The 72,089-nt window shown below is 41.6% G+C and overlaps 4 protein-coding genes across 7 annotated transcripts in view; 1 reads left to right on the top strand and 3 right to left on the bottom strand.

The window, feature by feature from the left end:
• nebl (nebulette) overlaps positions 1-1,040 on the top strand; it is an 11,326-nt gene extending 10,286 nt beyond the window's left edge. The window contains exon 7 of the mRNA XM_035800658.2: positions 1-1,040. This exon is cut by the window's left edge and continues 557 nt beyond it. The gene's annotated coding sequence lies outside the window, so the exon portion shown is untranslated.
• An 8,777-nt stretch (positions 1,041-9,817) lies between these two features.
• LOC118402447 (chromodomain Y-like protein) lies at positions 9,818-41,791 on the bottom strand. 3 transcript variants are annotated; one of them, XM_035800656.2, is made up of 7 exons: positions 41,533-41,791; positions 31,305-32,097; positions 20,994-21,259; positions 20,494-20,666; positions 18,271-18,481; positions 17,841-17,984; positions 9,818-13,164 (listed from the first exon to the last, which is right to left on the bottom strand). In XM_035800656.2, exons 1-7 carry the CDS (start codon positions 41,554-41,556, stop codon positions 13,150-13,152), a joined length of 1,626 nt encoding a protein of 541 aa, XP_035656549.1. In that variant the 5' UTR covers positions 41,557-41,791; the 3' UTR covers positions 9,818-13,149. The 3 variants fall into 3 exon arrangements, with proteins under 3 accessions (XP_035656549.1, XP_035656548.1, XP_052333263.1); XM_035800655.2 differs by having other exon boundaries at positions 9,818-15,091; positions 41,533-41,790; XM_052477303.1 differs by lacking the exon at positions 31,305-32,097 and having other exon boundaries at positions 9,818-15,091; positions 41,533-41,789.
• Positions 41,792-52,510: 10,719 nt separating this feature from the next.
• LOC118401736 (uncharacterized) lies at positions 52,511-53,755 on the bottom strand. Its single transcript, XM_035799314.2, has 3 exons — positions 53,622-53,755; positions 53,191-53,284; positions 52,511-53,010 (listed from the first exon to the last, which is right to left on the bottom strand). Exons 2-3 carry the CDS (start codon positions 53,278-53,280, stop codon positions 52,744-52,746), a joined length of 357 nt encoding a protein of 118 aa, XP_035655207.1. The 5' UTR covers positions 53,281-53,284; positions 53,622-53,755; the 3' UTR covers positions 52,511-52,743.
• Positions 53,756-71,337: 17,582 nt separating this feature from the next.
• The window catches only part of ttc19 (tetratricopeptide repeat domain 19), a 17,666-nt gene continuing 16,914 nt past the window's right edge, over positions 71,338-72,089 (bottom strand). For both annotated transcript variants that reach the window (XM_035800652.2, XM_035800651.2), the window contains one exon: positions 71,338-72,089. This exon is cut by the window's right edge and continues 25 nt beyond it. In XM_035800652.2, coding sequence (XP_035656545.1) covers positions 71,948-72,089 — 142 coding nt within the window. In that variant the 3' untranslated portion in view covers positions 71,338-71,947.

Here is a 72,089-nt window from a genome sequence, read left to right on the forward strand (position 1 = left end):
GTTTCATTGCATCAAATGTCAGTGTCCAGCGCCTCACGACCGGCGCAGGGGTCTAAGGCACTGCATCACAGTGCTAGCTGTCCCACTAGAGATTCTGGGTTCGATTCATGGAGACCCATGGGGCGGTGCACAATTGGCCCAGCGTCGTCCGGATTAGGGGAGGGTTTAGCCACTAGCGACTCCTGTGGTTGGCTGGGCACGCTGACACGGTCGCCAGGTGTACGGTGTTTCCTCTGACACGTTGGTGCGGCTGGCTTCCGGGTTAAGTGGGCATTGTGTCAAGAAGCAGTGCGGCTTGGTTGGGTTGTGTTTCGCAGGACACATGGCTCTCGACCTTCGCCTCTCCCTCATCCGTACGGGAGTTGCAGCGATGAGACAAGACTAACTACCAATTGGATACCATGAAATTGGGGAGAAAACATGTCAGCGTCCGCGATAAGGTAACACAAGGAGCCGCTTGTGGGTTTGACAGCTCCAACGCCACACCACCACCAAAATGACCGCTATGCGGATGTTGGTTTCGCTAATGATAGAATCTAGCCCAACAGTAGTTGTACAACCTGAGTGTATACTGGGTCTGACTGAGAGCATTATGTAGATAAGATGCACCATCGAAGCCTCTGTATGGTGAGGATTTCCATCAGAATATACAAGTGGTAATAGCAATTGAAATAATGTTTTTGGAAATGTATGAACAAGTACAGAATTTGAATCTTTACATGTTTAAAAATTAATGTAACTGTCATTTGTGTGCTTATAGTATATAACATGTTCTATTCACGGCAGTGTGTGCACTACAAAGTATGTTAACAATTTGAGTGTTCCATCTTCAAATCTAAAGTTGTAAACATGACAATTCCAGTACGTAATGTCAAGCTACTTACTGTATGCAACCTGTCACTTGCACGTCCGTCTTCAATTCAAAAGGTTTGCAGATAAATGTTAAAAAAAAAAAAAGTTAAATAAATGTATTAACATGAAGTATTTTCTTGTTTAATAGTTTCCATACCTTAAAATAAATGAAAGATGACTGGCTGCAATGCACAATTTCCATGTGGTTATTTTGGTGTACATACGGCTCATTTTAGCACAGGACATGAGGAGCACCTGCCAGAAAGCTGTTGCAGTAACTGTACATAGAAGAGTCCTTAACCTCTTTACACTCGTGGGAATGGGCCTATATGGATTGGGCTACATGAAAATGCATAATAACCATGGTAGCAATTGAAAGGGAACAGTTTTGAGATTTATGGGGGAAATTATTGGACCAAAAATGCGGACAACAGTTCACATGACACATTTGTTGATAACGAAATCAGAAAACTCTAGATACTGTAATGACCTGACTAGATCATAAATGAACAATTGTCCAGACAGAGGCTTGAGTTTGCGAATTGACGGTTTATTAAACCAACTTTACACAGGCTACTGTTTGGGCCGTAGCACACGCCGAATAGATGACAGATAACCCACAAGCCAATCGTGACCTTCTCTTGTGAAACCCAGACGTAAGAGAGAGAGAACAAAGGCTGAACCTGGTCTTAACTTCCAATGCTCCGCCACTCCGCCAACCACCAGGATGCCCGGCATCAGAACATTCCAGGCATTCCCGTGATTGGCAGATAGCAGGTTGATTGACATGTCGAACACCGGGTACTGGTCAGTACAACACAACCACCTCCTTGCCTAACACATAACACACAGCTGTCTGTGCGGGTCGCTACAATACATTCAGTAACAAGAATATTCCTGTAGAATGTAGGGTAGGTGAAACATAAGAATATTCCTGTAGAATGTAGGGTAGGTGAAACATAAGAATATTCCTGTAGAATGTAGGGTAGGTGAAACATAAGAATATTCCTGTAGAATGTAGGGTAGGTGAAACATAAGAATATTCCTGTAGAATGTAGGGTAGGTGAAACATAAGAATATTCCTGTAGAATGTAGGGTAGAAACATAAGAATATTCCTGTAGAATGTAGGGTAGGTGAAACATAAGAATATTCCTGTAGAATGTAGGGTAGGTGAAACATAAGAATATTCCTGTAGAATGTAGGGTAGGTGAAACATAAGAATATTCCTGGTGTAGGGTAGGTGAAACATAAGAATATTCCTGTAGAATGTAGGGTAGGTGAAACATAAGAATATTCCTGTAGAATGTAGGGTAGGTGAAACATAAGAATATTCCTGTAGAATGTAGGGTAGGTGAAACATAAGAATATTCCTGTAGAATGTAGGGTAGGTGAAACATAAGAATATTCCGGTAGAATGTAGGGTAGGTGAAACATAAGAATATTCCTGTAGAATGTAGGGTAGGTGAAACATAAGAATATTCCGGTAGAATGTAGGGTAGGTGAAACATAAGAAAACAGTAAGGGTTTGAGTGAGAGTACTAACTGGTGTCTCCAAGTGGCCACACACCTCAAGTGTGCACAATTCCTAAGTAATTTCAATCCACTTTTATGACTTGAGTCTTCAACTATTGTGCTTTTTTTGAACTCTCCTAGCTGTGACGTTGAAATAGAGCAAGCACACATGCAATTGTTTTGTTTGGGCAACAACCTTGCATCCCCGTCATCACACAATTACTGTTATTTCCGCAATCGAAAAACGGTGCATTATAAATCCAGTCTGGGGCAGGTGGGCATCATGAAAGCTTGTTCTATTGCCAACATTACCAACAAATGTATAAAATACAATATTACAGTGTTACATGCCGACTAGACTGGACACGTTGCGCGCGCGAGTGTCGGAAAATACATTTAGGAATCCATGTTAGTTAATTTTTGCGCCAACAAGCATCTGCGATGCCAAGGGCTAAAATAGAAGTCATTCCTATTTGACGCAGATCGCGCTGCAAGTCCTGCCTCTCCCATCTCCTCATTGGTTTATAGAAGCGGGTACCCACGTGCCATCTCATTGGTTATACCCACGTGGGGTGATTGAAAGACTAAATGTTTTGCCGGTTGTCATGGTTATACTATGAAAGTGTAGATGCCAATCACCATAGGTTCAAATATGAAAAAGCCTGGGAGGAGAGATGACTTGAAACGATTCGGATGACTGTTTTATGTGTAGATCAATTGTCGGAGTAGCGGACCTTGTACATTTCAGTTAAAATAACAACTCAATGTTTATATCCCAGGACAAATTAGCTAGCAACAGCAAGCTAGCTAAATAGGACAAATTAGCCGGCAAGTGCAAGTTAACTAGCTAAATTGCCATACATGTTAGATGCTTTTCGACCTGTCCCCAAATTAATGTCATTGGTTCAGAGTTTGTTTCGATATTTTAACCTGCGTGTCGTGATCATGTTTGGTGTGGGGGGACAAAATAAATGTATGCACAGGAATTATGAGTGCGCGTGCAGTGTTCAGAACAACCCAGGGCATAGGACCATGTCCATCAGTTCAGAGTTACTGGGTTAAAGTTCATGTTTAGGGATAGTATCCCTGATTTCTGGATCCACTCATTTGCCTTTCACCTTTGAAACCCTCTCCTTTCGCTTCTTCACGTGTTTTGGTACTTTTTTTCTCCCCTCTTTTGCCATTTTCTTATTTTCCTAAAATGCCTAAACAAGTTTGGATATAGCTAGAATATTAGATTAAAGATGGGTTACCTTAAATCACACACAAGTTCAGCCTGGAAAAAATCCAAATATTTTTGGACATTTGCATGATAAATGCTGAACATTTTTCAAATGAGTTTAATTTCGTATAGACCATGTTATAACCTAAGAAAGTAGAGGCCAGTCCTATTAAAATGTATTCAGATTACAGTCACAATATCCACTGGAGGTCAATTTTGTATTTTCATTTCATCCAAAGTGATACTCATCCCTCCAATGCAATAACATAAAAAGGTCTGTTAAATGGCAGTTAAATATTGCAAGATCAATTGACAAACGCATTCTTGTCGTTAACAGTCACAACCCTAATGGAAACGTACCTTCTTGGCGATCTGCTCGTTCCTTGCATCAGATTGGCTCTGGACTTGAGGGCAGCATGCAGCCTGGGAGATGGGGTTGCCTGACAGGCGTTGTTCATGGCTTAAATGTCCCGCGAGCACTGCAGGCCAGGTACTTCTGTGCATGCTCAGGCGCACAAGCTCCCTCAACATTAACTTCTTATGGCTGCAGGGGCAGTTGAGGAGCTTGGATGAATAAGGTGCCAAGAGTAAACGGCCTGCTCCTCAGTCCCAGTTGCTAATATATGCATATTATTAGTACATCTGGATAGAAAACACTCTGAAGTTTCTAAAACTGTTTGAATGATCTCAGTGAGTATAACATAACTCATATGGCAGGCAAAAACCAAACAGGAAGTGGGAAATCTGAGGTTTGTAGTTTTTGAACTCAGCCCTATCGAATACACAGTGGGATATTGGTTGTTGCACTTCCTAGGGCTTCCACTAGATGTCAACCGTCTTTTAGAAAATTGAATGAGGCTTCTAGTGTGATGTGGGGCTGGATGAGAGCTCTTTGAGTCAGTGGTCTGGCAGAGAGCCAGGTCCTGGTCACGCGCATTTCACATGAGACCAACCTGCGTTCCATGGCTTTTCTACAGACAATGGAATTCTCCTGTTGGAACGTTATTGAAGATTAATGATAAAAACATCCTAAAGATTGATTCTATACTTAGTTTGAAATGTTTCTACGACCTGTAATATAACTTTTTGAACTTTGTCCGACTGGACCTGCACAAGCCTTTGGATTTGTGTACTAAACGCTCTAACAAAAGTAGCTACTTGGACATAAATAATGGACATTATCGAACAAATCAAACATTTGTGGAATTAGGATTCCTGGGAGTGCATTCTGATGAAGATCAAAGGTAAGGGAATATTTATAATGTTCTGATTTATGTTGAATCCAACATGGCGGATAATTATTTTTCTTTTCTTAGGGCCATTCTCAGATTGCATGGTTTGCTTTTTCCGAAATCTGACACAGCGGTTGCATTGAGAGGTATATCTATAATTCCATGTGTAACACTTGTATTTATCAATATTTTAGTATTTCTGTAAATTTGATGTGGCTATTCAAAATCACTGGATGTTTTTGGAAGTAGTGAACGTAACACGCCAATGTAAACTCAAGATTTTGTTTTACATAAATATGAACTTTATCAAACAAAACATACATCTATTGGATAACATGAAGTCCTATGAGTGTCATCTGATGAAGATCATCAAAAGGTTAGTGATTAATTTCTCTATGTGCTTTTTGTGAAAATAATTGTGGAAAAATGTGTTTTTCTGTGGCTTGGTGGTGACCTAACATAATCGTTTGTGGTGCTTTCGCTGTAAAGCCTATTTGAAATCGGACACTGGTGGGATTAACAACAATATTACCTTTAAAACGGTATAAGATACATGTATGTTTGAGGAATTTTAATTATGAGATTTCTGTTTTAAATTTGGCAACCTGCACTTTCACTGGCTGTTGTCATATCGATCCTGTTAACGAGATTGCAGCCCCAAGTTTTAACAAGACCGAGAAACCAGACATGCTCGAAGGTTTCCGTTTTGGAGGTCTCTCGGTTGGCCGGGCACGGTGGCGTGTGCCCTGTAATCCAAGTCACTGGCAGGCTGAGGTTGGTTTTAGTCTATTCAGATGTGGGTCGAAGTTCCAGAGTTTAGAATGTTGAGATGTGGGTAGAGGTTATGTTAGAATTTAGACGAGTATCGTATCAAATAATGTAATGCAGATCGGCTGTGAATGGCCTCACACACCAGTACGATAGGTGGTGGTGTATGCACCTAAAAATTGGATGCGCTCAGACAACCAAATCCCAAAGAAGAAGACACTCACTCATTGCTCACATGGAGCACTCCAAACATAAGACTATGAAAAAAAAAATCATAACTCATAAATGGTTATGAAATAAACCAAAACTTGTTTTTCAAGTTGTGAATTCTGCAAAAACATTTTTTTTAATTTTTTTTTAAATTGTTTGAACTTTTTGCCACAAGCTCCTGATATCAGAGCATAAAGACTACAGTTTTGTCGTGAATTAGTCCAGGGTGCATGTGCGCCCAGCTATATCCTGTCGCTGGCTAAAGGGCAAGCTCATTGCCAAACTATTTAAATACTGCACCCTCAACTTCAAAACTCCTTTGCTCGTTATACAATCATGTAACTAAGAAATTCGCTGTAAAGAAACTTGAAAATGAGTTGTTTAGTTGAAGTCATGACTAGTTCGAGCAATATGTGGTGGCATAAAACAACGGTGACGAAGGATATCGTTGCTACTTAACGCGGATCCATGTTCAGTTGAGAGATCCACTACTGGCGTAGGGTTAGCTGGACGTTTCTAACTGGTTTTGGAACAGTGAAAACGGGCCGACTCTCCCCGCTTGGCTGGATGGGATATGTAGTGATTTTGCCAACACAGCCAGAAGCAGTAACTTCTCCCTTGTTTAATGTTTCTCTCATGCAGAAAGCTGGTGATGTTTGTTGTTGGTTAGTCAAGCAGCCAGCTTCCTTTCGACATGTCTATCCAGAGCCCCCAAACATCAGTGAGCCAAGCCCTGCTGCTGCCCAAAGACATCTACTCACTGCTGAAGGAACTGAGGTAAGTTCACGTTCTGCAACATATCTGAATGTAAAGGCAGTATTTGTAATTCAATTTTGGTGAGACAAAAAAGTTGTCCGAAAAGGGAGAACAGTACCGATAGTACAATGAGTGCAAATTTATACAGTTGACCCCTAAAACACCATCTTAATTATCTGATTTAGTTAAGACATTTAGCAAAGTCAGGAAAGCTAAGGCCAGCTTCTTCAGGCAGAAGTTTGCATCCTGTAGCTCCAACTCCAAAAAGTTCTGGGACACTGAAGTCCATGGAGAACAAGAACACCTCCTCCCAGCTGCCCACTGCACTGAGGCTAGGAAACACGGTCTCCACCGATAAATCCATGATTATCGAAAACTTCAATAAGCACTTCTCAACGGCTGGCCATGCCTTCCGCCTGGCTACTCCAACCTCGGCCAACAGCTCCGCCCCCCCCGTAGTTCCTCACCCAAGCCTCTCTAGGTTCTCCTTTACCCAAATCCAGATAGCAGATGTTCTGAAAGAGCTGCAAAACCTGGACCCGTACAAATCAGCTGGGCTTGACAATCTGGACCCGCTATTTCTGAAACTATCTGCCGCCATTGTCGCAACCCCTATTACCAGCCTGTTCAACCTCTCTTTCATATCGTCTGAGATCCCCAAGGATTGGAAAGCTGCCGCAGTCATCCCCCTCTTCAAAGGGGGAGACACCCTGGACCCAAACTGCTATAGACCTATATCCATCCTGCCCTGCCTATCTAAGGTCTTCGAAAGCCAAGTCAACAAACAGGTCACTGACCATCTCGAATCCCACCGTACCTTCTCCGCTGTGCAATCTGGTTTCCGAGCCGGTCACGGGTGCACCTCAGCCACACTCAAGGTACTAAATGATATCATAACCGCCATCGATAAAAGACAGTACTGTGCAGCCGTCTTCATCGACCTCGCCAAGGCTTTCGACTCTGTCAATCACCAAATTCTTATCGGCAGACTCAACAGCCTCGGTTTTTCGGATGACTACCTCGCCTGGTTCACCAATTACTTTGCAGACAGAGTTCAGTGTGTCAAATCAGAGGGCATGCTGTCCGGTCCTCTGGCAGTCTCTATGGGGTGCCACAGGGTTCAATTATATATTATTCAATTCTCGGGCCGACTCTTTTCTCTGTATATATCAATGATGTTGCTCTTGCTGCGGGCGATTCCCTGATCCACCTCTACGCAGACGACACCATTCTATATACTTTCGGCCCGTCATTGGACACTGTGCTATCAAACCTCCAAACGAGCTTCAATGCCATACAGCACTCCTTCCGTGGCCTCCAACTGCTCTTAAACGCGAGTAAAACCAAATGCATGCTTTTCAACCGATCGCTGCCTGCACCCGCATGCCCGACTAGCATCACCACCCTGGATGGTTCCAACCTTGAATATGTGGACATCTATAAGTACCTAGGTGTCTGGCTAGACTGCAAACTCTCCTTCCAGACTCACATCAAACATCTCCAATCAAAAATCAAATCCAGAGTCGGCTTTCTATTCCGCAACAAAGCCTCCTTCACTCACGCTGCCAAGCTTACCCTAGTAAAACTGACTATCCTACCGATCCTCGACTTCGGCGACGTCATCTACAAAATGGCTTCCAACACTCTACTCAGCAAACTGGATGCAGTCTATCACAGTGCCATCCGTTTTGTCACTAAAGCACCTTATACCACCCACCACTGCGACTTGTATGCTCTAGTCGGCTGGCCCTCACTACATATTCGTCGCCAGACCGACTGGCTCCAGGTCATCTACAAGTCCATGCTAGGTAAAGCTCCGCCTTATCTCAGTTCACTGGTCACGATGGCAACACCCATCCGTAGCACGCGCTCCAGCAGGTGTCTCACTGATCATCCCTAAAGCCAACACCTCATTTGGCCGCCTTTCGTTCCAGTACTCTGCTGCCTGTGACTGGAACGAATTGCAAAAATCGCTGAAGTTGGAGACTTTTATCTCCCTCACCAACTTCAAACATCAGCTATCCGAGCAGCTAACCGATCGCTGCAGCTGTACATAGTCTATAGGTAAATAGCTCACCCTTTTTCACCTACCTCATTCCCATACTGTTTTTATTTATTTACTTTTCTGCTCTTTTGCACACCAATATCTCTACCTGTACATGCCCATCTGATCATTTATCACTCCAGTGTTAATCTGCAAAACTGTATTATTCGCCTACCTCCTCATGCCTTTTGCACACATTGTATATAGACTGCCCATTTTTTTCTACTGTGTTATTGACTTGCTAATTGTTTACTCCATGTGTAACTCTGTGTTGTCTGTTCACACTGCTATGCTTTATCTTGACCAGGTCGCAGTTGCAAATGAGAACTTGTTCTCAACTAGCCTACCTGGTTAAATAAAGGTGAAATAAAAAAATATATAAAAAGTCCCAGGTCATCATTGACAGCGTCCTACAGAGTTCGAAACCTGCAAAGCCGCACAGTCTAGGGACAGCAGTCTACGACTTGATAACATTTGTGGTCTCTGAATAAAGCTTGTCAACTGTATTAAGCTTGTCTCTGTATTAAGCTTGTCAACTGTATTAAGCTTGTCAACTGTATTAAGCTTGTCAACTGTATTAAGCTTGTCAACTGTATTAAGCTTGTCAACTGTATTGCACCAAAAATGGCTCTCCTTTGGTTTTGTTCAGTGTTTGGAAATTCACTTATATGAAATATATTTTTCAAAAACCAAGTCTTAAATATATACTCATTTACTCTGGTCTTCTTAGGCGGTACTTTGACGAGCCCAAATTCACATGCTGGCTGTCTCGTTTCCTGGAGACATAGAACACAGGTTCCACAAGGGAGGCAAGAACTTTTATAATCTCATCCTCTTCAAACACCTGCTGCACAGGGGAACAGGCTCCCACGATGACTTGTTTTCAGATTTGTTTTATACGTTTGGAGAAGGTATTGTACAAAACAGTTCACAAAATGGAGTTCTCCATTTTTTTTTTTTTTTTAAATGTAAAAAGACATTTACCTAATCTTTTTCCTCTCATCTTGAATAAAACAATTGAGTCCCACTGAAGTACTCCTAGTATAATATACATTTTAGGAAACAAGACCACTGCAGACACCAACACTAGAGTAAATTAAATTAAGGGATTAAAATGAATTTCAATTAAGGAGTAGAGAAATTGCTTGGTATGTTTATGGTAGATATGTCCTGAAAAGACTGACCCCAACTCAGACTAGCACACAATAAAAAGGGATTAACAAGTTCTAAACAGTTTATTTTCATAGCGAGTATAGATTTCAGCATCTATATAAAAACAACTTTACAGATAGTAAATATTATACTTACTGTACAACATAATAGGTCCCTTGTACTGTATGCAAAAATACTGTACCAGGATTTCAGTCTAAAGGCAGTTCACACAGTACATACTGTAGTTCTTCAGCCTGAAACATTGGAAGGGTGAGGGTTATACAATTCAGACTTAGTAAAATATTTTGCTGCTGTACCAAAATAGGGTCAATTTCAACAGAGTGAATTCTGTGTGACTAGACAAGCCTCTTGGCATCATGCTGTGTTAACATAAGACACATCGTTTAAATAATCTCTTGCACTTTTTGTCAACAAGAAAAATGCTTAAAACATTGGGTTGAGGAGGTGCAGTATGGGTGATCTTATGTATACATTAACTACGCTACTCTGGTCCAAGTGTTAAATGCCTGCTAATATTTCTAAATCAGCCTTCAGTGATACAAATGTTGAATAAAACAAGGAGATATGACATGCTTATCAGGCACAATATTTGGGGGCAGATTGCATCTTTCCTGGAGAGAGGGTATAGGTCAAAGACGACAACAAAAAAACAAGTCTCTTTAAATGTTATCCAGCCCTTAATCTGTAATGTGAATGAAATGTGCAGTGGTAACAATCGGATACCTCTACAGTGCATTCGGAAAGTATTCAGACCCCTGGACTTTTTCCACATTTTGTTACTTTACAGCCTTATTCTCAAATTGATGAAATACATTGAGGAAAAACAATCTACACACAATACCCCATAATGAGACAAAGCAAAAACTGGTTTTTAGAAATGTTTGCAAATGTAGTAAAAGGAGTAAAGGACAAATATTCAGACCCTTTGCTACGAGACTCGAAATTGAGCACAGGTGCATCCTGTTTCCATTAATAATCCTTGATGTTTCTACAACTTGATTGGTGTCCACCTGTAGTAAATGCAATTGATTCGACATGATTTGGAAAGGCACACACCTCTCTATATAAGGTCCCACAGTTGACAGTGCATGTCAGCGCAAAAACCAAGGCATGAGGTCGAAGGAATTGTCCGTAGAGGCCAGAGACAGGAAGGATTGTGTCAAGTCACAGATCTGTGGAAGGGTACCAAAAATGTCTGCAGCATTGAATGTCCACAAGAACACAGTGGCCTCAATCATTCTTAAATGAAGTTTGGAACCACAAAGACTAAAGCTGAAAAACATCCCCACAGCATGATGCTGCCACCACTATGCTTCACCGTAGGGATGGTGCATTCAGGCCAAAGTATTCATTCATTCTTGGTTTCATCAGACCACAGGATCTGATATTTATCACGATCAGAGTCCTTTAAGTGCCTTTTGGCAAACTCCAAGTGGGCTGTTGTGCCTTTTACTGAGTGGTTCTGTCGGGCCACTCTACCATAAAGGCCTGATTGGTGGAGTGCTGCAGAGATGGTTGTCGTTCTGGAAGATCTTCCCATCTCCACAGAGGAACTCTGGAGCTCTGTCAGTGACCAGCAGGTTCACCTTCTAACAGGACAAACACCTTAAGCACCCAGCGAAGACAACGCAGGAGTGGCTTCATGACAAGTCTCAATGTCCTTGAGTGGCCCGGACTTGAACATCTCTAGAGAGACCTGAAAATGGTTGTGCATCAGCACTCCCCATCGAGCTTGAGAGGATCTGCAGAGAAGAATGGGAGAAACTCCCCAAATACAGGTGTGCCAAGCTAGTAGCGTCAGAACCAAGAAGACTCAAGGTTGTAAACGCTGCCAAAGGTGCTTCAACACTGAATACTTATGTAAATGTGAATAGTTTATTTGTAATAAATTAAGAAATTCTAAACCTGTTTTTGCTTTTTCATTATGAGGTGTGTAGATTGGGGGGGACTATTAAATACATTTTAGAGCAAGGCTGTAATGTAACACATGTGGAGAAAGTCCAGGTCTGATTACTTTCAGAGTGCACAGTATGTATGAATGCCAAAACTGAATTCTGATGTGGATAGTGAGACTGACCCAAGAAGATATATTTTTTTAAAATGTGAAGTAACAGCAATTACAAACCATGAGCAATGACTCAAAAACAAACTACTTTGTCCAAACCAGCTGCACTTTAAATATTTAAATACTTCATATACTTTAAGACAATATAAATAATTACACATTTTCCACCATTTTAAAATCAGTACCATGAATATTAACTATCCAAAAGGCTCACATGCCAAGACATGTTTAACAAATACATCAGGGTAATAAGCATGTGCCTGATGTATTTATGGTACTATATTCATGGTACTGAGAAATGACATGTTTTCCCTGATGTATTTATTAAACATGTGCCTTTTTTTTGTTGTATAGTTTTCATAAACTAATCACATCACACTGCATTGGCCCGATTTCACTGCAATAACATTACAGGCTATTCTCACTGATAATCGCGTCAGATCAGAACCCACAATTTGTGAAGCCATGGCAAAAATAAGTAAAGGACAAGGCACTGCTTTGGAACTTAGCTAGAGCCTTAATGTGTACCCCAGCCTCATCACAACTGCATACAAATATTGCATTAGAATCTTGTAATTGTCTCTCCCTTGCGGGCATGTTTCATGGAAGGAATCATTCAGAAGCTGCAGAATATTTAATTATAATATTCTAATAAGTCTTAACTTAAAAACAAAATAATTTACCATAGAAACTGTTTGGTAGCACATACCGTCCCCAAAGCCAAATAAGATAAATAAAAAGACTACCTGGGTGAAATATCTAGAGACTATATAGACAAACCTAAATACAGTCGAGAGCTTTAAAAGTTCGTCTGAGACAGACTTTGGACCGGATTCAATTAAAAGGCGCGTTGTTAAGGCACTACACTTGACAAACTTCCCTGACGTTCGAAGGTCAGGCGTAAATGACCTTCAAAAGTGAAGTGCTCTATGCTTATCAACAACGTGCCTTTGATTGAATCCTAGGCGCTATTCAACTTAATAAGTCGTGTTTTGTATGGAAAGTCTTACAGGAGTCTAAAGAAAAAGTTAATGTAGAGAATCCAATAAGCCACTGGGCTACACTGTTTTCCCAAGAGTTAGTTCCAACACAGCTTAATTGAGTTCAGAGCATCACATCTTAGTGCAAAGCTCCACAATGGAAGTCGCTTGGGTTTTTGTTGAATGTTTACATTTGCTCTTTCGTTACGTCATGAATAAATGCTGATCATGTTGATACAACATCCAACCCAAATCAATCCCGAGCTGAGTAGGACAGATACCCTGCTATGTAAGACACATTGTGTATTCAATGTCTTCTCCTCCTCCAATCCCTTCAATTTAGTTGAACCTGTAATGCAGCATGGGAAATTGTATTTCGTAAGTCAGGGTTATTGGGTAAAGGGGCAACACAAGGTTATCAGGATGCTAGGAAGGCGGGATTTAAAGGTCTAGCAGGAACGTCTACAAATGTTATTTTTAGCTGGTCCCCTTCAATGTGTGCACATACATACAGTTCCTTCTGAAAATATTCAGTCCCCTTGACTTTCCACATTTTGTTACAGCCTTCTTCTAAAAATGGATTTAATAAAATGTTTCTCAGCAATCGACAATACCCCATAATGACGAAGCAAAAACAGGTTTAGAAATGTTGAAATTTATTCAAAATAAAAATCTGATTATTTACATAAGTATTCAGACCCTTTGCTATTAGACTCAATGGAGCTCAGGTGCATCCTGTTTCCATTGAAACATCCTGTTTCCATTGATAATCCTTGAGATGTTTCTACAACTTGGAGTCCACCGGTTGTAAGTTCACTCGATTGGACATGATTTGGAAAGGCACACCCGTCTATCTAAAAGGTCCTACTACAGTTGACAGTGCATGTCAGCGCAAAAGCCAAGCCATGAGGTCCAAGGAATTGTCTGTTGAGCTCAGACAGGATTGTGTCTAGGCACAGATCTGGGGAAGGGTACCAAAACATTTCTGCAGCATTTTTTTTCTTTTTAACTAGGCAAGTCAGTTAAGAATACATTCTTATTTACAATGTCTGCCTACCCCGGCCAAACCTGGACCAATTGTGCGCTGCCCTATGCGACTCCCAATCACAGCCGGTTGTGATATAGCCTGGAATCAAACCAGGGTCTGTAGTGACGCCTCTAGCTCGGAGAAGCAGAGAACCCATTGAAGGTCCAAGAACACAGTGGCCGCCATCATTCTTAAAATGGAAGAAGTTTAGAACCACCAAGACTCTTCCTAAAGCTGGCCGCCCGGCCAACCTGAGCAATCGGGAGAGAAGGGCCTTGGTCAGGGAGGTGACCAAGAACACAATGTTCACTGACAGAGCTCCACAGTTCCTCTGTGAAGCTGGGAGAACCTTTCAGAAGGACAGCCATCACTGCACTACTCCACCAATCAGACCTTTATGGTAGAGTGGCCAGACAGAAGCCACTCCTCAGTGAAAGGCACACGACAGCCTGCTATGGAGTTTGCTAAAAGGCACCTAGACTCTCAGACCACGAAAAACAATATTCTCTGGTCTGATGAAACCAAGGTTGAACTCTTTGGCCTGAATTCCAAGCATCACATCTGGAAGAAACCTGGCACCATCCCTATGGTGAAGCATGGTGTGTGGGGATGTTTTTCCGCGGCAGGAACTGGGAGATCAGTCAGGATCGAGGGAAATATTGACAGAGCAAAGTACAGAGATCCTCAATGAAAACTTGCTCCAGAGAAGACTCAAGGCTGTAATCGCTGCCAAACGTGCTTCAACAAAGTAGAGTAAAGGGTCTGAATACTTACGTAAATGGGATATTTCAGTAGTTTATTTGTAATAAATGTGCAAAAATTTCTAAACGAGTTTTTGCTTTGTCATTATGGGGTATTGTTTGTAGATTGAGGATTCATTTTTTTTTAATCGATGTATTTTAGAATAAGGTTGTAACGTAACAAAACGTGTAAAAGGTCAAGGGGTCTGAATACTTTCCGAATGCACTGTACTCTCATACATGCAAGAGGGATGGTGGGATATTGAGAGGCTACAGATTGAACGCCATGCACTGCTAGTGTCACATGTTTTTCTGGTTATTTGGGAAACGTAGGGGAATACATGCTTTCCTTAAAACTCATCAATCTTCTTCTGCAGGTATTTGAGGATGGAGTCCACCCCTTGCGAAGAGCCCCACACTCTCTTCAGCGCCTCGCACTCACGTTCATTGGCCTGCTCCAGGGCGGCCCGGTTTGTGTTTCGCACCAGTGCTTTGGACTCCCGCAGGACCTACAGTGCAACAAACAGAGCCCCCCCCCCACCCGGCAAAAAAGCGAAAGGAATATGACTTATGGATATGGATATTGGCATAGATTTGTTTAACATTTAACTCTGGGACATGACACAAGATCCCCTTTTGTCAACAATGAAAAGATTCAGGAGAAATTCCATAACATCCAGATATTGGTGACATGATCTCAATTTAATGTATTGCTAAAAGCATTATATTAATTTAAAAACACACTCTTGGTTAGGGCCAGGATGATACCAGTATCGCAATACTCATTTGTATCATGGCAAGGAAACAAAACAAAGCATATTTAACTTCTTTAGGGAAACAAATCCTTGTTGTCATCCAGTCACATTTATTTATTTTCCAAGTTTGACACACAATATTTTACATACGGAAGGTTTTTAAAAAAGGACCAAAGAGTTTGGACTGTGTTTTGTTGAATTTTTTTGCCATGGACAAAAACAATTGTGATACTGGTATCCCGGGAGACTAAAATATAACAATTCAAGCGAACACTACGGCTAGGAGAGTGTGTGTGTAGTGCATTTGGAAACTATTCAGACCCCTTGTTACGTTAGCCTTATTCTAAAAATCGATTAAATAATAAAAATCCTCAATCTACACACAAAATACCCCATAATGACAAAAGCAAAAATAAATGTATACAGAAATAACTTAATTACATAAGTATTCAGACCCTTTGCTATTAGAATCCAAATTGAGCTCAGGTGCATCCAACGTCCTTTGATCGTCCCGACAACTTGGAGTCCACCTGTGGCCAATTCATTTGATTGGACATGATTTAGAAAGACACCTGTCTATATAAGGTCCCACAGTTGACAGTGCATGTCAGAGCAAAAACCGAGTCATGAGGTCGAAGGACTTGTCCTTCGAGACAGGATTGTTGTCGAGGCACAGATCTGGGGAAGGACACCAAAAAATGTCTGCAGCATTGAAGGTCCCCAAGAACACATTCTTAAATGGAAGTTTGGAACCTAAAGGCTCGTTCTAGAGCTGGCCGTACACGGCCAAACTGAGCAATTGGGGGAGAAGGGCCTTAGTCAGGGAGGTGACCAAGAACCTGATGGTCACCGACAGAGCTCCAGAGTTTCCTCTTGAGATGGGAGAACCTTCCAGAAGGACAACCATCTCTTCAGCACTCCACCAATCAGGCCTTTATGGTAGTGGCCAGATAGAAGCCAATTCTCAGTAAAAGGCACGACAGACCGCTTGGAGCTTACCAAAAGGCACCTAAAAGACTCAAGACCATGAGAAACAAGATTCTCTGGTCTGATGAAACCAAGATTGAATGCCAAGCGTCTGGAGGAAACCTGGCGGTGGCAGCATCATGCTGCGGGGATGTTCTTCAGCGGCAGGGACTGGGAGGCGAGTCAGGATCAAGGGAAAGATGAATGGAGCAAAGTACAAAAATCCTTGATGAAAACCTGCTCAGGTCCTCAGACTGGGGCAAAGATTCGCCTTACAACAGGACAAACACCCTAAGCACACAGTCAAGACAACGCAGGAGTGGCTTCGGGACAAACCTCTGAGCCCGAGCCCGGACTTGAACCCGATCTAACATATTTTGAGAGACCTAAAAATAGCTGTGCGGCGACGATCCCCATCGAGCTTGAGAGAATCATGGGAGAAACTCCCCCAATACAGTTGGTTCTTCTGTAGCTCAGTTGGTAGAGCATGGCGCTTGTAACGCCAGGGTAGTGGGTTCGATTCCCGGGACCACCCATACGTAGAATGTATGCACACATGACTGTAAGTCGCTTTGGATAAAAGCGTCTGCCAAATGGCATATGTATATATGTATATATGTATATATATGTATATACATACATACATACATACATACATACATACATACATACATACATACATACATACATACATACATACATACATACATACATACATACATACATACATACATACATACATACATACATACATACATACATACATACATACATACATACATACATACATACATACATATACATACATACATACATACATACATACATACATACATACATACATACATACATACATACATACATACATACATACATACATACATACATACATACATACATACATACATACATACATACATACATACATACATACATACATACATACATACATACATACATACATACATACATACATACATACATACATACATACATACATACATACATACATACATACATACATACATACATACATACATACATACATACATACATACATACATACATACATACATACATACATACATATATATACATATACATACACACAGTTGGCCAAGCTTATAGCGTCATACCCAAGAAGGCTTGAGGCTGTAATCGCTGACAAAGGTGCTTCAACAAAGTACTGAGTAAAGACTCTGAATACTTATGTAAATGTGATCATTTAAAAACAAAAACAAAACTTTATTTTGCAAAAAGAACTGCTTTTCATTATGGGGTATTGTTTGTAGGTTGCAGGGAATTTTAAAAAAAATATTGATTTTAGAATAAAACTAACGTAACAATGTGTGGTCTGAATTCTTTCCGAAGGCACTGTAAATGAGTGTCGGTGGGAAAATGTTTTTTTGATGAGACAAAAAAAAAGCAAGAGAACAAAAGACCAAAGTGAGGGAGAGGGGCAGGGTCGTACTGCGTGGAAAAGAGACGCCACAAAATATAAAAACAAGTCAAAATAAAATGAAAAAGGATGACTTACAACTGAATTACAAGTGACTAGCTCCCTAATGCGAACCATCACCTCCTGAGTGAAAGTCCCGGGCCACAGCACCTGGGACACAAGGCCTTTAGCACAGGCCTCCTGGGCCGTCAGCTTCCGCCCACTCAGCAACATCTCATTGGCCTGGGAGAAGAGGGGGAGGGAGAGAGAAGACAAGAGTAGGGGAGAGGACAGGGTGAGGTCAACCAGGAAAAGGTACTGGTATGGTAATAGTATTAATAGTTGTCTTTTTTTAAATAATAAAAACATTTAAAAAGGAGTGGAGCTGTCCCACTCCATTCTTATTTTTTGTATTGGACAGGATATTCCCCATTGCAGGAAAACCAGCCCAGTGAGTGCTACACTTAAATAGTTCCCTGGACTACTCCCCCTCGGAGGAGGATTTTCAGACAATGCCGTATGAACTCACCGAGGCCACGCCCATGATGCGAGGGAAGGTGAGGGAGGCGCAAGCGTCGGGTGTCTGTCCGTAGGTGGTGTAGGGCGTCTGAAACCAGGATTTCTCGTTGGCCCAGACAACGTCACACAGCGGGAGGATAGAGGCTCCGAGGCCCACCGCCGGTCCATTCACGGCTACGATGATGGGCTTCTTGAATTGGATGAATGTGTTCACGAATGTCCTGAGGATGGAGATGACAGACTGTCTGCATAACCGTCTTCTGTGGCATCATTACAAAGACTAAACTCAATCAAAACAAAGTGGCACACACTCATATACAGTGTAGAAGTTTACACACACCTTAACCAAACACATTCAAACTCAAGTTTCACAATTCCTGACATTTAATCCTAGTAAAAATTCCCTGTTTTAGGTCAGTTAGGCTCACCACTTTATTTTAAGAAGGTTAAATGTCAGAATAATAGGAGATGGTTTATTTCAGCTTTTATTTCTTTCATTCACATTCTGGGTCAGAAGATTACATACACTCAATTAGTATTTGGTAGCATTGCCATTCAATTGTTTAACTTGGGTCAAACGTTTCTGGTAGCCTTCCACAAGCTTCCCACAATAAATTGGGTGATTTTTGGCCCATTCCTCCTCACAGAACTGGTGTAAGTAACTGAGTCAGGTTTGTAGGCCTCCTTGCTTACACACACCTTTTCAGTTCTGCACACAAATTTTCTATAGGATTGAGGTCAGGGTTTTGTGATGGCCACTCAAATACCTTGACTTTGTTATCCTTAAGCCATTTTGCCACAACTTTGGAAGTATGATTGGGGTCATTGTCCATATGGAAACACATTTGCTACCAAGCTTTTAATTCTTGACTGAGGTCTTGAGATGTTGCTTCAATATATCCACATCATTTAATCTATTTTGTAAGTGCACCAGTCCCTCCTGCAGCAAAGCACCCCCATAACATGATGCCCCCCCGTGCTTATGGTGTTCTTAGGCATCCCCCCTTTACCTCCATACATGACGATGGTCATTATGGCCAAACAGTTTTGTTTCATCAGACCAGAGGACATTTCTCCAAAAAGTACGATCATTGTCCCCATGTGCAGTTGCAAACCGTAGTCTGGCTTTTTTATGGAGGTTTTGGACCCGTGGCTTCTTCCTTGCTGATAGATGTCGATATAGGACTCGTTTTACTGTGGATATAGATACTTTGGTACCCGTTTCCTCAATCTTCACAAGGTCCTTTGCGGTTCTTCTTTTCGTACTAAAGTAGTTCATCTCTAGGAGACAGAAGAACGCGTGTCCTTCCTGAGCGGTACGACGGCTGTGTGGTCCTATGGTGTTTATGCGTGCGTACTATTGTTTGTACAGATGAACGTGGTACCTTCAGGCATTTGGAAATTGCTCCCAAGGGTGAACCAGACTTGCGGAGGTCTACAATTGTTTTTTCTGAGGTCTTGGATATCTTTTGATTTCCCCATGATGTCAAGCAAAGAGGCACTGAGCTTGAAGGTAGGCCTTGAAATACATCCACAGACACACCTCCAATTGACTCAAATGATGTCAATTAGCCTATCAGAAGCTTCTAAAGCCATGACATAATTTTCTGGAATTCTCCAAGCTGTTGAAAGGCACAGTCAACTTCTGACCCACTAATTGTGATACATTGAATTAGAAGTGAAATAATCTGTCTGTAAACAATTGTTGGAAAAATAACTTGTGTCATGCACGAAGTAGATGTCCTAACCGGCTTGCCAAAACTATAGTTTTGTTTTCAAGACATTTGTGGAGTGGTTGAAAAACAAGTTTTAATGATTCCAACCTAAGTGTATGTAAACTCCCAACTTCAACTGTATAAACTCCCAGTAATTCCATTCGGCATCACAATGCCTTGTGTTTTTCATTACAAAGACTGCCCCTACAACACACAGCTACCGTTCTACTCATCCTTTGTTCCACCTGTTCAAAATAACCGATGAGTCGAGACAATTGTCTACAAATCTGAAAGAACTGAAATCAACCATTCCACCATTTTGTTTTCTCCAAATCAGTGCAGATGATGTAAGAGGGACAAGGACAGGACACATTTTTGGACAATCGAGAAAGGGCCAAGGTGACCCTTCAAACGTCAAGAATGGACAGAAAGTTTTTTTGCTTTCATTTCTTTTTTTTTCTTCTGAAAACAATCCACATACAAAATAGAAAACAAAAGTACACCCCCTTCTGACCTACCTAATGGTCTCAGCCATCTTGATGCTCTCCTTCTTGCGGTCGTCGGTGAGCAGTCTAATGAAGTAGATGAAGTCCAGGCCGAAGCAGAAGATGCTACCCACGGCGCTCAGCAGGACCAGCTTGCTGTCGTCTGCCGCCGCCGTGGCCATGGCACTCTGCATCTCCTTCATCACCTGAGGCAGCCACGAGGGAGACAATTATTATAGGCCAATTACCTAGACACAGATGAAGCCTAGTCTGAGATTAAGAAGCACTTTAGATGGAGTTAATATTGGAAATGCGTTTTAGTACAGTAATAGGCTTAATCCATGACACCAACACAATATTTTTTTATAGGACCAGTATTTGACTTTCATTTCAGATATTTTGCCTACATTTATATGACTACCAATTGTTTGGAAAAGTTGGCATAACTAAACGATGAAGTACTACTATTTTTGGCCTGTCATGCAGTGTAAAAATGGTTTTGTTAGGGCAAAGACAAGACAGGCATGACTCACGTCAGGATTAAGTGAGTTGTTCTCCGAGGACTTGGTGGAGAGCAGGATGTGGGTGAAGCCATCCTGCTTCTTGACGACAAGGTCCCTGTAGCGGTAGGCACTCTCAGTCTGCCGGACGCTGAACCGAAGGCGCTTGTCGAAGACTGAGCGCTGCTCCTCGAAGCGCCGTTTCCCTGCCACCCCGGAGACTGCAGTGACTCCTGCCACTGCACTCTGCAGGCTAGCTGTTTCATTGGCCGCCAGAGCCTCCATGAGTGTTGATGTACCTGGTGGACAAAATATAAATGGTGACACAGCCTTTAACATTGTCTGTTTAAATAACCAGGTAAATTAAATTTTTGGTACAGCCTGAATGGTTTACTTTAGCAGCAGATGAACAGTCCACCAACTGACTTAACTGTGGACTCATTCGTTTGTGGAGAAGGGGGAGAAACAACATTGTGAAGAACTCTTGTTTGCATGGCAATGTCCACAATCACTCACCTCTGCAATTGTCGTCTACTTAGACCAGAGCGAGAAGTTGTAGGCTACATATTTTTTTTAAATCCTCAAAACTACTTCTAACATCTTAATTCACCGAGACATAGGTTCAGTATACATCACAACAACAGTTATTGAAGTCTATTGAAAAAGCCCAGAGGACGATTACATGCCAGCGGGAGCAGAAAATATTTTTGGCATCACAGATTGTTCTGGCAATTCTCAGAAACTTCATTGGGAGGAAGGATGTTACACCTGCTTTTTACATTCGTATCAAACCATTTTTTCTATGAAACCACGATGAAAGTGGCCATTTTAGGCCCTTTCCAGACCTTCAGTGTCTTCAGAAAACTATTCACACCCCCGGGACTTCTTCCACATTTTCTTGCGTTAGAGCTGGAATTTTAAATGGAATCAATTGACATGTTTTCACTGGCCTACACACAATACTCCATAATATCAAAGTGGAATTGTTTAATTAATTTGTCAAATTTCCTAAAAAAGGAAATGCTTAAATGTCTTAAAGTCAGTAAGTATTCAAACACTTTAATGGCAACAATACCCCATTGTTGCCATGACTTGCAAATGTATATAAATAAAATGGATTACAATGTCCCCCCCCCCCCAATCTACAAACAATACCCCATAATGAAAAAGCAATGTTTTTTTAAATTAAAAATCTTGCTATTTTGTTTTAGAAGTATCACATTTACATAGGTATTCAGACCCTTTACTCAGTACTTTTGAAGCACTGTTGTCAGTGATTAGTTTATTAATTCAACCATAAAATAAATATATATATATATATATCAAATTTCAATTATGATCTTGTCTCATCGCTGCAACTCTCCAATGGGCTCGGGAGAGCTGAAGGTCGAGTCATGACCCACCAAACCGCAGTCCTTAACACCACCTGCTTTACCCGGAAGCCAGCCTGCAGGCGCCCGGCCCGCCACAAGCAGTTGCTAGAGCGCAATGAGCCAAATAAAGCCCCCCCAAAGTCTATTTTCAGGTCTCTCCAAAGATGTTCGACGGGGTTCTAGTTCGGCCTCTGGCTGGACCACTCAAGGACATTACGATACTTGTTCCAAAGCCACTTCTTTGTCTTGGCTGTGTACTTAGGGTTGTTGTCCTGTTGGAAAGTGAACCTTCGCCCCGGTCTGAGGCCCTGAGCGCTCTGGGGCAGGTTTTCATCAAGGATCTCCCTGTGCTTTGCTCCGTTCATCTTTCTCTCGATCCTGACTAGTCTCCCAGTCCCTGCCATTGAAAAACATCCCCCACAGCATGATGCTGCCACCACCATGCTTCATTATAGGGAGGGTATTGGCCTGGTTTCCTCCAGACGTGACACTCGGCATTCAGGCCAAAGAGTTCAATTTTGGTTTCATCAGACCAGAGAATGTTTCTCATGGCCTGAGAGTCCTTTAGGTGCCATTTGGCAACTCCAAGCAGGCTGTGCCTTTTACTGAGGAGCAGCTTCCATCTGGCCACTCTACCATAAAGGCCTGATTGGTGGAGTGCTGCAGAGCTCCGTAGTTCCCTAACTTTTTATAGTTTATAAACATAGCCTCATCGTGTGAGTGTAACGGTCCTTGTTAGCTCCAGGGTCAGAGCTCTCAAATATTGTTTGTTTGCCATCATTCAGGAAACAAAAACATACATTAATTAAAACATAAGTTTGTCACTTCCCACGAGCCGGACTAAGAGCTCTTATTGGACCAGGGCACAAATAATGTTTTGCCCTTATTTGCTAATCTTACATGAGAAAATAAGGTTTATCAAAAGTCCATTTGATGAGAAGAGCTGTCCATTACTTTAAAAACATACCTCTGCAATGTTGTCCTGGTTTCCAGTATTTGCAGGAGTCTTCTGTAAATAATTTTCCACATATACAGTCTGTGCCTGTTGACTCATTTAACAGACATTTTCATGAACTAGTCAGTGCCTGTTGAATCCACTATCATATAGGTACATGGCTGTGCAAAGGACCGCATCAGTGTTTTAACAGCTGTAGATTTGACATAACCAGGAACTGTCAGGCCTGTTGAGCTCATAGCTGGCAGTAAATATATAGAACTTTCCAGAACCGCCATGTCTGTTGATGAGTCTCAGCTTGTTCAGATATATTAAGTGGACTGGAGGCCGCCATGGGCATGAAAGGGATTATGAATCCAGTTGTTTGTGTCATCCGTTATGGGAAAGTACCAGGAATGTGCCACCCAACTCACTCAGGTGCATCAGCTATATATCACATTTAACATGTCCGTAGGCTTGAGTTCATTTGACTCATCCAAACAAAGACATCATACAGGATGATAGAAAGACCTGTTGACTGTCCAGCTGTTAATGCAGACATAAGAGCTGTGCCAACTGTTGAACAATCATTCAGGAAAGAAAAACATCACCCAGATAGGACAGTTGTGTTGAAACTCATCATGCAAGCTGTAACAGACAAGTAAAAATTATGGTCAGTAAAATGAGCTTGTCTCTCAATAAAAATAAAAAACTGTGCCCCTTGATAACTCAGCGCACTTCTGTATGTTGTAAGAGCGTTACATGTCTGTTGACTGCCCAGCTGTAACAGACATATACCAGGAACATCCTGACCACCAAAGTCCATTTGATGTCATCCAGCTGTAACATTACTTTAAAAACTATCCAGGTGTTGTCCTGGTTCCAGTGGTTTGCAGAAGAGGAACTGTCCAGGCCTGTTGACCCCCAGAACGTCACAGACATATACCAGGAACTGTGCCAGGCCTGTTGACTCATCCAGCTGTAACAGACATATACCAGGAACTGTGCCAGGACCGCCATGTCTGTTGACTCATCCAGCTGTAACGGACATATACCAGGAACTGTCCCAGGCCCGCCATGTCTATTGACTCATCCAGCTGTAACAGACATATACCAGGAACTGTGCCAGGCCTGTTGACTCATCCAGCTGTAACAGACATATACCAGGAACTGTGCCAGGACCGCCATGTCTATTGACTCATCCAGCTGTAACAGACATATACCAGGAACTGTGCCAGGACCGCCATGTCTATTGACTCATCCAGCTGTAACAGACATATACCAGGAACTGTGCCAGGACCGCCATGTCTGTTGACTCATCCAGCTGTAACAGACATATACCAGGAACTGTGCCAGGACCGCCATGTCTATTGACTCATCCAGCTGTAACAGACATATACCAGGAACTGTGCCAGGACCGCCATGTCTGTTGACTCATCCAGCTGTAACGGACATATACCAGGAACTGTGCCAGGCCTGTTGACTCATCCAGCTGTAACAGACATATACCAGGAACTGTGCCAGGACCGCCATGTCTGTTGACTCATCCAGCTGTAACGGACATATACCAGGAACTGTCCCAGGCCCGCCATGTCTATTGACTCATCCAGCTGTAACAGACATATACCAGGAACTGTGCCAGGCCTGTTGACTCATCCAGCTGTAACAGACATATACCAGGAACTGTGCCAGGACCGCCATGTCTGTTGACTCATCCAGCTGTAACAGACATATACCAGGAACTGTGCCAGGACCGCCATGTCTGTTGACTCATCCAGCTGTAACAGACATATACCAGGAGCTGTGCCAGGACCGCCATGTCTGTTGACTCATCCAGCTGTAACAGACATATACCAGGAACTGTGCCAGGCCTGTTGACTCATCCAGCTGTAACAGACATATACCAGGAACTGTGCCAGGACCGCCATGTCTGTTGACTCATCCAGCTGTAACGGACATATACCAGGAACTGTGCCAGGACCGCCATGTCTGTTGACTCATCCAGCTGTAACAGACATATACCAGGAACTGTGCCATGTCTGTTGACTCATCCAGCTGTAACAGACATATACAAGGAGCTGTGCCAGGCCTGTTGACTCATCCAGCTGTAACAGACATATACCAGGAACTGTGCCAGGACCGCCATGTCTATTGACTCATCCAGCTGTAACAGACATATACCAGGAACTGTGCCAGGACCGCCATGTCTGTTGACTCATCCAGCTGTAACAGACATATACCAGGAGCTGTGCCAGGCCTGTTGACTCATCCAGCTGTAACAGACATATACCAGGAGCTGTCCCAGGCCCGCCACGTCTGTTGACTCATCCAGCTGTAACAGACATATACCAGGAGCTGTGCCAGGACCGCCATGTCTGTTGACTCATCCAGCTGTAACAGACATATACCAGGAGCTGTGCCAGGACCGCCATGTCTGTTGACTCATCCAGCTGTAACAGACATATACCAGGAACTGTGCCAGGACCGCCATGTCTGTTGACTCATCCAGCTGTAACAGACATATACCAGGAACTGTGCCAGGACCGCCACGTCTGTTGACTCATCCAGCTGTAACAGACATATAATTCACTGGCCTGTTGACTCATCCAGCTGTAACAGACATATACAAAACATCTCCTGGCCATGTCACTCATCCAGCTGTAACAGAAACAGTGTTTGATGGAAGTCATTGTCTGTATGGTTTTTCCAGCTTTTCCCAGACATATACCAGGAACTGTGCATCAGGAAGAATTAAGTCCTGGGGCTTGACTCATCCACTGTAACAGACAATATAAGGAACTGTAGCCCCTTCTGTTAAGAGTATCTCCAGTGGCAGTTATGTTTCTAAATGCTTGTGCAAGGAGTGAAGGTTTCATCCAGCTGTAAGATAGTACCAGGTTATATGTGCCAAAAGCCTGTTGACTGAGGAAAGACACTACTCCCAATATAAGTGACCAACCCCAAATCGATGAGTTCCAGCTGTAACAGACATATACCATGGTCAAACATCCCTGTCTGTTCTGTTTTCCCGGGTAGGGGGCAGTAGGCTCTTCGGCTGCATCCATTTCAAAACTGTCAGTGTCCATGATAGCTGGGCTAACAACAAATGTTTGAGAGTTACTGATGCTAGGGTTGGGTTCGATTCTCGTGGAAGCAGAACAACGTAGAAGGTGCAGTGACTGTGGTCGCTTTGGATACTACCAGTACAGCTGGTATGGCATTTTATGGACATTTATTAAGTCATTTTCTGTAACCATTTTCCCCAGTTCATTTTCGAGCAAAAGGAATGAGCAGCAGCAACGTTGGCTACATACGGACCGTTAGTGGAATTCCTGCGAGAGTAACGGTTAATGTGATTGGATGTTAATTATTTGACTCGGCTACCTGAATTTGACATTGTGTTGTTATCTCGCTGAACACTACATGATTACATTTTTTGGCAGTGAAATGAGGCTAATCAGGCGAGAGAAAAAAAACTCACCCTATAGCCCCGTTGGAAAATCTGGACTGTTTGAAAATGTGAATCACATTTGTATTTAGCGTATCCTCGACGGCATCGGGTTCTTGGTCACCTCCCTGACCAAGGCCCTTCTCCCCCGATTACTCAGTTTGGCCAGGCAGCCAGCTCTAGAAAGAGTCTTGGTTGCTCCAAACTTCTTCCATTTAAGAATGATGGAGGCAAATGTGTTCTTGGGGACCTTCAATGCTGCAGAATGATGGAGGCCACTGTGTTCTTGGGGACCTTCAATGCTGCAGAATGATGGAGGCCATTGTGTTCTTGGGGACCTTCAATGCTGCAGAATGATGGAGGCCACTGTGTTCTTGGGGACCTTCAATGCTGCAGAATGATGGAGGCCACTGTGTTCTTGGGGACATTCAATGCTGCAGAATGATGGAGGCCACTGTGTTCTTGGGGACTTTCAATGCTGCAGACATTTTCTGGTTATTTTCGCCATATCTGTGCCTCGCCGCAATCCCCTACGGACCATTCCTTCGACCTCATTGCCTGGTTTTTGCTCTGACGTGCACGGTCAACTGTGGGACCTTATATAGACAGTTGTGTGCCTTTACCACAGGTGGACACCAATCAGGTTGTAGAAACATCAAGGATTATTCGTGGAAACAGGATGCACCGGAGCTCAATTTCAAGTCGAATAGCAGAGGGGCTGAATACTTGTATGTGAATATGGTATTTGTTTAAAAATGTTTATACATTTGCAAACATTTCTAAAAACCTGTTAATGTTATTATGGGGTATTGTGTGTAGATTGAGGGGGGACATATATATATATTTTTTTAGAATAGGCTTTTAATGTCACAATATGTGGAAAAGGTGAAGGGGTCTGAATACTTTCCAAAATGCACTGTAGTTACTCCACAATACCAACCTAAATGACAGAGTGAAAAGAAGGAAGCCTGTACAGAATAAAACATATTCCAAAGACATGCATCCTGTTTGTAATAAGAAACTAAAGTAAAACTGCCAATCTTTTGGAGAATAAATGAACTATGTCCAGAATAAAAAGCGTTATGTTTGAACCAAATCCAACACATCACTGAGTACCACTCTTCATATTTTCAGGTAATGATGGTGGCTTCGGAGGGACAAATAACACTGGAGTTGCTTACCAAGACGACATTGAATGTTCCGGAGTGGCCTGTTTAGACTTTAAAATCAGTTTGAAAATATACAGCGGCTGAAATGACTGCAACACTCAACAAAGAGCTGCAGTTAGTTTCAGAGTGGTTGGCAAGGAATAAGTTAGCCCTAAATATTTATAAACCTAAAAGCTTTGTATTTGGAACAAAACACTCACCGTACCCTAAACCTCAACTAAATCTTGTAATAAATAATGTGGAAATTGAGCAAGTTGAGATGACTAAACTGCTTGGAGTAACTCTAGATTGTAAACTGTCATGGTCAAAACATATTGATGCAGTAGTAGCTAAGATGGGGACCAGTCTGTCTATAATAAAGTGATGCTCTGCCTTAACAACACTATCAACAAGGCAGGTCCTACAGGCCTAGTTTTGTCACATCTTGACTACTGTTCAGTCGTGTGGTCAGGTGCCACAAAAAAGGAATTAGGAAAATTGCAATTGGCTCAGAACAGGGCAGCACGGCTGGCCCTTGGATGTACACAGAGAGCTAACATTAATAATATGCATGTCAATCTCTCCTGGCTGAAAGTGGAGAAGAGATTGACTTCTTCACTGCTTTGATTTATGAGAGGTATTGACATGTTGAATGCACCGAGCTGTCTGTCTAAACTACTAGCACACAGCTCGGACACCCATGCATACCCCATAAGACATGCCACAGGAGGTCTCTTCACAGTTCCCAAGTCCGAAACAGACTATGTGAGGCACACAGTACTACATAAAGCCATGACTACACTGAAGTCTATTATTCCACATCAAGTAACTCATACAAGCAGTAAAATGTGATAAAAAAATAAATAAAACGTATGGAACAACGGGGACTGTGAAGCAACAAACATTGGCACAGATATGCATACACACATGATAACATACATACTATACATACACACGGATGTAGTACTGTAGACATGTGGTAGTGGTGGAGAAGGGGCCTGCGGGCACACAGTGTGTTGTGAAATCTGTGAATGTATTGTAATGTTTTAAAATTGTATAAACTGCCTTAATTTTGCTGGACCCCAGTGAGAGTAGCTGCTGCTTTGGCATCAGCTAATGGGGATCCATAATAAATACAAAAAAAATTGTCAAGACTTAGAAATGGCTGTCTAGCAATGATCAACAAACAACTTGACAGAGCTTGAATATTTTTTTAAAGAATAATGTGCAGAAATTATACAATCCAGGTGTGCAACGCTCTTACTCTTAGAGACTTACCCAGAAACACTCACAGCTGTAATCACTGCCAAAGGTGATTCTAACATGTATTGGCTGTGAATTCTTATGTAAATGAGATATTTCTGTATTTCGTTTTTCAATCAATTATCTAACATTTGTAAAAACATGTTTTCAGTTTGTCATTATGGGGGTTGTGTGTAGATGGGTGAGATGTATTTATTTAATCAATTTTTAATTCAGGCTGTAACACAAATTGGGAATAAGTCAGGGGGTATGAATTACATGCCTCTTGTCTCCTTATCTAAAAAATAAGCTAAATCAAAATGGGTAGTTTTGATATCCATTAAATAGTTAATGTTGAATAAACTTGTATTTCTGAATCTAGACATACTCCATATGTTAGAGCACACTATGAGGAGTATAATGACACAAAGATGTCTGTATCATGTACGGTTTACAGGTCTTAGGGTCTTATAGGATGCATGTACAGTGGGGAGAACAAGTATTTGATAACCTGCTGATTTGGCAGGTTTTCCTACTTACAAAGCATATAGAGGTCTGTAATTTTTATCATAGGTACACTTCAACTGTGAGAGGCGGAATATAAAACAAAAATCCAGAAAAATCACTGTGTGATTTTTAAGTAATTAATTTGCATTTTAGTGCATGGCATAAGTATTTGATCACCTACCAATCAGTAAGAATTCCGGCTCTCACAGACCTGTTCGTTTTTCTTTAAGAAGCCCTCCTGTTCTCCACTCATTACCTGTATAAACTGCACCTGTTTGAACTCGTTACCCGTATAAAAGACACGTGTACACACACTCAATCAAACAGACTCCAACCTCTCCACAATGGCCAAGACCAGAGAGCCGTGTAAGGACATCAGGGATAAAATTGTAGACCTGCACAAGGCTGGGATGGGCTACAGCACAATAGGCAAGCAGCTTGGTGAGAAGGCAACAACTGTTGGCGCAATTATTAGAAAATGGAAGAAGTTCAAGGTGACGGTCAATCACCCTCGGTCTGGGAGTCAATCACAATCTCACCTCGTGGGGCATCAATGATCATGAGGAAGGTGAGGGATCAGCCCAGAAATACACGGCAGGACCTGGTCAATGACCTAAAGAGAGCTGGGACCACAGTTTCAAATAAAACCATTAGTAACACACTACGCCGTCATGGATTAAAATCCTGCAGTGCATACAAGGTCCCCCTGCTCAAGCCAGCGCATGTCCAGGCCCGTCTGAAGTTTGCCAATGACCATCTGGATGATCCAGAGGAGGAATGGGAGAAGGTTGTGTGGTCTGATGAGACAAAAATAAAGCTTTTTGGTCTAAACTCCCCTCGCCGTGTTTGGAGGAAGAAGGATGAATACAACCCCAAGAACACCATCCCAACCGTGAAGCATGGAGGTGGAAACATCATTCTTTGGGAATGCTTTTCTGCTAAGGGGGCAGGACGACTGCACCGTATTGAGGGGAGGATGGATGGGGCCATGTATCGCGAGATCTTGGCCAACAACCTCCTTCCCTCAGTAAGAGCATTGAAGATGGGTCGTGGCTTGGTCTTCCAGCATGACAACGACCCGGAACACACAGCCAGGGCAACTAAGGAGTGGCTCCGTAAGAAGCATCTCAAGGTCCATGGAGTGGCCTAGCCAGTCTCCAGACCTGAACCCAATAGAAAATCTATGGAGGAAGCTGAAAGTCCGTATTGTCCAGCGACAGCCCCGAAACCTGAAGGATCTGGAGAAGGTCTGTATGGAGGAGTGGCCCAAAATCCCTGCTGCAGTGTGTGCAAACCTGGTCAAGAACTGCAGGAAACGTATGATCTCTGTAATTGCAAACAAAGGTTCTGTACCAAATATTAGGTTCTGCTTTTCTGATGTATCAAATACTTATGTCATGCAATAAAATGCTAATTAATTACTTAAATCATACAATGTGATTTTCTGGATTATGATACAAATTACAGACCATGCTTTGTAAGGAGGAAAACCTGCAAAATCGGTAGTGTATCAAATACTTATTCTCCTCACTGTATAGGTCTAAAAAGGGCCTAAAATGGCCACTTTCATCATGATAAATGTAAAAAACATTTCAAACATCTTTCCTCCTAGTGAAGTTGTGAGAATTGCCAGAAAAATCTGCGATACCAAAAGATATTTTCCGCTGGCGTGGAATCGCCCTAGAGCCTTACCTTTCCCATTGAGTGTGCGTATTGATGCGGGGGTGATGGGGACTTGCTGAGGAATTAATGGGCTTTGGCTTTGAATCCTGGGCCGGGTCCCCATGCGCGCTCTTTCTTCCCCAGGCCCCAGCAACAACCCTGGAGGCTTTTCCAAAAGGGCTACCTCTGGGGGCACAGAGTCCTGCTCCTGACCCCCTTGCTCCAGACAGTGGGCCGCCTCGCTAGGCGACGACTCAGAGTCCGGCCGGCTGCTCATGGGGCTTTTGGGTACTAGGATTTTGATCCCGGACTTCGCCAGGTCCATGCTCCGACGCACCGTGCCCACCGGAGAAGCCGCAGGCCCGCTTGTGAAGCTAGGTCTACAAATGTCCCCGGTGGCCGAAACACTGTACTTTTGGCTCAAGTTAAGCTGCATATTCGTTCTAGTGTGTGCCACGCCAGGGTCAAGTGGTGGCAAAGGTTTCGAGATGGCCGTAGCTGCTGCGGTGGGGGAAGAGGCATTCCCGGGTTTTACTAGAGCATGGCTTCCTGCTCCACTGTGTGGCTGAGGCCTGCAGATCTGTTTGCGGGCGTTGTTTCTCGAACTGTGGGTCGTGCTGGGAGTGCTTCGAGTGGAGCGCAGTAAAGTACTGTCTCTCTGTCTTTCGCCGTGTTGCCGATTAAAATCGTGAATGAACTCCACACAGGCAGAGAGGTGTGTCTCGGGCTCCCAGGTGTCCCCCTCGTAGCCATAGCCCCTCCAGCGCACCAGGTACTCAATCTTTCCTTTCTTGTTCTTCCGTTTGTCCACAATTCTCTCAACCTGTAACAGAATTTTAAAAATAGTTGGCAGTGGCAATGACTGGATTTTGGGCAGTCACTAAGTCACAAATCATGAGACTAAAACGTAACGGTTATAGCATACAATGGACTACGTTTACGTGAGAAACAAATTAGCCATATGGTGAAATCATCTGTGATATTCCAGGGTCGTATTCACCAGGCACCCAAAAAGGACAAACAGGGCAGGACTCCCTAAACTGTCCAATAAGAAACGCTTGTTTTTGTTATCCGTTTACACTAATGAATACGACCCTGCTATAGCTTCTTCCAACACCCTCAGATCTCCAGTAGGATGTTTCTAACTCGGGGTAGACCTCAAAAAATAAGGCAGCCCCACATATATTGACCTAGCCTAGAAGGAGGCACCGAGGAACAGAGTTGCCATCTATCAAGGACATTTTCATTAACCACTGCCGCCCTCTGTATCATCAAGGACCCCAAGCCACATAAGTCATGAACTGTTTTCATCCCAAATGGTCTAGCCAATAGTATTATTACCGAGACCACCAGCTCCAAAAAGGCTGTTTATATCCACAGGCAGTGACTAATGTGACTAATGAATAGAAGATTTCATGGCTAATTGGGCCAGGTTTTTTTTGTATTGGCCTACTTTATGATATTCCTCCTATAAGTTTTGATTTCATAGATATATTGCTGATTAGTGGAGTTATTTGTGTGTTTAACCCGAACTGTCTGTGTGTAAGATTGTCAATGTAGGCAATTTAACTACAGCTAAATGGCAAACTTGAACAAAAGACAACATTAGCATGTTGAGTTTGAAACTAAAATGTTCAATGTAACTTTAATCCATCACCTCATATAGTATGATAGGTGAACTGTTACAAGTTGCCAGCCTATCGTCCAGGCCATGTGTGAAAATTAATGTTCACCTTTTCATAAAAGCATGAGAAACTTTCAGATATGGAGCCATCCCAAAAACAGCTCATGGCTGCCATTTCCCATTACAAAAGTGTACACTGAACAAAACTATAAAATGCAACAGTTACAGTTCATATAAGGAAATCAGTCAATTGAAATGAATGAATTAGGCCCTAATCCATGGATATCACAAGACTGGGCAGGGGCGCAGTCCCCCCTATAAAATGGCATTATGAAAGACAGAAATACTCCTCAGTTTCATCAGCTGTCCAGTTGGCTGGTCTCAAGACGATCCCACAGGCGAAGAAGCCGGATGTGGAGGTCCTGGGCTGACGTGGTTACACGTGGTCTGCGGTTGTGAGGCCGGTTGGACGTACTGCCAAATTCTCTAAAACGACGGTGGAGGTGGCTTATGGTTGAATGAACATTCAATTCTCTGGCAACAGCCCTGGTGGACATTCCTGCAGTCAGCATGCCAATTGCATGCTCCCTCAAAACATCTGTGGCATTGTGTGACAAAACTGCACATTTTTTAGTGGCCTTTTATTGCCCCCAGCACAAGGTGCACTTGTGTAATAATCATGCCATTTAATATGCCACACCTGTCAGATGGCTGGATTATCTTGGCCACGGATAAATGCTCACCAAAGGGATATTAACAAAGATTTTAGAGAAATCAGCTTTTTGTGCATATGGAACATTTCTGGGATCTTTTATTTCAGCTCATGAAACACGGGACCAAAACTTCATGTTGCGTTCATATTTTGTTCAGTAGGTAGCCTAGTGGTTAGAGCGTTGGACTAGTAACCGAAAGGTTTGCAAGAGAAAATCCCCAAAATGACAAGGTAAAAATGTGTTTTTCTGCCCCTGAACAAGGCCCCTGTTCCTAGGCCATCATTGAAAATAAGAATTTGTTCTTAACTGAATAGCCAAGTTAAATAAAAAGGTACAAAATATATATATATATAGTAATATTTTGAGTCATATCTCCTGTACCAAACATAACATGGAAAATGTTCTACCCCTATGTTTCGATGGTCAAGGATTACAATCACAAACAGTTCAGACTATTATATAAAACGATGGACTGCCAGGGTAAGAAAGCAAATGCCACTCGCCAAATTCTTTTTCAGAAGAGAACATGTCCATTTTGGAGCAATTCACAATTTTACTTTATGGACTAAAGCTCATGTTGAAATGTTCATGAAGAAAAAACAGAAAATGAGCAAATCCTCCCACAAATTATGCATTGGTGCAGCATTTCAAACTCACCGAATACTAATGTTCTTTATATAGCCCTTTTCACAACAACAATTATCAACACCCCGGCCTAGACTCCCAAAGACCAAGCAGCAGCAAAGGAAATAAAGAAAAGAAAAGATGGAAGGAACCTCCTTCAGCTGTACCAAGTAGAAGGTTGGAATGCATATGACCATCTAGGCCAGACAAATTGGCAATTTAGGCAAGAGAGTATGTGATGACGATTCATGGCATGGATGACCAACAGGGTCACAGAAGATGACTCTCTAGCCAGAGGAGCTGTCCACATAGGCCGACAAAGATCTAATATGCTATGCTTCAATCCACTTCATCCCCATATGGACATAATTCGATAGTGAGTCTATCTATATATGGGCATTCTGAGAATGTGGCCATGTCATCAAAATCAGTCTCTTGATAGGCTGTGTGACATATTGTCTTCTTGTTTGTATAGCTTACTGTTGTGCATTTTATTCAGCCAGAAGATGCAGCAGATTCTGTTGCGACATCAACTGCTGAAAGACTCCATCCTCCTCATGTCATTCTTGGGGGTTAGCAGTGTGCAGTTGCTCCGGCCTTAGCTTGGTATCAATGGTTGACTCCATTCATACATTTTCAGTAAAGCAGAATCCAAAAATGGTTGAATCTGCATTTACCCCAAACTCGAGCTTCATTTTCAAATCAACATAAATAGTATTATATCGCGTACCAGTGGTGAGGCAGACAGACAGTGGTGAAGCTGAGGCAGGCTGCAATGCAGGAGGTGAAGGAGACAGAGAGAGGAAACAAGCCGAGAGAAAAGTCAGTAGTAGTGGTTCCAAAACTTGGGATCCCCTGAAATTGAAATAGGGTCCCATGAGAGAATCTTTAATCTTATCAAACACAATAATAACTTCCTTCTCTTCAAATTGTCATAAAAGACACAAGAGCCAACTAAGGGCCTTTTACAGTGTTAGAATGCACTGTCATGTTGGTGCGAGTGACTCTGAACTTAGAATGGCTAGCCCAAAGTCGTTGCACAAGAAAAATAAATAAATAAATATATATATATTTATTTATTTTTCTTGTGCATTTTGCCCCATTACTCTCGTATACTTTGTTGACTTGTTACCCAACCATGGGACAGACTGTTTGTTCCCACACTCGGGACTCTGACTATTGTTTACACAGACTTTTGGCCTCTCATCCCATCCCAACCACCTCTCGCCAGCTTTGTATTCATGTTACCTGATGAAATTGTTGTTACAATATGATCTTGCTGCCATCTGATGCACATTCAGATGTCATGAATCAGCACTGCAGATCTCTCCCTGTCCTCTGCCGTGCCTTGATTGTATTACTGCTGATGATATCTGGAAATATGCATGTACACCCTGGCCCATCTACTGTTGCTAGCGCCAATTCTGACTCTGCTTCACTGGGTTCTCTGCACGTTAGAAGCTTATTACCTAAAATGGATCAATTGAAAGTGTGGGTTCACGGCTCCAATCCAGATGTGTTGATCCGGTCCTTACTGAGATATGGTTAAGGAAGAGTGTTTTGAATACTGACGTTAGCCTTTCTGGTTTTAACCTTTTTCAATTTGCTGGTTTTAAACATTAAACTTTCAAACAGCTCTTTGTTGACTGTTGCTGGGTGTTATCGTTCTTCCATCTGCACCGGCCTGTACCCTACCTGCCCTAAACTCTCTCCTGGCCCCTTACATGAAGTCTACATTTGTCCTGCTCGGTGACCTAAACTGGGACATGCTTAAAACAAGTTCTAAAGCAATGGGACTCTCTAAATCTTTCTCAGATTATTACAAATCCCACAAGGTATGACTCCAAACACCCAGAAAAGGCTACTCTCCTCAACGTTATCCTCACAAATAATCCTGATAGGTCATTACAGAAAACACCATACTGATCACTGTTTTACAGCCAGTGTTCGTAACGGCTGCTCAGTGAAACGACCTGTCCTGATTTGTCATAGATGCTTGCAATCGTTCAGGCAAATGAGAAATAAGTGCACTCAGGATATCCGGAAGGCCAATGTTAATTGCTTTAAGGAGCAGTTCTCTCTCTCTCTCTCTCTAACCCCAAGAAGTTCTGGAAAACGGTTAAATACCTGGAGAATAAACCCTCCTCACAGCTGCCCATGTCCCTTAATGTTGATGATGTGGTTGTTACTGACAATAAGCACATAGCTGAGCTCTTTAAATCACCACTTCATCAAGTCTGGATTCCTATTTGACTCAGCCACGCCTCCTTGCCCGTCCAACACTTCCTCATCTCCCACCCCTTAAATGAGACTATCCCTGATACTCATCCCTCTGCCCCGCTACAAAGTTTCTCCCTGCAGGCAGTCTCTGAGTCCAAGGTGCTAAAGGAGCTCCTTAAACTTGACCCCCCCAAAACAACTGGGTCAGATGGTTTAGACCCTTTCTTTAAGGTTGCTACCCCTATTATAACCAAGCCTGTCTCTCCTTTATGGGGAGGTTACCATTGCTTTGAAGGCAGCCACGCTTCATCCTTTATTTAAAAGGGGGAGATCAAGCTGATCCTAACTGTTATTGGCCTATTTCTAATCAACTGAATGGCTTCCTTGAGGGCTATAGTATTCTCTCGGGTATGCAATCCATCTGGATTCCGCTCAGATTATGGACATGTCACTGCAACCTTAAAGGTCCTCAATGATGTCACCATTGCACTTGATTCTAAGCAATATTGTTTGCTATTTTTATTGAATTGGCCAAAGCTTTTGATACGGTAGACCATTCTATTCTTGTGGGCCGGCTAAGGAGTATTGGTGTCGGAGGGGTCTTTGGGCTGGTTTGCTAACTACCTCTCTCAAAGAGTGCAGTGTATAAAGTCAGAAAATCTGCTGTCTCAGCCACTGCCCGTCACCAAGGGAGTACCCCAAGGCTTGATCCTAAGCCTCACTCTCTAAATTTAGATCATCAACATAGCTCAGGCAGTAGGATGCTATCTCATCCATTTATATGCAGATGATACAGTCTTATACTCAGCTGGCCCCTCACCAGAAGTTGTGTTAAATGCTACAACAAGCTTTCTCTACCATTTACCTTTATTTTGGAGGTGCTCAGAACAAGGTCATGTGGTTTGGTAAGAAGAATGCCCCTCCTCCCACAGGTGTGATTACTACCTCCGAGGGTTTAGATCTTGAGGTAGTCACCTCATACAAGTACTTGGGAGTATGACTAGACGGTACACTGTCCTTCTCTCAGCACATATTAAAGCTGCAGGCTGAAGTTATATCTAGACTTGGTTTCCTCTATCGTAATCACTCCTCTTTCACCCCAGCTGCCAAAATAACCCAGAATCAGATGACCATCCTACCCATGCTAGATTACAGAGACATAATTTATAGAACGGCAGGTAAGGGTGCTCTCGAGCGGCTAGATGTTCTTTACCATTCGGCCATCAGATTTGCCAATACTCAAACTGGACAGTTTCTCTTCATTCAAAGAATCATGGACACTCCTGCTGCTGCTTTGTGTGGATGTATTGTTGTCTCTACCTTCTTGCCCTTTGTGCTGTCGTCTGTGCCCAATATTGTTTGTACCATGTTTTCCTACCATGTTGTGGTTGTTAAGTTGCTACCATGGGGTGCTGTCATGTGTTGATGCCTTGCTATGTTGTTGTCTTTAGGTCTCTCTTTATGTAGTGTTGTCTCTCTTGTTGTGATGTGTGTTTTGTCCTATATCTGTAGCTCAGTTGGTAGAGCATGGCGCTTGTAACGCCAGGGTAGTGGGTTCGATTCCCGGGACCACCCATACGTAGAATGTATGCACACATGACTGTAAGTCGCTTTGGATAAAAGCGTCTGCTAAATGGCATATATTATTATATATTATATTATTATTATATATTATTATATTTATTTTTTAATCCCAGGCCCCGCAGGAGGCCTTTTGGTAGGCCGTCATTGTAAATGAAATAAAACATTCATAAAATGTAGTGAAATACAGTATAAAGACCATTTAAATATGATTTAATATTATTCTCATATATATAAAAATCTATTTTTAAAACAATAGTGAGGCAGACAGTGGTAAGCAGTCTGCAATGCAGGAGCAGGAAGAGGCAAGCAGGGAGATGTTAGTAGCCAGGGGTCGCGTTAATACAGGATTTCACATTTTTCACGCAGAAAAGGAAAGAAAACACATTTAGCTGGGTTTTGAAAGTGCAGATTTAAAAGGCTTCTTTTTGTAAATTCTGCACCGCTTCAGTCGCTCCAAATCATGAATGTAAAAGGACTAATTTCGTGCTTCAGTTGCACATCTCTACTCGGATGAAATATCCATGCTCTTGTCATTGGATCACCAGACAGCGCTGACTGATATGTAGGCTACTTCTCTCAGCTGATTTATCAGCCTGTTATCAGCTGATTATCAGCCTGTTATCAGCTGATTATCAGCCTGTTATCAGCTGATGTACGAAGGGCTATATAAATACATTTGATTTGATCGCCGTTAACTTCTTGACGCTACTCATCCCTTTAGCGGGATAATTGTCATCAACAACCACTGAATTGCAGAGCGCCACATTCAAAATAATATTACTAAAAATATTTATATTCATGAAATCACAAGTGCAATACAGCAAAACACAGTTTAGCCTTTTGTTAATCCACCTGTTGTGTCAGATTTTTTAAATATGCTTTACAGCGAAAGCAATCCAAGCGTTTGTGTAAGTTTATCGATCGCTCGACAAAACATTATGAACACCTAGCATCAAGTAGCTTGGTCACGAAAATCAGAAAAGCAATCAAATGAATCGTTTACCTTTGATGATTTTCGGATGTTTTCACGAGACTCCCAGTTACACAATAAATGTTCCTTTTGTTCCATAAAAGATAATTTATATATCCAAAATACCTCTGTTTGTCGTGTTATGATCAGAAATCCACAGGAAAGAGCGGTCACGACAACGCAGACGGAAATTCCAAATAGTATATGCTTAATGTCCACAGAAACATGTTATAATCAATCTTCAGGTTGTTTTTAAAATATATAAAGCGGTAATATATCAACCGCAACCGTCTTTTTCAGTAGGAGAGGGAGGAGAGGGAGAGACAATGGCTGGCCAAACTCTGTTGCGCTTACAAAAAGCTGTTGGCACCCAGCCATACAATGACTCAATGTTATCGTTCTCGCTCATTTTTCAAAATAAAAGCCTGAAACTATGTCTAACGACTGTTGACACCTTGAGAAAAGCGATAGGAAAAGGAATCTGGTTGATATCCCTTTAAAATGGCGCAAAGGCAGGCTATGGGAACATGTTTTCAAAATAGAAGCCACTTCCTGGTTTGATTTTCCTCAGGGTTTCACCTGCAATATCAGTTCTGTCATACTCACAGACAATATTTTGACAGTTTCGGAAACATTATAGTGTGTTCTATCCTAACATGTCAATTATATACATATTCTAGCATCTTGTCCTGAGAAATAGGCCATTTACTTTGGGAACATTATTTTTCCAAACATAAAAATAGTGCCCCAACAGCTGGAAAAATGTCAATGAGGAAGCGACAGCAGCGAAGTCCGACAGTATATGGCAATACTTTGAGAAGTTAACATTAACATTTACATTACATTTAAGTCATTTAGCAGACACTCTTATCCAGAGCGACTTACAAATTGGTGCATTCACCTTATGACATCCAGTGGAACAGCCACTTTACAATAGTGCATCTAAATCTTTTAAGGGGGGAGAAGGATTACTTTATCCTATCCTAGGTATTCCTTAAAGAGGTGGGGTTTCAGGTGTCTCCGGAAGGTGGTGATTGACTCCGCTGTCCTGGCGTCGTGAGGGAGTTTGTTCCACCATTGGGGGCCAGAGCAGCGAACTGTTTTGACTGGGCTGAGCGGGAACTGTACTTCCTCAGTGGTAGGGAGGCGAGCAGGCCAGAGGTGGATGAACGCAGTGCCCTTGTTTGGGTGTAGGGCCTGATCAGAGCCTGGAGGTACTGAGGTGCCGTTCCCCTCACAGCTCCGTAGGCAAGCACCATGGTCTTGTAGCGGATGTGAGCTTCAACTGGAAGCCAGTGGAGAGAGCGGAGGAGCGGGGTGACGTGAGAGAACTTGGGAAGGTTGAACACCAGACGGGCTGCGGCGTTCTGGATGAGTTGTAGGGGTTTAATGGCACAGGCAGGGAGCCCAGCCAACAGCGAGTTGCAGTAATCCAGACGGGAGATGACAAATGCGACAGTTAAATGCGAGGTGGATGTGGAATTGCGAGGTGGAAACTTGCGAGGTGGAATTGAGATACAGTAATGGTAGTACAGGTGCAATGCTTAAGCATCTGAAAGGGACGCACCACGAGACCCAACCCGGTGCTGGCAGCCGCATAGTGAATTTACCTGGAATTTTTAGATGTTTTTGTATGGTTTTAACTTTTTATTTTCTGTTTAAACATTATGAACATTTTTCCATTTCTCACGTCCCTGGTGTGCTCTACTGTATTGAACTATAAATCTCTTTCCTCTACTGTAACTGTGGTTTGTGACTGATATCACCTTGTGGCCAATTCAATTGCAGTCATTCATTAGTAACAGAGTGACTCGTTTTAATAGCTTAATAACTCAAAATTGTTATTCGTAAAAACACAAAACTAATTGGTAAGTCTACCTCTACTTTTTACTCCTCGGAACGGACAATAGCCACCAGGAGGCGTTTTATATCTGAAAACGTTCTGGGCCCCAAACTATATAATAATTGTACCAAGTTTCATGCTTTTATGAAAAAGTTCACATATCACCTAAAATGTGGCACATAACTGCCTGGACTTACTACGGACGTTAATAACTGGGAAAGCACTCACACAATTACATATAGAATAGTACCTCTGTGAAAGCATAATGCTCCATTGATTTGATTTTTTTTTTAAAAACCTGGCCACAAGACCGAAGTTAAGAGGTGAGGCAAAACCCTCTTGCTGCAGAGACTGTAGTGCCCCAATGCTAGCTTCGGTAGCTCACCCACTAGCTTAGCTTAAAGCAAGTTGTTTTCGGGTAAAATAGCAAACGACACACGACATGCAACCGTCGGTATCACTGCTAACTAAACGTTGGCTAACGAGCTAGCTATCGTTAAGGTGGCCCGATTTCGATTTAGTAGGCAACTCCCTGGGCTTTAAAAAATGTTTATGAAGCTCAAGCTAATATGAGGTGTCTTTCAAGCCAGGTGGCTGGCTAAAGAAGCTAATTTAGCTAGCTACACGAACAAAACAAAAAAACATTTCAGCTAGCTAGCAGTAGATAGTAGCTAACTCACCTCATAAAGCTCTTCCGAGGCCATTACAAGTCGCAATTTCTCTCGCCGCTTTTGGCTCGCAAAATCTTATCGGGTTAAAAAAGGACCTCCAGATTTGATGAAGCCCCGTTTACGTTAGCTGTCTTTGACGTGCTCCCACTCCCCGTAACGTTAGCTAGGTACTCCGGGTGCTGTGCTGTCCAAGCTCAGCACGAGAACTTTTTTTTTTTTGTCTCTGGGTCTGTGTGCGGAACTATTTATTTTGCGCTCACAGCTGCGCATGTTTTGCGCATAAGAATGCAGGTTTTTGTAGACAAGACCGAGACTGAAAGACAGACTGCTGGTAAACTCAGTGGTGCATAGTCAATGTCTTTTTTTTTTTTTACGCTTCTGTATTGATATGGAGACAGTTTTCTGCTGTTTGATAAGTTTTGGAGTGAGATTTGTTTCTTTATTCTGTAAATATGTCTACCACGATCCGTGGTAAAACTATGATCTGTGAATATATTGACATATTTAGTAAATAAAACTATCAACGTAAATATTTAAAAAAGATATTTCAGAAATTAAACCATAAACCATGAATATGTACAAATATTTCACAAATATTCACCATTTATACAAGGAGTGGGTCTAATCCTGTTTGCTGATTGGTTAAAACCGTATTCCAGCGTTGTGTCTATTTTAGCAATAAGGCAGGAATGGTGTGGTATATGGCCAATATACCACGGCTAAGGGTTGTTCTTAAACATGACGCAACGCTGAGTGCCTGGATACAGCCCTTAGCTGTGGTATATAGGCCATATACCACAAACCTCCGAGGGGGCTTATTGCTATTATAAACTGGTTACCAACGTAATTAGAGCAGTACAAATAGATGTTTTATCATACCCATGGTATACAATATGATATACCACGTCTGTCAGCCAACCAGCATTCAGGGCTCGAACCACCCAGTTTCTTAACAAGAAGTTACCACCAGCTAAATCTATGACCCTAAAATGACTATTTACTCTTTTCCATCTGACTGCAATAAAACCACCATAAATCACAAATAAATCTATGATGTGTAATAAATTCAACATAGCTCACAAATAAAACTACAATTTCAACAAATGAAGAAGGATCTGTTTCCCAACACCATCATTACTAAAGTTGCACTTAGGGTTGCAAAGGGTCGGAAACCTTCCGGTAAATTTCTGGAATTTTGGGAAGTTAATGGGAATTTAAGCCCGGGAGTTTGAGGAATTTTGGCAATTCTAGGTCTTGTGGCATATTTTGGTTAAACTGTCCCCAATTCAATATAATGTCAACCCTCTGCATGAACAGTGCATTCTTCTATCACATGTACAGCTGATTCTCAAGATCTTGCACACTAATGAGACGCTATTGAGCCCACACTACTACACTGCCTGAGCCAAGGACTACATGCTTTCTGGTAAGTTTTGATTGCAATACTGGGTGGGGTGAATATATTTTATATGACATACATATGTTTTTTGTTAACTAGTAAATAGTAGCCTACAGTAAAGTGTGTTTAAATCATTTCTAACTTGTTAACAATTTCTGTTAGTTCGTTTTTGCTACAATGTGGGTTTTAGCTTGCTTGAGCCCGCAAACTGAGGAGTGTTAATTCACCTGTTTCCATACATGTTTAATTTTAAAACATGTATCTTAAAATTCAAAAGGCACTCTTGTTGCAAGGGCATGGCAACAGTTGAACAAGATGAATGAAAAAGGAAACCGCACACTGCTCTTGATAGTATCACTGATCTTGATAGTATCACTGAACTGCAGTAAGGAAAAAGGAAACCGCACACTGCTCTTGATAGTATCACTGATCTTGATAGTATCACTGATCTTGATAGTATCACTGAACTGCAGTAAGGAAAAAGGAAACCGCACACTGCTCTTGATAGTATCACTGATCTTGATAGTATCACTGATCTTGATAGTATCACTGAACTGCAGTAAGGAAAAAGGAAACCGCACACTGCTCTTGATAGTATCACTGATCTTGATAGTATCACTGATCTTGATAGTATCACTGAACTGCAGTAAGGAAAAAGGAAACCGCACACTGCTCTTGATAGTATCACTGATCTTGATAGTATCACTGAACTGCAGTAAGGAAAAAGGAAACCGCACACTGCTCTTGATAGTATCACTGATCTTGATAGTATCACTGAACTGCAGTAAGGAAAAAGGAAACCGCACACTGCTCTGGATAGTATCACTGCTCTTGATAGTATCACTGCTCTTGATAGTATCACTGATCTTTAATAAGCTTACGTATCGGCCTCACAGCCTTCGTCAGAGATTTTTGACATTTATCTTACAAAGGAGTTGTTAATCTAACTTGCTTAACTATTTATATATACATGGAATTGTATTTGGGTTTTTTTTAACTATTTTGTCTAATCTTTATAGGAAAATGCCACGGGCACTATCTGATGTGTGGAGACATTTCACTGCAGCCAATGTAGAAGGAAAAGCTGTGTACATTTGCAAATACTGTGCCAAATCATAAGTGAAGAATGCAACAAAGATGCAGAATCATCTGGCCAAGTGCATAAAGTTCCCTCAGCGCTCACAACAAGCAGCCAAACATCTACATTTAAATGCTATTAATATTAATTAGCATATATTTCCGTTAACTCCCATATATTCCTGTTAATTCCCATATATTTCTGCTAATTCCCACGGAAAGTTTCTACCTCTGAATATTCCCCAAAATGTGCAACTTTAAAACTCTCGTTATTTACCGACTGCCTCTGACCACGCGTACAACAACTACCTTATACACAGAAGAGCTCTACTAAACATAAATATAGATTCTATCTCTCTCTCTGTCACTGCCAATATCTTCACAACAAAGTTTAGTAGAAATACAAAGTTTCCCAATGTCTTTGCAATTGTTACAAACAAGTGAAAGATTAAACTGAAAACTGAGATGAAGGCATAAAAATATAAATAGTCTACAGTATAGGCTACATAGGCCTATATAATTGAATCACTTGTATTCAATTTCACGTACATTCAATTGAGTTCTATTTTGCTAATTGTTGGCTACTGTATGTCATTTTCTTCCTCGGTATCTTTCATGATGTGTAACAATATGTGCAAAATGATGTGCCAAGTCTTGATTTAATGCATTGTTATAGGGTAAGCTTTAGAATAAGCAGCCTCAATATTTGCGGCCATAGGTGATATAATCTTTCTTGGAGCTGATCTGTCATCAGTAGCCTATTGTTGAATAATTATAATTTGAAGGTCAAAATTTGAATGAATTTAGCTGATCTGAGAGCAGCATTGCCTTTCTGCCTTTGTCTCCCGGGTGGTGCAGCGTTCTAAGGCACTGCATCTAAGTGCAAGAGTCGTCACTACAGTCCCTGGTTCCAATCCAGGCTGTATCACATCCGGCCGTGATTGGGAGTCCCATAGGGCGGCGTACAATTGCCCAGCGTCGTTCGGGTTTTGGAAGTCTTTGAGTTCTCGGGGCTGGAGTTAGCAGGGTGTCTAGGCTCATGGGGAGGGCACGGGATGTGACCAAAGTCTGGATGTGTAACAACCCTGTTGTCACAGAAGTTAAGGCAGTGTTCAGTGTTCTCAAGCAACACTTTGGGGATACTGTCTGTTCAGGTATGCCATTAGCTGATTTCTACTCAATCAAACCATATGCTAATGAGGGCCCACTAGATTTCTGGATTAGGCTTAACAAAGCTGCAGAGGCAGCTGAACAGTACCTTGTAAGTGAGGGTAGAACCTTGCCCAATCAGTGTTCAGAGTTGGTAGTCATGTTTGTACGCAACTGTCCTGATAAAGAGTTGGCCCAAGTGTTCAAATGCAAACCCCTTCGTGACTGGACAGCCAGTGAGGTACAGGATCGTTTGGATGAACTGTTAACCAGTTGGATTTAGGGGGCGCTATTTTAATTTTGGGATGAAAAACGTTCCCGTTTTAACCTGTTAGGGAAGTCGAGAATTTAAGCAGCTTTTCGCAGCTTTTTGTTAAAAATCGCGCAACATTTCAGCGCCCTGCTATTCATGCCAGGAATATAGTATATGCATATGATTAGTATGTGTGGATAGAAAACACTCAGACGTTTCTAAAACTGGTTAAATCACGGCTGTGACTATAACAGAACGTGCGTTTCATCGAAAAGTGCATGAAAATCTGATCACTGAAAATGGAAATAAATATCCATGCGCGACTTCAAGGAATTGTTCAAAGTGAACCGAATTAAATTAGGCCGAGGTTGCAGTGCCTACAGCTTCCACACGTTGTCTAGAGTCTTGTCATTTGATTCAGCTTTGATTCTTGGTCTAACCGAATCAAGGTAACCGATTCCCTCCGGTCTCCGACCGGATGTTTTGGTCGAGCTCTCTCCAAGACATTTTTTCGAGACGGACATCTATAGAATTTACATCGCCTCCTGATGAATTTTATCGCTTATTAACGTGTACTAATACCTAAAGTTGCATTACAAAAGTATTTCGAAGTGTTTTGTGAAAGTCTATCGTCGACTTTTTTAATTTTAAAAAATGACGTTACGTTAGAAAAAGCTATTTTTTTCCGTTGTTCACACAGTATTCTTAGATCGATATCTGGGCTATATATGGACCGATTTAATCGAAAAAATACCCTAAATGATGTTTATGGGACATCTAGGAGTGCCAAGAAAGAAGCTCGTCAAAGGTAATGAATGTTTTATATTTTATTTCTGCGTTTTGGTTTGCGCCGGCTAATGCAAAATCTGTCGTGTTAGGTGACGTTGCAGTATTTTGAGGGTGCATGGTATCAGATAATAGCTTCTCATGCTTTCGCCGAAAAGCATTTTACAAATCTGACTTGGTGGATAGATTCACAACGGGTGTAGCTTTAATTCAGTACATTGTATGTCCATTTTAATGAACGTTTGAGTTTTATCAACCTCTATAGGTGGCGCTCTTGAACATTTCCGCTGATTGATGTTCCCACCACGGGACCACGTCCCTATAAAACAAGATATTTTGTCACGAAAAGATGCTTGACTATGCATATAAACACGGCAAACGTTGTTTAGGATCCATCCTCAAGGTGTTTTTAACATATATATTCGATAATATACCCGTCGAGGCAGTTGGTTTCTCATAAGAAGCGATTGGAAAAATGGCTACCTCAGTATTTTACGCAAGGTTTTCTGTGGGAGACACCATATGACCACATGCCATATATGGTCCCTTACAGCCATTCTTCAAGGGAAATGCCTAAAAAGACGTCACAATACTGTAGACACCTTGGGGAAAATGTGGAAAACATAAGCTCATTCGTAGCTCATTCACAGCCATATAAGGAGTCTTTGGCATGAGGCGGTTTCAAAAAATGCGGCACTTCCTGGTTGGATTTTTATCTGGGTTTCACCTGAAACATCAGTTCTGTGGCACTCACAGACAATATCTTTGCAGTTTTGGAAACGTTAGTGTCTTCTTTCCAAAGCTGTCAATTATATGCATAGTCGAGCATCTTTCCGTGACAAAATAACTTGTTTAAAACGGGAATGTTTTTCATCCAAAAATTAAAATAGCGCCCCCTAAATCCAAGAGGTTAATTGAGAAGTATGACACAGTGTTCTCTAGACATAGCCTGGATTGTGGATAGGCAAAAGAGTTCTGCCATCGCATACGGCTGACTGATGACTGCCCATTTCGATTATCATAGGCTTTCTATCGTAGGCTTTCTCCAGCTCATTACCAAAAACTCAGGGAAACACTGGACGATATGGAGGAATCATCCAGCGATCATACACTGTTTACCAGGGGGCAGGGCTACCGACGTTAAGGCTAATCTGAAGATGGTGCTGGCTAAAGCTAAAACTGGCGAGTGTAGAGAGTATAGAGATATTGTTATCCACGTCGGCACCAACGATGTTAGGATGAAACAGTCAGATCACCAAGCGCAACATAGCTTCTGCGTGTAAATCAGCTAGAAAGATGTGTCGGCATCGAGTAATTGTCTCTGGTCCCCTCCCAGTTAGGGGGAGTGATGAGCTCTACAGCAGAGTCTCACAACTCAATCGCTGGTTGAAAACTGTTTTCTGCCCCTCCAAAAAGATAGAATTTGTAGATAATTGGCCCTCTTTCTGGGACTCACCCACAAACAGGACCGAGCCTGACGTGCTGAGGAGTGACAGACTCCATCCTAGCTGGAGGGGTGCTCTCATATTATCTACCAACATAGACAGGGCTCTAACTCCTCTAGCTCCACAATGAAATAGGGTGCAGGCCAGGCAGCAGGCTGTTAGTCAGCCTGCCAGCATAGTGGAGTCTGCCACTAGCACAGTCAGTGTAGTCAGCTCAGCTATCACCATTGAGACCGTGTCTGTGCCTCGACCTAGGTTGGGCAAAACTAAACATGGCGGTGTTCGCCTTAGCAATCTAATATAATAATAATAATAATAATAATAATAATAATAATAATAATATAATAATATAATAATAATATATGCCATTTAGCAGACGCTTTTCTCACAATCTCACTAGGATAAAGACCACCTCCATTCCTGTCATTATTGAAAGAGATCATGATACCTCACATCTCTAAATAGGGCTACTTAATGTTAGATCCCTTACTTCAAAGGCAATTATAGTCAATGAACTAATCACTGATCATAATCTTGATGTGATTGGCCTGACTGAAACATGGCTTAAGCCTGATGAATTTACTGTGTTAAATGAGACCTCACCTCCTGGCTACACTAGTGACCATATCCCCCGTGCATCCCGCAAAGGCGGAGGTGTTGCTAACATTTACGATAGCAAATTTCAATTTACAAAAAAAAAAGAAAGACGTTTTCGTCTTTTGAGCTTCTAGTCATGAAATCTATGCAGCCTACTCAATTCATTTTCATAGCTACTGTTTACAGGCCTCCTGGGCCATATACAGCGTTCCTCACTGAGTTCCCTGAATTCCTATCGGACCTTGTAGTCATAGCAGATAATATTCTAATCTTTGGTGACTTTAATATTCACATGGAAAAGTCCACAGACCCATTCCAAAAGGCTTTCGGAGCCATCATCGACTCAGTGGGTTCTGTCCAACACGTCTCTGGACCCACTCACTGTCACAGTCATACGCTGGACCTCGTTTTGTCCCATGGAATAAATGTTGTGGATCTTAATGTTTTTCCTCATAATCCTGGACTATCGGACCACCATTTTATTACATTTGCAATTGCAACAAATATTCTGCTCAGACCCCAAACAAGGAACGTCAAAAGTCGTGCTATAAATTCACAGACAACACAAAGATTCCTTGATGTCCTTCCAGATTCCCTCTGTCTACCCAAGGACACCAAAGGACAAAAATCAGTTAACCACCTAACTGAGGAACTCAATTTAACCTTGCGCAATACCCTAGATGCAGTTGCACCCCTAAAAACTAAAAACATTTATCATGAGAAACTAGCTCCATGGTACACAGAAAATACCCGAGCTCTGAAGCAAGCTTCCAGAAAATTGGAACGGAAATGGCGCCATACCAAACTGGAAGTCTTCCGACTAGCTTGGAAAGAGCAGTACCGAAGAGCCCTTACTGCTGCTCGATCATCCTATTTTTCTAACTTAATTGAGGAAAATAAGAACAATCCGAAATGTATTTTTGATACTGTCGCAAAGCTAACTAAAAAGCAGCATTCCCCAAGAGAGGATGGCTTTCACTTTAGCAGTGATAAATTCATGAACTTCTTTGAGGAAAAGATCATGATTATTAGAAAGCAAATTACGGACTCCTCTTTAAATCTGCGTATTCCTTCAAAGCTCAGTTGTCCTGAGTCTGCACAACTCTGACCTAGGACCTAGTGTTTTAGTACTATATGTCTTGACACAATGATGAAAATAATCATGGCCTCTAAACCTTCAAGCTGCATACTGGACCCTATTCCAACTAAACTACTGAAAGAGCTGCTTCATGTGCTTGGCCCTCCTATGTTGAACATAATAAATGGCTCTCTATCCACCGGATGTGTACCAAACTCACTAAAAGTGGCAGTAATAAAGCCTCTCTTGAAAAAGCCAAAACTTGACCCAGAAAATATAAAAAACTATCGGCCTATATCGAATCTTCCATTCCTCTCAAAATTTTTAGAAAAGGCTGTTGCGCAGCAACTCACTGCCTTCCTGAAGACAAACAATGTATATGAAATGCTTCAGTCTGGTTTTAGACCCCATCATAGCACTGAGAGGTGCACTTGTCCCGAAGGTGGTAAATGACATTTTAATGGCATTACCGGTTGTACAATCTTAAAACTGGGACTCTGCATCTGTCCTCGTGCTCCTAGACCTTAGTGCTGCTTTTGAAGAACATATCCATTTCGATCACCCATTCTTTTGGAAAAATCTGAAACCCAAAAATGATCTAAAAATGACAATGTTCTGGCCTGGTTTAGATCTTATCTGTCGGAAATATATCAGTTTGTCTCTGTGAATGGTTTGTCCTCGGACAAATCAACTGCTAAATTCGGTGTTCCTCAAAGGTTCCGTTTTAGGACCACTATTACATTTTCACTATATTTTTGATTTGGGGCAGCTGGGCCAAGACGACAATTTCCCTAGTTTATAGCTGGGCAAGCTTTCAGGATGTTTAGGAACGTTCTGACCCATGTCCCAACGGTCCTGTGGATGAAGACAAATCTCTGTCAGTGGGATGCCTGGAGTAGTGTCTCTCAGAGGGGAAGGTGAACCGAAAGGCCAACTAAGAACCGCCCTTGCTGCTGTGGTGGCACTTTTCCACTTGCGATTCTCTGCCTCTAACCCTATGGCTCTGAGCAAGGGGGCCTAGAGAGGTGACAGTCACCTGAGTAGCGGTGGAAATGGTGCTCCCACTGGTGGTTATTCAGGCCGCGAGGGCCTAGAGTACGCCCTTGTGATGCTCTTCCTGGTTAAGATATCCTCTAGTGGTCTGTGCTTTGGCAAAGTGGGTGGGGTTATATCCTTCTGCAGCTTCCAACTAGATGGGGGCCTGGTAGTCTATTATGAGGCAGTAGTTTATGTGTAGGGCCTTCCTCAGGTTGTTATGATGGGTTTGTGTGGCCTATGTGGGCCTGTGGCCAAGGTGGTTACAGTTGTCTCTCTCTTCTTTCTTTCTCTTCTCGCTTCCAGGACCTGAGCAGAGACGAACTTCGCTACACTGCAGCAGGCGGGGGGCTGACTGCAGGGACCACAGGCCTGGGACCGGTAGTCTATTAGAGGAGGAGGTGTGTAGGGACTTCCTCAGGTGCAGGCTGGGTTTGTGGCGCAGGCTGAACTGGGCTGGAAGGGGCTGATTACAGTTGTCTCTTGACTCTTCTTTCTCTGCAGTAGCTGTCCTTCTGCAGCTTGGAGCCAACCATCAGAGGAACAGGCCTGGGGAGTCTATTAGAGGAGACAGAGGTGTCTGGCTCGAGGGACTCCCCACTGGGAGGAGAGGACCTCAGGTGCATGATGGGTTTGTGTGGCGGTGTGGGCTGAGGGGGTGCGACCTTGGTTGGTTACAGTTGTCTCTGATGACTCTTCTTTCTCAGAAGCTGACCAGGTGCTCAAGTGTCTTAGACTGGTGGGGTGGGGGGGCTTCAACTAGAGAAGGCCTGGTAGTCTATTAGAGGAGAGAGGTGTCTAGGGCCTTCCTCAGGTGCATGATGGGTTTGTGTGGCGGTGTGGGCTGAGGCGGGTGGTTACAGTTGTCTCTTGACTCTTCTTTCTCGTATTCCTTCTGCAGCTTCCAACTAGAGAAGGCCTGGTAGTCTATTAGAGGAGAGAGGTGTGTAGGGCCTTCCTCAGGTGCATGATGGGTTTGTGTGGCGGTGTGGGCTGAGGCGGGTGGTTACAGTTGTTTCTTGACTCTTCTTTGAGGCACCTCAACATATCAATTATAGCAGGTCAGAATCCGACGATACAAAGGACCATGAAAAAACTGTTGGTCGCTAAATCCGGCAAGACCTAGGACCATGAAAACCAACGGCTAGCTGGAGCTCGTCTGAGCAGTTGGCTGGATATTCCCTTACCCACTATATAATTAATGCTGATTGGTTTGGCTCTGGTTCTGCCCACTATAGTGCTGTCCGGTTAGAACATGATGTTGAGGCCCATCACTGTACTTTTGATAGTCACCACCACACACACACACACACACACACACACACACACACACACACACACACACACACACACACACACACACACACACACACACACACACACACACACACACACACACACACCTGTTTCCATTTGAAGATGTTTCATATGATTGTGGTTATGTTTGATGGATGCACAACACTTCAAGATAGAAAACCACCATGTGAGAGTCCATCACTACACAATTTGCATCTTCTTGAGGTGTGTGATTGGTTGGAATTTTGATTGGTTGGATTGGTTGGAATTGATTGGTTGGAATTTGGTTGGTTGGAATTTTGGAATTTTGATAAGTGATTGACAGGTTTGAAGGCCAGTCAGGTTAAGAGAGCCTGCCTTGTTTTACAGCTTCCAAGAACCTTACCTCTGTTCTTTTGGAAGCTCCTTCCTTGTCCTATTTGGATCTTTGCTGGAAATTCAACTTCACGAAGGTGGGACCATTGAGAGAGAGAGAGCTTGTTTCTTTTCCTTGCTGTATTTCATTGGTTTGAACCACAGTGATTGGACACGGGGAGTCCAAAGCTGTGTTCACGCTGCAGGCCTTAACCTCTTGGTCCTACCTGGCACGCAGGCGTCATTAACAGGTTAATGCTCAAATCAGTTTTGTTTTTTGAAATCTGTATTTGGAATACTGACTGTCCAAACAGCAAGCTACAAGTGAACAAATGAGATAATCTATAGGGAACTATCAAAATAAAGTGCGACCAACTTAGCAACCTAAGGCTTTCCTCTTGCCAACTTTTTCAGACCAGTGATTACTTAATGGAAAGAAGGATTACATTTCTCATCGGGCTCAAAAATCATGTGGACAAGCATCAGGAACTGAAAAAAACATATGATTCACAAGAAAGTTTTGGGGCATTTAAAATGTTTATTGCATAATCTTTTCACTGTGAGTCAGATACCTTCAGGCTATGTTCTGATATACACACTAGCATACCACTTATAACTCATACACAGCACATCACTTCATTCTAAGTGGTATGTTAATGTGGATATTGGAACACAGGGATTTGATTTATGGTACAGAGTGTGAGTAGTCATCTTCCTTGATGACCCTTAGGACAGAGCCAGTTGAGGACATTCACTGCCTGTGGCCCTTGGAGGAAGAAGAGTTCCACATTTCTTCTCCGTCCTTCTCAACAACCAGGTTGCCGTCGTTACGCAGGTACATGCGGCACATCTTGAACCCTTGACCCTGGCTCTTGGTTTGCCACATCATCTTGTTATCCCTCTTGTACATGACAAAGTTGCAGTCGTCCTGCATGCACAGGCGGTAGGCGTCACACTGGCCGGCGGTGTCAGAGGACCACATCTGCCTCCAGCCATAGATGACAAAGTTACCGTCCTCCTGTGTAGACGAGAGATAAACGATTGTGGTATGCACAGCAATTTGAAAGGTTTTTAGGTAGGTGCAAACACACAAACCGTTTGGGAGACACTACCCTAGTTCAGCTGACTGCAGATGACACATGGTCTGTCTCTCTGTAAATGTATTCCTATAGCAGCTTTTAAGACACTTTAAACCTACCTGGAAAACTGCCTTGTATTCCTTGTTATTGGACCATAAGATGTCTCCCTTACGCATCTCATCATACTTGGACATGTAGTTCCTGCTCATGATTCTGAAATAAAGAATAAGTAAATAATAAGTCAATAAACCCTGCTTAGCAAAAAGAAATGTAATACATACCTTTGCATTTTCTAAATTCCCTTAGCAAATATTTGCATGGCAAAAATGTATAAAAATAGTCCAATAATGGACCATTCAGTGGTCCACCTTTCAAAAGGTGAATTAGCACCCTTCACATGAGACATTTTGACAGTTTTGACCTTCAAAGACATTTCTGTTTTTAGATGATTGAAATCACTGCTTGGAGTTATCTCCCGTAATACAACATTTAGCAGGATACATGCTATACCCAGATACTTAAGTTGGTAAACCCCCCTTATGATACTCACAGGCCGTGTGTGGTTCAGTAGTTTGGATTGATATGGCTGGAGGTTCCAGATGAAGTGAAGCTGGTAAAGGACTGTCCTTTTTATACCCACGGAGAAGAGGGCAAGATGGAGAGAGTGGAGGAGGAGTTTGAAGCAGAATACAGGTTTCTTTCATGGCTGAATGGACACTGAGATGCATAAGACACCCATGAACCCAGTAAAACGTGTGGTAATTAATTGGACTGGAATCTTGAAAAATAAGATGCTTTCATAGTTTGGATTAGATTGCCTAGATTAGACTTTAATCATCTTCAGCTGGTGGATCTGGCTGGACACATTGAGGGTGCTAAATACTTGTTTTGAACTGGTCTTGTGATAATCTTTTAAAAGATCAAATCGGTTTTAAAGTTTGATTGTTGGTGACCAAGTGTTCCTCTGAATTTCATTCATAGTAGTGACTAATTAGCCCCTACATTTTTGGGGGAATTATTTAGCTACTGAAAAAGTGTTAGCTGGTAGGCATGCTTTGCATTCTAGATAAATATTGAATGTTGTTTTTAACACCCTCTACCTTTAGCCGATCAGTACAGTATATCGTTACTTTGATGTGTCCTATTTAGTTTTTCGAGGTACCAGTACTGGTCGTGCTTCAGATTGGCTAAGGAATATCACTAACGGTGTGGCCTTCAGCAAGCACATTAATGCTGTCTTCAAATGCTCATCGGAACTGAGAAATCTCCCAGTTATGAGTCATACATTTGACGTGATTGTGTTCAAGTTTAAAAAAAAATTATTTCAACCGAAGAGATTTTAGCTCGGGTGGTGAGCTATCTAACGTTGCTCATGATAAAGTTAGCTAACGTTGAGAGTATGGTCACACTAGCTACATTATCCACATTGATACGTTTGACACTGTCAATGGATTTGCTCGATCATCTTTTGGTTGAAAAGGTGAAAGGTCAGTGATGAAATGTCACAACTTGTAAACTCGGGGTATCAACGTTATCTCTAACTTGGGACAGTTGTTGAAGTAGTTATTTTCCAGTTGGAACCTTGTATTTACCATTTCCAAGGAGTTTTGGAAATGTTGGAAAGTTTCCCTTCAATCAATCAATTGTATATTCTTATTTATTCTTATTTATTTATTTTTTGAAATCTTTTGATGTTTGAAAACAGCTTCCATCAGAACCTGACCTTTTTGATGAAGGTGCCCTTTCCCCTACAGTAAAAACAATCTGTTGGAGAAGATAAAAACAAATAATCACAAGTATTTATTTGTGATTGAAGATGTGGGTGAAGACCAAGTAAAAGTATCAGTTTTCACTGATAACATCATTTTGTATATGAAGGCCTTTCACATCTGTTTCTTCCTTGAAAGAGATACTTTAATGTAATGTGTCGAACGATCACCAAGCAAGTAAGAGCGCACATTTTCAATTGCCAATAAACTCTGAAGGGTTAGGTATGAAAGGCTACTGTAAAATGAAATGTTGTGTTACTACAAAATAGCTAAGTCGTTATTCTTTCCCTCTGAGTAAGGGCCAGCATTTAACTGTCAACACCAATAATAATATTTGACCACGTAATAATATTTGCCCACGATTAACATGAAATCAAATGAAAACTGTATCTCTCCCTTTATTTGAGAAATGCTGTTGCTCTTCTGCTGAAGTCAGCATTCCTTCCAGACTAATAGACAAGCTTCTTTCAAGGTGTAATTTAAAATAATCTGATTAGATTTGCGAGAGGCGTCTGACTTGTTTGTGAATATGATTAGATCCAACATGCACAAGGTTTTTATCTGTGAAAATGGAAAGAAAACTGTACCTGTTCTCTGCATTGAGATCCAGATCTAGCTATCTGCTAATTTACTGAAGTGTACTCAAAAGGGACATTATGAGAGCATCACTATCTGTGCAAATTCAGTTAGAACGGGGCGAGGGGGGAACATGGGATCATGTCTCTGGCAGGCTGTAGTCGTTTAACCTATCTGCAAATCTGAAGATGGACTTCAGTTGAAATTGTATTTATAGAGATGATATCAACTAATACTCTACTACACTGTGTACATTGTATTTATAGAGATGATATCAACTAATAGTCCACTACACCGTGTACATTGTATTTATAGAGATGATATAAACTAATACTCTACTACACCGTGTACATTGTATTTATAGAGATGATATAAACTAATACTCTACTACACTGTGTACATTGTATTTATAGAGATGATATAAACTAATACTCTACTACACCGTGTACATTGTATTTATAGAGATGATATAAACTAATACTCCACTACACCGTTTATAGAGATGATATAAACTAATACTCCACTACACCGTGTACATTGTATTTATAGAGATGATATAAACTAATACTCTATTACACCGTGTACATTGTATTTATAGAGATGATATAAACTAATACTCCACTACACCGTGTACATTGTATTTATAGAGATGATATAAACTAATACTCCACTACACCGTGTACATTGTATTTATAGAGATGATATAAACTAATACTCTATTACACCGTGTACATTGTATTTATAGAGATGATATAAACTAATACTCCACTACACCGTGTACATTGTATTTATAGAGATGATATAAACTAATACTCCACTACACCGTGTACATTGTATTTATAGAGATGATATAAACTAATACTCCACTACACCGTGTACATTGTATTTATAGAGATGATATAAACTAATACTCTATTACACCGTGTACATTGTATTTATAGAGATGATATAAACTAATACTCCACTACACCGTGTACATTGTATTTATAGAGATGATATAAACTAATACTCCACTACACCGTGTACATTGTATTTATAGAGATGATATAAACTAATACTCCACTACACCGTGTACATTGTATTTATAGAGATGATATAAACTAATACTCCACTACACCGTGTACATTGTATTTATAGAGATGATATAAACTAATACTCCACTACACCGTGTACATTGTATTTATAGAGATGATATAAACTAATACTCCACTACACCGTGTACATTGTATTTATAGAGATGATATAAACTAATACTCTACTACACCGTGTACATTGTATTTATAGAGATGATATAAACTAATACTCTACTACACCGTGTACATTGTATTTATAGAGATGATATAAACTAATACTCTACTACACCGTGTACATTGTATTTATAGAGATGATATAAACTAATACTCCACTACACCGTGTACATTGTATTTATAGAGATGATATAAACTAATACTCCACTACACCGTGTACATTGTATTTATAGAGATGATATAAACTAATACTCTACTACACCGTGTACATTTTATTTATAGAGATGATATAAACTAATACTCTACTACACCGTGTACATTGTATTTATAGAGATGATATAAACTAATACTCTACTACACCGTGTACATTGTATTTATAGAGATGATATCAACTAATACTCCACTACACCGTTTATAGAGATGATATAAACTAATACTCCACTACACCTTGTACATTGTATTTATAGAGATGATATAAACTAATACTCTACTACACCGTGTAAATTGTATTTATAGAGATGATATAAACTAATACTCTACTACACCGTGTAAATTGTATTTATAGAGATGATATAAACTAATACTCTACTACACCGTGTACATTGTATTTATAGAGATGATATAAACTAATACTCTACTACACCGTGTACATTGTATTTATAGAGATGATATAAACTAATACTCCACTACACCGTGTACATTGTATTTATAGAGATGATATAAACTAATACTCCACTACACCGTGTACATTGTATTTATAGAGATGATATAAACTAATACTCCACTACACCGTGTACATTGTATTTATAGAGATGATATAAACTAATACTCTACTACACCGTGTACATTGTATTTATAGAGATGATATAAACTAATACTCTACTACACCGTGTACATTGTATTTATAGAGATGATATAAACTAATACTCCACTACACCGTGTACATTGTATTTATAGAGATGATATAAACTAATACTCCACTACACCGTGTACATTGTATTTATAGAGATGATATAAACTAATACTCCACTACACCGTGTACATTGTATTTATAGAGATGATATAAACTAATACTCTACTACACCGTGTACATTGTATTTATAGAGATGATATAAACTAATACTCTACTACACCGTGTACATTGTATTTATAGAGATGATATAAACTAATACTCCACTACACCGTGTACATTGTATTTATAGAGATGATATAAACTAATACTCCACTACACCGTGTACATTGTATTTATAGAGATGATATAAACTAATACTCTACTACACCGTGTACATTTTATTTATAGAGATGATATAAACTAATACTCTACTACACCGTGTACATTGTATTTATAGAGATGATATAAACTAATACTCTACTACACCGTGTACATTGTATTTATAGAGATGATATCAACTAATACTCCACTACACCGTTTATAGAGATGATATAAACTAATACTCCACTACACCTTGTACATTGTATTTATAGAGATGATATAAACTAATACTCTACTACACCGTGTAAATTGTATTTATAGAGATGATATAAACTAATACTCTACTACACCGTGTAAATTGTATTTATAGAGATGATATAAACTAATACTCTACTACACCGTGTACATTGTATTTATAGAGATGATATAAACTAATACTCTACTACACCGTGTACATTGTATTTATAGAGATGATATAAACTAATACTCCACTACACCGTGTACATTGTATTTATAGAGATGATATAAACTAATACTCTACTACACCGTGTACATTGTATTTATAGAGATGATATAAACTAATACTCTACTACACCGTGTACATTGTATTTATAGAGATGATATAAACTAATACTCTACTACACCGTGTACATTGTATTTATAGAGATGATATAAACTAATACTCTACTACACCGTGTACATTGTATTTATAGAGATGATATAAACTAATACTCTACTACACTGTGTACATTGTATTTATAGAGATGATATAAACTAATACTCTACTACACCGTGTACATTGTATTTATAGAGATGATATAAACTAATACTCCACTACATTGTTGTTCATTTTCACATTCAGGTGTAAAGTGTCAGATCGAACAATGATGACAATAATATAACAGCAAAGTACAATGTGAAGAAATGCTTGATAATAATAATTTATTATTTTATTTGTTTATGATGGTGTAATAATGACAATCCATAACACTCTGTCCTTCATATAAAGTCCCTTAACATTTTGGAGATAGTGTTATGTTTTTTTTCCCTCCAAGGGACGTTCTTAACCCTGCACCAGGGCAGTCTAATCAATCCAATTTCAATCCAATTTATAAAGCCGTTTTCACATCAGCAGATGTCACAAAGTGCTACACAGAAATACAGCCTAAAACCCCAAACAGTGAGCAATGCAGATGTAGAAGGTGGCTAGGAAAACTTGACTATAGCAGATGTTTTATTAGTCTATTTATATACTCAATATTTCCGGTGCAACATTATATGCTTTATTACCTGCATATATCCAATTGCATGTTTTACAAATGACTTAATTATCAAGTAAAAGATAAAGACCCCAGGAAAACAAACACAAGCACACAGAAAATCTACTTTTTAACATTCTCTTTACTGAATGAGCTCTGTCGCCAGTGTGTTGAGGCCACTCCTCTAAAATGTCAATTGAAGGTTTGTTTCGCTGAATCTTTGGAGGAGCTGCAGTCAACCTCTTCACTTCTGGCCCTTGGAGGAGGCAGAGTTCCACACCTCCTCACCATCCTTCTCGATGACCAGGTAGCTGTCGTTGCGCAGCCACATGCGGACGAATGAAGTCATCCACAATAGTATGGGGCGAGCCTGTCCGAGCTGCTCGCTCACATTATAAGACGCTTCTAGCCCCTTCTTATTAATGGTATCTGTTGCTTTTATACATGTCTTACTACTCGAAAATCTTCTTAATTCCTGCAAAAAAACCTCCTGTGACTTATTTTTCTAATTGGCGTGCTTCGTTTCTAAATGTCTGTACAAGAGTGAAGGTTTACCACGAGAGAGTAACGGTTAATGTGATTGGATGTTAATTATTTGACTCGGCTACCTGAATTTGACATTGTGTTGTTATTTCGCTGAACACTACATGGTTTAATTTTATTTTAGGCTGTGAAGCAAAATAAACTTTACCCAAATGTTGGAAAATCTAAAAGGACTGATTGGAAATGTGAATCAGATTTGTATTTGGCGTACCCCCCGGCGGCATTGCGTGTACCCCCGTTTGGGATTAGCCGTGCTAGAGCAACAAGGACATGAACCAAAATAGCAAATTAAACTGAAAAACACTTGCTATTCTTTTAAGAAAAACATGTGTATGTAAATGCACATAAATAATTCGCCTAAATGTCAAGGTGTAGGTGATAGCCTATGGGTATTGAGTACAGTCTGTCATGTCCAGATCGATGCTGACAGGAGGGAGGCGCCAGAAAATGTAGCCAAATTTGAATGAGATTGTATATAACACACATATATATATATAGGTTAAATGTCAGTCATGTTTAACAAATATAATGTAGGATAATTCATATTAGCGTATAAAAGCTTGATTCTTTAATACTCGAGACACTGTTCGTTCAGATTGGAGAGAAATGTCAGTACCTGTTGCACACAGCAACATCACCCATCTTGCAATCTGAGCGGAGACAGTCAACATTTTGAAACTATTTAACCATACATTTCATTGTTTAAAACCTGGATGTTTTTTTTGTCATTTTGTGAGGCATGTCTTACCGTGTTCCAACCACAGGCACGTTAAGGGGATTATTTTATACAAATATATATATATAAATGTTCTCAAATTTCTTTCGTTATACAGCAGACACAATCCTAGTCATATTAAAAACTCATGCTAGTTGTTGCATCTTCCCTCATTCTACATCTCTAAAGGATATTTTCATCTGTCATATGTACATTACATTCACACTTATCGCCTTCGGCCTACTGCCATGTGCGCATTGCTGCATATTATTATAATATTATAATTATAATGTGAAGAAATAGCATAATAATGATCCAACTTTAAGATAAAAGTTCTCACATGATGTAACAGTGGTTGTAATTAATTTGGAAACTATCGTCCCAGAGTCTGTTTGGATATATTCATTTCTCGCACAGAACGACAAAACTGACCAATAGAATAAGTCAACTTTTGTACTATGGAGGATAGTAGATTGACATTAGCAAAGATGGCTGACAAAAATACTAGGACAGAAGCAAATGTAAGTAATTATAACGTCATAATGAATCATGTAAAAATGTACAGTTGAAAGAAATATGTTAATGTAAAGACAAACGATTATGCATATTCTTTTGTCATAAAGTTAATTTATGAAAATCGGTATTTAGCAAGCTAGCTGACTAGCTAACATTAGCCAGCTAGCTAGCTAGCTTTATTGGCATTGTGACATGAGTATGACATTGTAATTCATATTGTTTAATGTTTTAGGGTCTCCTGAGAAAATCATGCTGTCGTCTTGTGAAACAGTGGATGTAATGAATCTAGCTAGCTGAAGCTTTTATTGCAAATTGAATGTAACATTTTGCAAGCTTGCCTTGTTGATATTTGCCATGCAATGCAGCTGAACTAACGTAGCTAGCTAACTATTTTCTTGCTTATTGTGTAGTAGAGGATAGAAATACCTGTATGCCTATGGATGTGTGGCTAGCTACGTAGCCGATCTGTGTGGAAGCTAAAACGTTTGGTACCTGTCCTGAGGACACAGGATATGTGCTAGCTTGCATATATACACTTCCTGCGCCGACAGAGATGGCCGCCTCGCTTCGCATTCCTAGGAAACTATGCAGTTTTTTTATGTGTTATTTCTTACACTGGTACCCCAGGTCATCTTAGGTTTCATTACATACAGTCGAGAAGAACTACTGAATATAAGAGCAGCGTCAACTCACCATCAGTACGACCAAGAATATGTCTTTCGTGAAGCGGATCAACGCTGTTCAACGCTGGTCCGACCAATCTGATTCCACACTCCAAGACTGCTTCCATCAAGTGGACTGGGATATGTTTCGTATTGCGTCAAATAACAACATTGACGAATACGCTGATTCGGTGTGGGAGTTCATTAGAACGTGCGTTGAAGATGTCGTTCCCATAGCAATGACTAAAACATTCCCAAACCAGAAACCGTGGATTGATGGCAGCATTCGCGTGAAACTGAAAGCGTGAACCATTGCTTTTAATCAGGGCAAGGTGACCGGAAACATGACCGAATACAAACAGTGTAGCTATTCCCTCCGCAAGGCAATCAAACAAGCTAAGCGTCAGTATAGAGATAAAGTAGAATCTCAATTCAACGGCTCAGACACAAGAGGTATGTGGCAGGGTCTACAGTCAATCACGGATTACAAAAAAAAAACAGCCCCGTCACGGACCAGGATGTCTTGCTCCCAAGCAGACTAAATAACTTTTTTGCCTACTTTGAGGACAATACAGTGCCACTGACACGGCCCGCAACCAAAACATGCAGACTTTCCTTCACTGCAGCCGACGTGAGGAAAACATTTAAACGTGTTAACCCTCGCAAGGCTGCAGGCCCAGACGGCATCCCCAGCCGAGCCCTCAGAGCATGCGCAGACCAGCTGGCTGGTGTGTTTACGGACATATTCAATCAATCCCTATCCCAGTCTGCTGTTCCCACATGCTTCAAGAGGGCCACCATTGTTCCTGTTCCCAAGAAAGCTAAGGTAACTGAGCTAAACGACTACCGCCCCGCCCTGTAGTACTCACTTCCGTCATCATGAAGTGCTTTGAGAGACTAGTCAAGGACCATATTACCTCCACCCTACCTGACACCCTAGACCCACTCCAATTTGCTTACCGCCCAAATAGGTCCACAGACGATGCAATCTCAACCACACTGCACACTGCCCTAACCCATCTGGACAAGAGGAATACCTATGTGAGAATGCTGTTCATCGGCAACAGCTCGGCATTTAACACCATAGTGCCCTCCAAGCTCGTCATCAAGCTCAAGACCCTGGGTCTCGACCCCGCCCTGTGCAACTGGGTACTGGACTTCCTGACGGGCCGTCCCCAGGTGGTGAGGGTAGGCAACATCATCTCCACCCCGCTGATCCTCAACACTGGGGCCCCACAAGGGTGCGTTCTGAGCCCTCTCCTGTACTCCCTGTTCACCCACGACTGCGTGGCCACGCACGCCTCCAACTCAATCATCAAGTTTGCGGACGACACAACAGTGGAAGGCTTGATTACCAACAACGACGAGACGGCCTACAGGGAGGAGGTGAGGGCCCTCGGAGTGTGGTGTCAGGAAAATAACCTCACACTCAACGTCAACAAAACTAAGGAGATGATTGTGGACTTCAGGAAACAGCAGAGGGAACACCCCCCTATCCACATCGATGGAACAGTAAGGGGGAGAGGGTAGTAAGTTTTAAGTTCCTCGGCGTACACATCACAGACAAACTGAATTGGTCCACCCACACAGACAGCATCGTGAAGAAGGCGCAGCAGCGCCTCTTCAACATCAGGAGGCTGAAGAAATTCGGCTTGTCACCAAAAGCACTCACAAACTTCTACAGATGCACAATCGAGAGCATCCTGGCGGGCTGTATCACCGCCTGGTACGAAAACTGCTCCGCCCACAACCGTAAGGCTCTCCAGAGGGTAGTGAGGTCTGCACAACACATCACCAGGGGCAAACTACCTGCCCTCCAGGACACCTACACCACCCAATGTCACAGGAAGGCCATAAAGATCATCAAGGACAACAACCACCCGAGCCACTGCCTGTTCACCCCGCTATCATCCAGAAGGCGAGGTCAGTACAGGTGCATCAAAGCTGGGACCGAGAGACTGAAAAACAGCTTCTATCTCAAGGCCATCAGACTGTTAAACAACCACCACTAACATTGAGTGGCTGCTGCCAACACACCGACTCAACTCCAGCCACTTTAATAATGGGAATTGATGGGAAAAATATGATGGGAATTGATGGGTAAAATATATCACTTGCCACTTTAAACAATGCTACCTAATATAATGTTTACATACCCTACATCATTCATCTCATATGTATACACTGTACTCTATACCATCTACTGCATCCTTTTGTAATACGTATCACTTGCCACTTTAACTACTCATCTCATATGTATATACTGTACTCGATACCATCTACTGTATCTTGCCTATGCCGCCCTGTACCATCACTCATTCATATATCTTTATGTACATATTCTTTATCCCCTTACACTTGTGTCTATAAGGTAGTAGTTTTGGAATTGCTAGCTAGATTACTTGTTGGTTATTACTGCATTGTTGGAACTAGAAGCACAAGCATTTCGCTACACTCGCATTAACATCTGCTAACCATGTGTATGTGACAAATAAATTTGATTTGATTTGACATTTCATCAATTGAGAGACTTAATTTCAACCAGTAGAGAATTGGATGGGGTGCACAGCTGCACAGCTATTTTCAGATATCTTCAGAGATGTTCAATCGGGTTCATGTCCAGGGTCTGGCTTGGCCCCTCAAAGACATTCAGAGACGAACCCACTCCTGTGTTGTCTTGGCTGTGTACTTAGGGTTATTGGCTCGCTTCCAGTCCTTAGGAAACTTTGCAGTATTTTTTTTTAATGTATTATTTCTTACATTGTTAGCCCAGAAAATGTTATGTGTTATTACATACAGCCGGGAAGAACTATTGGATATCAGAGCGGTGGTAACTCACCAGCACTACCAGCATTACGATCAGGAATATGAATTTCCCAAAGTGGATCCTTTGTTCGCACCACCCAGAGCAATTGAACTGATTCCAGAGGCCGACCCAAAACAACGCAGGTGAAGAAGAGGAACTCGGAGCGGTCTTCTAGTCAGATGTAAAGGCGCGCACACCACCCACCGCCTCTGAGTATAATACTTGCTAATGTTCAGTCCCTAGATAACAAAGTTGACGAGATCAGGGCAAGAGTTTCTTTCCAGAGAGACATCAGGGATTGTAACACACTCTGTTTCACGGAAACATGGGTCTCTCGGGATATACTGTCGGAGTCGGTCCAGCCATATCGATTCTCAGTTCATCGTGCCGACAGGAATAAACATCTCCCTGGGAAGAAGAAGAAGGGGGGTGCATGTTTCATGATTAACGACTCATGGTGTAATTGTAATAACATACAGGAACTCAAGTCCTTTTGTTCACCCGACCAAGAATATCTCACAATCAAATGCTGACCGTATTATCTCCCAAGAGAATTCTCTTCGGTTATTGTCACAGCCGTATATATACCCCTCAAGCCGATACCACGACGGCCCTCAAGGAACTTCACTGGACATTATGGAAACTGGAAACCATATATCCTGAAGCTGCATTTATTGTAGCCGGGGATTTTAACAAAGCAAATTTGAGTATAAGGCTACCTAAATTCTATCAGCATATCGACTGTATTACTCGCGCTGGAAAAACACTTGACTATTGTTATTCCAACTTCTGGGATGCATACAAGGTAGTCCCCCGCCCTCCTTTCATCAAATCTGACCACGACTCCATTTTGCTCCTCCCTTCCTATAGGCAGAATCTCAAACAGGAAGTACCCATGCTAAGGACGATTCAACGCTGGTCTGACCATCAGACTGTTAAAACAGCCATCACCAGCACAGAGAGGCATACATACACATACTTGAAATCATTGGCCACTTCAAGAAATGGAATACTATTCACTTTAATAATGTCACTTTAATAATGTTTACAGATCTTGCATTACTCATCTCATATGTATATACTGTATTCTATACTATTCTACTGTATCTTAGTCTATGCCGCTCTGACATTGCTCATCCATATATTTAAATATTCTTAATTCCACTCCTTCACTTAGATTTGTGTGTATTAGGTATTTGTTGTGAAATTGTTAGATATTACTTGTTAGATATTGCTGCATTGTCGGAACTAGAAGCACAAGCATTTCGGCTACACCCGCAATAACGTCTGCTAAACTCATGTATTTGACCATTAACATTTTATTTGATTTATTGTCCTGCTGGAAGGTGAACCTTCGTCCCAGTCTGATGTCATCTTTCCCTCGACTCTGACCGGTCTCCCAGTCCCTACTAGTGAAAAACATCCCCACAGTATGATGCTGCCACCACCATACGTGACGCTTGGAATTCAGTCCAAAGAGTTCAATCTTAGTTTCTTCAGACCAGAGAATCTTGTTTCTGGTCTAAGAGTCATTAGGTGCCTTTTGTCAAACTCCAAGCGGGCTGTCATGTACCTTTTACTGAGGAGTTACTTCCATCTGGCCACTCTACCATAAAGGCCTGATTGGTGGAGTGCTTCAAAGATGGTTGTCCTTCTGGAAGATTCTCCCGTCTCCACAGAGGATCTCTGTCAGAGTGATCATCGGGTTCTTGGTCACCTCCCTGACCAAGGCCCTTCTCCCCCGAGTGCTCAGGTTGGTCAGCTGGCAAACTCTGGGAAGAGTCTTGGTGGTTCCAAACTTCTTCAATTTAGGAATGATGGAGGCCACTGTTCTTGGGGACCTTCCATGCTGCAGAAATGTTTTGGTACCCTTCCCACAGATCTAAACAATCCTGTCTCTGAGCTCTACGGACAATTCCTTCGACCTCACGGCTTGGTTTTTGCTCTGACATGCATGTCAACTGTGGGACCTTATATAGACAGGTGTGTGCCTTTCCAAATCATGTCCAATCAATTGAATTTACCACAGGTGGACTCCAGTAAAGTTGAAGAAACATCAAGGAAAAAATATTATTGTATCCATGTTAGAATCAGGCTTTAATGTAACAAAATGTGGAAAAAGTCAAGGAGTCTGAATAATTTCCGAATGCACTGTATATTTAGAGCCATATCCATGCAATGCTTATAGAAGAACTCATGTCTTGTGTTATTGAAGTGTTGTGGTTGCAAGTTCACCTGTCTCATCTAAAGCCTTTTCTTTCGGGGTGTTGCTATAGGCCACAAAGTGCTAACAGTCAGTATCTAGATAATGTGTGTTAAATGCTTGATAGTGTATGTGATGTAAACAGAGAGGTCTACTTTCTTGGGGACTTGAATATACACTGGTTTTTATCATCTGTTCTCTCATTCTGTGCGCAAATCTGTTTACAACCCTCTTAGCTTGCATTTTTCCTTTGCCAAGATAATTCCATCCACGTGACAGGTGTGGCTGATTAAAAAGCATGATCATTACAGAGGTGCACCTCGTGCTCGGGACAATATAAGTCCACTAAAATGTGCTGTTTTGTCATACAACACAATGCCACAGATGTCTCAAGTTGAGGGAGCGTACAATTGGCATGCTGACTGCAGGAATGTCCACGAGAGCTGTGTCATGACTCTCCTGTGAGGATCCAGAGATCAGGTTGATATGGGGGTTTACGACACCTCACGTCGATCGTAAATTGTAGCCAGCAGACGATTCCTTTGGTTTCTAGTATGGAATGACTCTTTGTTACAGAAGATTTTGCCGCCCAAAAATTCAACATCCAACAATGAACATTGGGACAATATATTTCAACATCCAAATGTTGAGATGGAATATGTATTTTGGGATGTCATTAAAAATGGTATAAAGACGTTATAATGAAAACATTGTAACTTTAACTTTTAAACTGTGTATATCCGTGGTGTAGAAAATATCAAGGATGAACAGAATGTTTTTGTGACGACAGGATTGTGATTTTAGTTCTCTGAGTTCATAGTAATTATGATACTGTGCCTCGTAACGAGCCACGCGCCAGGGGGCCCAGAAAGCGTGTCAGCATGACGAAAACACTCCCTTTCCACCCGAGGGTATAAACGATTGAGTTAAGGATAAACATACCAGATTAAATGGACCACAAGCTGCAGCTAGGTCTACATTAGTCACGACCCTGGAAATCAACACAAGGTTGAAGAAGACGAAGTAGCCTCTAACATTCAATGTTACGGTTGAGTATCCGTTCTAAGTACTGTATCTAAGAAAGTGACTTTAAGTAGGACCATCCTGTTATTCCCTTCAAATCATCATCACATACACTGTTCTCATCACCATTCTGGGGATAATCGACACTGATTAACCATGCTCAGAAGTCCACTCTTCTAGAACGAGTGCAAGTAAACAGACAACTAAGAAGGACATTGTGACCTCGTGGACAATCAGAGCCTTACACCATAGAATGAAGGAGAAGGCCATTCAAAGGCGGCGGCCCAGTCGAGCCCTTCTCACCAAGCGGAACCCTTTCCACGAAGGCCTGGATCCAACAGAGATACCTGATGAAGACATTCAACACGTAAATACATGCATTACTTCTTACCCAGAAGAGCGGCAGTTCGGGGCAAGGTATTAGGATTACTGTGAGCGTAGTTCCCAAATTTATCCAAGTGTTGCTTCTCTTTAACTCTCCATCTTGTGTAACAAGTGTCATATTGTGTTAGTCCGCTATGGACCTGTTGTCATTGTATTAAGTTTCTAATCAATAACCTATACCGTGTGTGTATCCTGTGTTTTCACTTAGTTTGTTAGTAAATAAATAATCAAATCAATGTGCGGCACGGAATAATCAGTAAGACTCAGGTTTGTGTAGATTCAAGATGTCTGTGACATTCAGAATGAGACTGATATGAGAAAATGATTAATATGTGACTTAAGTTCACTACCGGTAAACAACTTTTCCTGTGGTGATAATGAGTTAATTGTTGCATGATTAATTTAATCCAGTTAAACACAGTAGGTAATTATTAGATAAATAATAGTCATCACATCTATTGAGAGTCACATCACGACAGCTGTTTCCACAGAATTGAATGTTAATTTCTGTACCATACGCCGCCTCCAATGTCATTTGAGAGAATTTTACAGTATGTCCAACCGGCCTCACAACCGCAGACCATGTGAAAGCACGCCAGCCCAGGGCCTCCACATCCGGCTTCTTCACCTGCGGGATCATCTCAGACCAGCCACCCGGATAGCTGATGAAAATGTGGGTTTGCACAACTGAAGAATTTCTGCACAACTGTCTCAGGGAAGCTCATCTGCGTGCTTGTCGTCCTCACCAGGGTTTTGACCTGACTGCAATTCGATGTCGTAATCGACTTCAGGGGGCAAATGATCACCTTCGATGGCCACTGGCACGCTAAGTGTGCTCTTCACGGATTAATCCCGGTTTCAACTGTACCGGGCAGATCGTGCGTGCTGTGTGGATGGGCAGTTTGCTGATCTCAACATTGTGAACAGTGCCCCATGTTGGTGGTGGGGTTATGGTATTGGCAGACAATGAACACAATTGCATTTTATCAATAGCAATATGAACACACAGGGATACCTTGACGAGATCCTGAGGCCCATTATCATGCCATTCATCTGCCGCCATCACCTCATGTTTCAACTTGATAATGCACCAGTGGAGGCTAGTCAGAGGAGGACCATCCTCAGTGAATTTCATTTAATTTAAAAAAATTAAACATTAAAAAAGCAAATTGGTAGTCCTCACCAGACATCACCGGCAACAACGTCACCTATGGGCACAAACGGTGGGTTTTGTGCCCATAGGCGACGTTGTTGCCGGTGATGTCTGGTGAGGACCTGCCTAACAGGCCTACAAGCCTTCAGTCCAGCCTCTCTCAGCCTATTGTGGACAGTCTGAGCACTAATGGAGGGATTGTGCATTCCTGGTGTAAATCGGGGCAGTTGTTGTTGCCGTCCTGTACCTGTCCTGCAGGTGTGATTTTCAGATGTACCGATACTGTGCAGGTGTTGTAACACGTGGTCTGCCACTGCGAGGACATTCACCTGTCCGTCCTGTCTCCCTGTAGCGCCGTCTTAGGCGTCTCACAGTACAGACATTGCAATTTATTGCCCTGGCCACATCTGCAGTCCTCATGCCTCCTTGCAGCATGCCTAAAGTATGTTCACGCAGATGAGCAGGGACCCTGGGCATCTTTCTTTTGGTGTTTTTCAGAGTACGTAGAAAGGCCCCTTTAGTGTCCTAAGTTTTCATAACTTAATTGCCTTTATCTGTAAGCTGTTAGTGTCTTAACGACTATTCCACAGGTGCATGTTCATTAATTGTTTATTGAACAAGCATGGGAAACAGTGTATAAACCCTTTACAATGAAGATCTGATGTTTTTTGGATTTTTATGACTTATATTTGATAGACAGGGTCCTGAAAAAGGGACATTTCTTGTTTTGCTGCATTTATACACAATACCCCATAATGAACTAATTTGCCAGAATTGTACATAATTATGGCATAACATTGAAGGTTGTGCAATGTAATAGCAATATTTAGACTTAGGGTTGCCACCCGTTCGATAAAATACAGAACCGTTCTGTATTTCACTGAAAGAATAAACGTTTTGTTTTCGAAAATGATAGGTCATTAATATGGTCAAATCCAGAAACTAAGGCATGTATTTCTGAGTTTATTATATTATAATTAAGTCTGATTTGATAGAGCAGTCTGAGCAGTGGTAGGCAGCAGCAGGCTTGTAAGCATTCATTCAAACTTTACTGCGTTTGCCAGCAGCTGTTAGCAATGCTTGAATCACAGCGCTGTTTATGACTTCAAGCCTATGGCACATATTGAACTTTTACGTTCTTCTCCAACACTGTTTTTGCATTATTTAAAACAAAATGGGGATGTTTCATTATTCATGTATTATATTAAGTTAAATTCAGTGTAATTGTCATTATTACAATTAAATTTATTATTATTATTATTATTTAAAACGGCCGATTAATTGGGATCGGCTTTTTTTGGTCCTCCAATAATTAGTATCGGCGTTGAAAAATCATAAAATCAGTCAACCTCTATTGGAGAGACCTGAAAATAGCTGTGCAGCGACGCTCCCCATCAAACCTGACAGAGCTTGAGAGGATCTGCAGAGAAGAATGGAAGCTTGAGGGGATCTGGAGAGAATGGGAGAAACTCCCCAAATACAGGTGTGCCAAGCTTGTAGCATCATATCCAAGACTTGAGGCTGTAATCGCTGCCAAAGGTGCTTCAACGCAGTACTGAGTAAAGGGTCTGAATACTTATGCAAATGTGATATTTCAGATGTATATTTTTTACATTTGCAAAAATAATCTAAAAACCTGTTTTTGCTTTGTCCTTATGGAGAATTGATGGTAGATTGCTGAGGATTGTTCTTCTTTTTTAATCTATTTTAGAATAAGGCTGTAACGTAACAAAATGTGGAAAAAGTGAAGGGGTCTGAATACTTTCTGAATGCACTGTATCCCCATGAAAAAGTCAAGGGGTCTGAATACTTTCCGAATGCACTGTATCCCCATGAAACCGATTTACACCAAATCGTCGGTATGCAAACGCAGCATGGACACCTGTAAAATTTTAAGAATTATCATTCACGATTGACAGTGCGAAATGTGAAGGGAGGTTATCAACGAGTTGAGCAGAGATTGTGTGGGCAAAGTACAGAATCCCCCACATGCGCACAAGCCACGGGACCCCAGCCGCTGGTAAGCGGGGTCCAGAAAAGTCGGACCCGCAGCCTCGGCCTTATTGTATATCTTGGTTGTTCACACAAAGGGAAAACAATACAATTAATGATTTGGCATTTCACTCTTGAAGCTGACAGTTAAGTCCCATGTCACTTTCAAGTCTGTATGAAATTATTGTGTTGTAATACACACAAATTGTACATGTCTTACACAGTTTTATTTATAGTCATTCACATGACTTCTCCTAAGATGTCATTATTCAGGCTGGGATTCAATCGAAAGCGGATTGTCAACAAATGGCATTTTCCCCCGGCGCTCGTAAAGACATTCATGATAAACGTTGCGGATGTTGTCTCAAGCGTAAATATAAAGGAGCGGCAATTTAAAAGTAAATGTGCAATACGCTTGTCGAACAACTTACCTTTGACTGAATTCCGGCTTTGTCTTACTCATTTTAGCTCAGAGTCTTTCCCTTTTACATCTTGAGCCAATCTGACAACAAAAGAGCACCTCATTGGAGTGAGATTTCACACAATACAGACAAAACATTACAGGGTTTCACAGATGAGATTGTTGCATGCCCATAGAAAGAAACTGTTGTCTTGAAAACAGTGCGATTGTGTTATTGCATTTCTCCTTCTCCTCCTGAGCTAAAATGAGTAAGACATAAGCCATGTGTATAAGCCATGTGCTCCGCATCTTGTGCATACATGACCCATTCATTTCAGTCCCTTCAGATTTGCAAACAGAAATGTTCAGAGATGTCTTGGGGTTGTGTTAATATTTGTTTGGTTGATCCAACTGGTCAGTCGGTCTCAGTCTTGGGGGCTTCTGTTTCTGCCTTCTTGGCTTTCCTCCTGTTGTCCACCTCTTTCAGCCCCTCCCGGATCTGCTCTACTGCTTCTTCATCTCCTGCAGACTGGGCCAGAGCCAGGGCCTCCTTGTAC

Source organism: Oncorhynchus keta, chromosome 23, assembly GCF_023373465.1.
Source record: "Oncorhynchus keta strain PuntledgeMale-10-30-2019 chromosome 23, Oket_V2, whole genome shotgun sequence".
Taxonomy (NCBI): Eukaryota; Metazoa; Chordata; class Actinopteri; order Salmoniformes; family Salmonidae; genus Oncorhynchus; species Oncorhynchus keta.

Excerpts from the sequence above, each read along its gene's own strand:
- LOC118402447 (XM_035800655.2), bottom strand. The coding sequence starts at position 41,556 with ATGGCCTCGGAAGAGCTTTATGAG. Across the intron at positions 18,482-20,493 it reads AAGATGGCTGAGACCATTAG|GACATTCGTGAACACATTCA; the intron begins GTAGGTCAGAAG and ends CTCCATCCTCAG. Across the intron at positions 15,092-17,840 it reads TAGTCACTTGTAATTCAGTT|GTCCTGCGGGAGTCCAAAGC; the intron begins GTAAGTCATCCT and ends GTTGCACTGTAG.
- LOC118401736 (XM_035799314.2), bottom strand. The coding sequence starts at position 53,280 with ATGAGCAGGAACTACATGTCCAAGTATGATGAGATGCGTAAGGGAGAC. Across the intron at positions 53,011-53,190 it reads AATACAAGGCAGTTTTCCAG|GAGGACGGTAACTTTGTCAT; the intron begins GTAGGTTTAAAG and ends TCGTCTACACAG.